This window comes from Polypterus senegalus, chromosome 14, assembly GCF_016835505.1.
Source record: "Polypterus senegalus isolate Bchr_013 chromosome 14, ASM1683550v1, whole genome shotgun sequence".
Classification (NCBI taxonomy): Eukaryota; Metazoa; Chordata; class Cladistia; order Polypteriformes; family Polypteridae; genus Polypterus; species Polypterus senegalus.
Genome location: NC_053167.1, coordinates 145,582,718 through 145,653,351, shown reverse-complemented (window position 1 = coordinate 145,653,351; position 70,634 = coordinate 145,582,718). Strand labels below are relative to the sequence as shown.

Genomic DNA, 70,634 nt, shown 5'->3' with positions numbered 1-70,634 from the left:
GGAACACAAAAGCGAACACCGACAGCGCTTGAGCGCCCATGTCGCTCGCCAGCCAGCCAGAGCAGGCGGGAGGAAGCGCGTGTGTCGGCTGCTGCAGAGCAACCAATAGGAAGGCAGGCGGGTCGCTCTGGAGTTACCCGCGCAGCTGTCTGTCCGCAAGTGCGAGGAGGAGGAGGCTCCGCTGGGCGTGTCACGTGGAGCGGGCGACGGCGCTCGTGGTCTCCAATCGTGAAAGCGTCAGGTCAGCTTTTAAAGGGACACGAACGGCAGACGTCTGTGTTCACGTTAGCGGACCTGCGCGATCTGCACCTCTGCGTTTTCCGTTTTCTAACGGGCTCGTTTGATCCCACATATGCCACCAGTCTCCGCGGCTCCGTTCTGATTTGACTCCTGGATTTCCGTTATAAGCGGCGGCGGCCAGGCCAGAAGTGGCCAGTTTGGGGCTTTGGGTAGCAACCAGGCTTACGAACAGAAATTCTGAAATCAGGAAAGTCAATCGCCCGTTTTAGGAGTTTCGTCAAAGTCTATGAATGAAATGCACCAAAAGTTGTCGTTTTAAAGAATAAAATCCAACTGCTGAGTGCAGCGTGAACCTAACCAAAGAAAACTGGATTGTCATGTCCTCAATGAACTGTGCGTGCACATGCGCTCTGGTAACCCGGTTTTTCACAGAAACACCCGTTTTTTGAAATGTCATGTAAACCTGCACACTGGTTAGAGTAGGTGGGTTAACAGAGGAAGATTTCTCCACAATTAACCCAATTATGTGGCCATGTAAACCCTTAACCAGGTTAAGGCCAAGGAGTTCGTGGTCAGCACATGTCCGTCACGCTCTGTTCACCTCCACGTGTGTTAACGTCACACAAGCTTCCAGTAGCAACAGTCAGAAAATAGTGGAGGCATCCACAAGGTACGTGTCATGAAGAAGATGCTGTGGGCATCTGACTCTTCACAGGCCTGCTGCCGGAACGAACAACAACGACCTTACCTCCTCCTCGTCACGCTCTGATAAAGAAGGTTATTATTTACAGCAGATTGGTGTCCCTGTGGCATGAGATGCTCAGTGCGTTGGCCATTAACCAGAACAACTGCATTGTTGGTAAACTTTAAGGAATCATCATTCCATTGTTCCCATTTAAAGGGGGCCAGAGTTTACCTAAACTGAAAATGTAAGAGAGAAAGGGGGTCTGGACCGACCCCACAGTGGTGCATCGTCATGAGACGTCACTTTTAGCTTCACCCTGATGGGATCGACTGCGTCACACTGAACAGCCACGTGACTCCTTGAAGCCGGCTGTAAACACAGTGTGGAAGCTGATTGGGACGGTTCTTCTCCATCTGCTACCAAACCTTAAGGCTTCTCTGGAGTGGCGAGCGTCGCAGCGCTTTTGCTTTCAGACGAGTCTCGCCAAGCAGGGAGGATTACAGAGAACCACTACAGTTAGGGTTCTTATAGTGTCCTCATAAGTGATAAGACAAGAGTCGCACCCATACCATCGAGTTTCAGGTCAGACTCGTCTTTACTTTCAGCCACTGTCACTCTAACACAAACCGGTCACAATCAGTTAAAGCGGTCACCTTATCTCCAATCACTAACGTCACTCCTCTACAGGGCTTAGCGACAGTGACAGTTCAGTGCCTTCCTCCTTTTACCCAACTGCAGTCCATGGGCTGAATGAGCAGAGGGCAGGTGGAGATGGTGTGCCCTTCATGGAGAGTCTCTTCTTCTTAGACTTCGTCACGAGATCCGTGTTGTGGCAGGAGGGCTCCTGGTGTGTGACACGTCTAGTCAGGTTGGACCGTTCTGATCTCTCAGCCCGAGATGTGGCTCTGTGCCTCTCGATGGTGTCGATCAAGGCTTCCGTGTGTCTATATGGCTGTCTCCAGCAAAGGAATAAATCGAGTGTGACGGCATTTCTGTCAGCAGATGCTCATGTGAAGTTTCACCACAAATATTTGGGTTGCGTTTTAGTTTTCACGCTTCTGTCTTTTGATCTCACTTTTGGTTTTTTGGTTTTTTTTTTTACTTTTGCCTGCAGTTATGGAAGTCAAGTTCTGCCAAAGAAGGAAATAAAAAATTACATTTTGTCTATTTTCTGATCTTGTACACTGTCTTAGCAGTCTGTTCAATGTATAAATCAAAATGATTACCTGGATGGGAAAAAATGGAAAAGGTTAAATAAAAAAAGGAAAAATGGATTAAAGATTAGCAACACATAACAATCAGGGACCTCCAAATACCCGGAGAGCAATGGCAGTGGGCCTGACGGTGACTGGGAGTACCGAGTCAGAGTTTCTATCTTTCATATCCATCCATCTATCATTATATAGCACCTTTCACATCCATCCATCTATCTATCCATCTATCTCTCTATTATATAGTGCCTTTCTATCTATCTATCTATCTATCTATCTATCTATCTATCTATCTATCTATCTATCTATCTATCTATCTATTATATAGTGCCTTTCATATCTATCTATCTATCTATCTATCTATCTATCTATCTATCTATCTATCCATCTATCTATTATATAGTGCCTTTCACTCTATCTATCTATCTATCTATCTATCTATTATATAGTGCCTTTCATATCTATCTATCTATCTATCTATCTATCTATCTATCTATCTATCTATCTATCTATCTATTATATAGTGCCTTTCACTCTATCTATCTATCTATCTATCTATTATATAGTGCCTTTTACTCTATCTATCTATCTATCTATCTATCTATTATATAGTGCCTTTCACATCTGTCTGTCTATGAAGGTGAACACAATGGCCTCCTTGCCATTGCAGGACATGCCCTTTGACCTCAGTGATGCTCCTCCTCCCTCTACTCTCCACTCCAGCGCTGGTGTCTGTGGTGTGGTGACTCCTGTTGCTGCTGCTGGTCACCTGAGTGCCATGCCCTGCTCTACAATGACTAAGATTACGTTAGACTTTTTGAAGCACCCACTCCAGGCGGACCTGTGGACCCTTCCTTTCCAGGACGTTCTTCTTGGACCTCAGCCCATTGCTTCTCCCCCTGGTCATTTGCGTGGCCTCATTTGTCTTCAGCGTATTCTGTCAGTTTTTGATGTGTGGAGGTTGTAAGGACAATGTGCTCCAGTGCTGAAGGAGGAGACAATGGAAGTGCAGAGAAAAAGGCAAATAAACAGCAGGACCGAAGCCAGGCAGCTGAAATAGCCAGGGAAGCAAAAGAGAACATGATGATCAGAGCTCAATACAAATTCCAAAAGTCAAACGTGAAATGTCTCAACTCCCCGAACGGATTCTACAGTCGCTAACACGCGAGGGCTTTGAGAAAATATCCAGGCCTTTGGACTCTGCTGTTGCTGTGCCACCATCTTAAATAGTGATGGCGCGATGGCATCACTGCTGTCTATCTAAACCTTGTAGAGGAATAAGCAGGTCACAGCAAACAACAAAGGGCGGGGGTGCCACCCAGCAGCTCCATTTAATGCGATGGATAAATAAAGAGAAAACCAAAAAGCGCAGACGGGGTGAAACATGGCGTGCTGCTGTTTTAGACCAGAGATGCTCCTGTAGGAAAGCCCATTGTCTTCCGCTCCAGAGACTTGCGGTGGTCCCCAGATCTTTATAGTGCTGCACCAGAAGGAGCTTCAGGTGGATGTGGACACCAAGTTACTTGTCCTCTGGTGGGTGAAAACGGAGATAACGTTGAAGACTGCGCCTCCTGTCTGCTGCAGGTGGCATTGCCAGCCGTTTCAGAGCCTTAAGGGCGTCTCCTAAGCGCTTGTGCGTGACCACCTATAAGCCTACTGTATCGTGTCATGTGACCAGCAACAGGGCGAGCGACCATAAGCGACATGGAGGCAGCCATGCGAGGGCACATCTAAAATGGAGCGGAGCACAAAAGAAGCCAAATCGTTCTGGGGTTTATATTTTAATATCTTTATTCTGGCAAGAATTAGAATGTCAGAAATATCAGCAGAGCCATGCAATTCTGAAAACCTGCGACCGACTCCAAATGGCACCTCTCAGCGTGGCGCGGCTCAGCTAGCGTTTTTAGCCGCCAGCCTGCCCGACTGGCACTGGACCAACAGAAACAGAAAGGCTTTGGCTTTGCCTCTCCTACTCACACGGCGTCCCCTCGGCTGGTGTGCTGTCCCTTGTTGGAGTCTCTGCCATGACGGTGACAACAAATGGAGAGCCACAGAAGTCACGGGTCAGGCCGACCATGTCGAAGCACAATTGTGAACTTAGAGACCCCGGTGCCCTGCACCCCCAGGACCCAGCGCCATGTGCTTTGACTTGGTGGGACTGAAGCCTACGAGAACACCTGCCAGCGCCCCCCAGTGGAGAGATGGTGAAACACACACAGTGCAGTCGAGTCCCGTCCTTACTTTAGTATTTGTATCAAGACCACCGTCTCTGACACGCTCTTTGGGTCTCTCTTTGTGACGGTCCTGCGGCTCATTCATGTTAGTCGTCCTCGGTGAGGCGTGTTCATTACGGACAGCAGACCTCTGCACTTTCACAAAGCCCTCCATCACGCGGGGCCTGCACTGCATTGTTTTTACGCATCCGCCATTTTGTTCATATTTACACAAGAGTTCTGCTCTGTTTATTTAGTTGGCACTCGATTGTTTCAGGGTGGCTGATTTGTGTCCGCATTTCCACAGACAGAGCCCTGGCATGTGAAGCAATTCGGGATGGTCCAGCTTCCAAACTGAACCCCCCCAACAGGGACTCCACATGCAAAGGTCAAAGACCCCCATAGCTTCACGCCGGGGTCACAAGGTTCATGTCGTTGCCCACTAGGGGGTACACAATGCGACCTCAAAAGGCCCTCGGTACACCCAGACGCTCACTAATGCAAACAATAAGAAGAATTTCTGTCCTGGGCAGCCACTTCAGCCACCACTACTGTGCAGCATCCACCTGATGATGTGACGGCAGCCATTGTTGTGCCAGCCCTCTCACCACACATGAGCTGTTAGGTGGTGACAAAGGCAGCCATTTAGAGACAGGGGGGTGATTAGGGGGCGAGAGTGACCAGGGCGTGGTGGGCAATTTGGTACGAAAGCAGAGAGAGTCAGGACCTCAGTTTTACGTCTCATCTGAAGGACGTCACCATTTTTACAGCACGGTGTCCCCGTCACCGCATTGGGCCATAGGGATCCACGCACAGAGCACAGGGTAAGTGCCCCCTTCCAGCAGCGACCCCAGCCTTTCCTAGGTGGTCTCCCATCCAAGTGCTGAGCTTCAGAGCACGATGGCCGAGGACTGTCCTCTCATGGCTTGATTTGATTGGTCAACGTGCCCCGGGAGCCGTCATTTGTCTGGACTGTCAACTAAAGTGCTTTCAAAATGGCGACCAGCAGACAGTCAGGCGCTTTTCGGTGTTTGAGATGTCTGTCTGCAGCCGGGCCGGGTGAGGCCATTGGACTTGTTAATCAGATCAGCAGGTGAACGTCACCCTGGAGCCTCTCTAGGGGACAGTAATGACCCTAAAAAATATATAGAGCACCTTTCACATGCGCATCTTACCAGTCATGGTGCCATGATAGAGAGTGGTGGCACAGAGTCAGAACTGCACTGGACGGCGTGCCCAGGGAGATTATATAGCGCCTTTCGCATCTGTCACTGGAGAGGGCGACGTGTTGAATGTTGGTTGGCACATGCAAGTAAGAGTTTCATTATATTCTGGGCATCTGCCATATAGTGCCTTTCACATCTGGTGTAAAATGAACAGATAAGTTTGTGGGCAGCCCCCCATATCACATCCCTGGCTTTTGAAAGGTAAAGAGATATTCACAAGACCGAGTCCGAAACAGAACTGAAGTTGAGATGCCAAGATGGCGGTTTAAATAGTCAGACCGGAAGTGACCGTCTTCTGACATCAATCGAGGCGCCGGAACTGGAAGTGACGTCTTCAAGGTCGAGTCACACAGGCGGCTGGTCTGTGGAGATGACAGGAGAAGATTTAGTGCACACCGCCACCCCCTGGCCTGGCGTGGCATTACCTTCACTTGGTCCATACAACGTCCTCCTCCTGGCACGTGTGTGACACTGGCTATCAATCTATTGTTATGCACATGCGCGTAGGGACACTTACTAATGAAACGAAATGAAATCAAATGTCACTTACAGTACAATATGTAGTGAAAGGCTTAGTCGCTGAACTCCAAGAAGAAAAGAAAAAGGCAACAAATAACAATAAAGATAATAATAATAATAATAATAACAACAGACTACATTTTAAAAATAATAATGTTAAATGTCAGCAATGCTATCCATTATATTAGAATAATAAATTAATCATCGACCACAGGATAACACGGTAAGCTCTGAAGATGTGCGTCCGGTCCTTTAGAGCAATCTGATTGGTCCGTCTGGCTTTGGTGACGCGACTGAAAGAGGCACACGAGGAGGAGGCACGCGGAGAGTCGTCTTTAAAGGCACGAGGAGTACAAGCCGTGAAGGAGGTGAGCGGCGGTCTCTACGGGGGGCTCGATGGCTAAGAGATTTTAAATGTCTTCTTTTATTTCTTCTGTTAACTCTCTGTGACAGGTGACGGGGTTAATTGGTAATTCGACTTAATCTTTACGTCTAAGACGGTTTGCACCCCTGGCCTCTGAAGCTGTAGAGAAGTCCATTCTTAGAGTTCAGAGAGTTAGGATAGCAAGGGTTAAATCACAAAGAGGCCTGCGCGCGTTTCGCTTTTTAAGGTCAGGTATGTGAGAGCCCCCCTCGTCTCCAGGTGGCGCTCGTGAGCTGAGCACCAGAGATAAGGGGACGGGTTCAAGGAGGGGCCACGATGGAGAAGACGAGTGGGCGGAGCTAATTAGAGTCAGGACCAGGACAACAGGAAGCTGGGAGTCAGAGAGGTGTGAACTCTAAATAACAGTAAGATGGCGCCATCGCTGGGCGCTCGCTGCATTTGAATTGTACGCCACGCCGTGACGCTTCATTCTGCCCGCACACCCTGAGGTCTCCGAGTGCCTTCAAAGCCTGATCTTGGTGCCAGTCGACACAACCCATGAACTGGGCAGTCAGGGCACAGCGGAACAGAAATTCAGCCTCACCTTCCCCTAACGCCTGGCACAAATGTGGCAGTGAACCTGACCTGACAGGCTATGTACGGCCGCACACCCAGCTGACATGAGCTAAATACAACGAGGGCGTCACCACAACGTATGTGCGCACGCCCACCGGGAGCCACGGGCCATGATGCCTACACACACAACAACGGTCCCACGCCCACCGTGCGCCTTACCACATAGCTCATGTGACAAGTACAGCCGACTGGTCAAACCGCTGGGCTGGCACCAACGTGAGCCACGACCTCAGTGGCCGCAAGTGAAGGCTTTGACACGACAGGCACGTCCACAATGGCCCGACGATCACGGCTGGCACTACAACAGCCTCGGCAGAGTGACCGGGTGTGCTGTGTGCCATGAGAGGTGCCAGTCCCCCGGCGCACATTCGCACCACAGACAGACTGCGATGGGCAGTGGTGGTGACTTGTGTGGCACTGACGGGCCGCTCCTCTTCATCATTCACGAGACTCTGACATTTCTACACCCTGACCGAGTCCTTATCGCCATTCGGCTCACGGGCAGGGTGACGGCGGCCCGGGCTCCCCCTGAAACGCACTGCACAGGTTCACCGTCTTGTGCCATGGTGGGCTCAGGTCAGCCATATTGACTTACAGAAGACACTTCTCTCCTTTTCTTTTCATTTGTCTGCACCAACTGTGGCTCAGGCGGTGGTGGCAGTCAGTGACGTTACATCGGACTCCATCTACGCAGTGACATTCGGCCCCCCGTCACACACTCGCCACAGCGTGTACTGTGCACACCACACGTGGCGGTGACACAAGTGACAGTACAGGACAGCGATGTCCACCTGCATTCACTTCCCAATACGAATCGACAAGCAGCGTCAATGAAAATGCAGACGATGAAAAAAGCGATGGCGACTAAACCAAGATGGGGGGGACGGAGATGTCATTGTGCAGATTCAGAATGTGACAGAAGGACGCCAGCAGAGGACGGTGTGGTCGACAATCCTTCAGGCCCCCTGTATGATAGGACAGCACTCACTTTAGGCTTTGGGTGAATCAGCCTTGCGTGGTCTTTATAGCAGAAGAGGGTGGCACCGTTGGTGACCTCGGGTACTATGGAGCTGTGCAGCAGACTCCCCCAGGACCCCCACTGTAGGCGCAAACTCCAAACGCTGGCAGACGCCATGCGGCTTCCTCACCTCCGCTACACGGGACCAGCGGCGCGCGCTCTGACATTCCGTCACACTCTTCCTCCTGGCGACCTGACAAAGACACGCGTACGGTCAGCAGCTCCTGGTCTTTGGGCTCCATTGGGCTCCATTGGGCTCCATTGGGCTCCATTGGAGCTTCTCTGCTCGCCATTCGTATTCTCATCACGTCGGTGAACCTCAAATGGGCCGGAGGTCTGTGTGTGTACCTCGAAACTTAAACGACTACAGTATAAAAGAATTAACACCGCGGCCTCATGTCCTGCTCGGGACCCTGCCCTCAATTACGATAAAACCCACCGCTGTATAGCGTCTTCATGGCCTGCGGGCGTAAGTGAGGACTTTCTTTAAATGACTACAGTGGTGTGTGCAGGACAATGGCGGCTTTGCCAATCGAGTACTAAGTTTGCTACGTGTGTGGACCACCGGGCGTGTACAGCCACCCTAACCCAACACAGACAGGCAGACCCAAGTGCCAGCCCAGCACACGTGTTTTATTTAAAGCTGGGGTGCGCTTTTGTCTGCTGCCCACAACGCAGTCCTTCTGCCTCCACTCCACTCCACTCCACCCTCGCAAGCTTCGTCTTTCCTCCACCCGACACTGGCACCCCGAATGGAGTGTCCCAGGTGGCTCCATCATCGGACCTGGCATCACTCCCCGGTGGAGTGAGAGCTCAATGAAGGGCTCTGCAGCTCCCACTGGCGGCCCCCATGGAACCCAACAGGGCTGTGCCAAACTCCAACTCCCAGCATACCCTGCAGGAATCCGTGGTGCCACAGCTGTCCAGAGAGCTGCCCTTTAGCGTCCTGGGGCAGATGCTCTCTCCCCTGGTCCTTCCATACAGTTGGCATCATCGGGTATTGGCCGTGGCTGCCCGTCACACGTGTAACGATGAAATCAGGGGTCTTCTTCTGTCAGTTTTCTCATTATAGAAGTTCCTAACAACTTATAGGATGCAGATGGACTGTGGACAGAAGCTCCTTCTCAGTCTCCCCGGTCATCAGGCCATGCTGCCGTTTCCCTTGCTGAGGCCACTTTTGGGATGGCCGGTAGCTTGGCTCATCTTCTGTGCCCTGGTCTGAGAGGGCACATCCTGTAAAGTGTTCAGTTCTCTTCCACAGCAAGCGGGAGGTGACACCACTGCTAACTAACTCTCCCTTTCTGCGTGTAGTTCTGCGGGGCAAGTCCTGACCTGACTAGAAGTGGTCATTCATTTTGGAGAGACAGATGGAGCTCCTGCCCACCATCACTCCACAAAGCCATCTGAATCACGGCTGAGGCCGTTATCTTTTGTGGTTGACCTGGGGGCCACCCCAACTCTCTCAGGTGGCTCTTTATCTATTATATAGTGCCTTTCATGCTGGACAGCAGCAGTGTGGTGTGCATGCTGATTAGTACATCAGAGTAAGAATGTCACTGCAGTCTGCACGAGTGACAGTAATGACCCATAAACTTGTTATGTTGCGCCTTGCAAATCCCCCTTCTTACACGGGTCGATAGGCACGATGCTTGCTGGGTTTGGCTCCAGCTTCCTCGCAACTCTGTTGGGGATAAGCAGGCCTGAAAATGGACGGATGGATGGATTCTCTTTGTCACATGTATAAAGTTGAGGCAAATTCTCACTTGCACGTGCCAATCAACATGACGTCAGTCTCCATTGCAGTGATTAGTGGGTGATAGACAGACATGAAAGGCACTATATAACACAGAGGCAGACAGATGTGAAGGGTGCTGTCTAACAGATATGATGTGTTTGTCACACCAAACCTTTTCATATTGATTAACTGATCTTACGTTTTAAAACAGATGACATTTAGGCCGTCAACAAAGTGCTCGAAATGCGGAGTAAAGTCCACTGAAGAATACAGTGGGTCAAAACTGACCTGAAGGACATGGCCATGTCTGAAGTTAAATGCGACGCTGGGAAACTTTGTTTTGCTTTTTGCGAAGTTAAGGCTGCAGTTTACTAAAAGCTTTCATAATTCGGAGCTGAAAGATGACATTTGGGATTTTTTTATTACGGGTTGTGAGCAAATTCCCCTAATGCAGTGGAAAATCCAGTAAAGTTATTGGTGTGCCAAAACTGACCAGAAGGACGTGGCGACGTATTTTTTAAGAAGATTATGGGATTTTTTAACTGTTCGTTAATTGGAAGCGATGTGGGAAAATCATGAAGTTTCATCCTAAACTGATTAAACTTATGGGGCTTTTTAGTGATTTCTAACCCGTGACGTTGTACGAGTTAAAGCAAAAAGACACAACACTGCCTGTTAAACGCCTCGTTTGAATCCACCGTGAACTTTATGCCAATCGGCCCGTTCCACTTGACACTGCCCTTCTCCTGCGGTCTTCGGCGATGCCAACGAGTTGATGCCTCCGAGAACTTAAAGAACATTTTTCGCAGCTGTTCGCTAAACTAAGGCATCCTTGTAAAAAGAAACTTTTAAATCCTGTCACAATATTTGAATATTCACGGTGGACAAAAACTGACGCGCACCTCCAGCAGGAGCCGTGAAGTTGGCAAAACAACCTTCGAGTACCGGCATGCAGTGCGTGGTAGGGGCGGAGTCATTTGGCCTCGATTTGTGATTGGAGGAACAAAGCCAAAGGGGCGGGACGTCGAACGTCAGAAGTTCCAACTCAGCGCGAGAGTGTGGTGTTGTGACGTCACCCGTTGCGTCAGGATGTCGAGCTGGGCAGCAGCAGCAGGCGCTCCATAGATCAGTGGCACCCCGCGGAGAAGAACCGAACCCGGAGGAGAAGACAGGAGGCGGTGCAGTGCAACGCAACACGATAAGTTGAGCTTGGGACCTGAAGCCACTCGTTCGATAAGTGGTTCAAGAGGAGTGCAGCTCATAGCCCGCGAGGATGTTGACTTCCGTGAAGAGATGATGAAGGAGCAGCGCCTTCTCCTGCTCTCCCTCGTTCTCGTCGCCTTGTGCTGGTGAGAACTGGCGCCCGCGCCCCCCAGGGAGGGAGTGCTAGGCAGAGGGGCATAGACCGAGCGAGTGTGCTTTACGGGCTACCCGGAGTCCTTCTGACACAAGCGAGTCGACAGGCCCGAGTGAGTGTGGCCGCCGTGTCGACGGCGGGCTGAACCGCCACATGTGCTGCCGAGATGCGGGGCGCTTGTGCGCACTACTTGGCCGCGCTTACCTGCTTATCTGTCGTGCGTCATCCCCTCAGCCCAGCTATTGCTAGGTGAGTCTGTGAGGGGTAGCCTGGTGTCGGGTCCCCCTTCCACGGAGCTGTCACGTAGCGCCCAGGGCGGACTTCTCTTCGGCCGAAGGCCGGTCCATTCGCCGCCGGAGGAACCGGACTGCCTGCCGCCTGTTTGGATGCGCCAGTGAGAGGCCAGTAAGAGGATGATAAGCACACTTGGATGAGCTGGGAGGGTGGCAGAGTACTAGCAATCGCCTAATGGTGGTCGACCCTGAGCATATGGCTCCCTCGATAGCCTCTTGTCTGTTTCCATAGAGCAGAAATGCTTTCTGGAGCTGATTAGATCGATAAATGGAGATCTCAGTTAGGAAATGCACTACTGTACTCTCACTTGTTTTGTGTGTTTGCGTCGGTGTATAATGTGTGTCGTGCTAAAGTGCTATAGTTAGGGTTAGGGTTCCTCCCTCAAAGCATGTACTGTTTTAAAGTCACGGTTCGCATCATCGCACTCCCATTAACTATTATAATGATGGCTTTTTAAGGGTATGACAACCATTTTCTAAAGCTGCTTTATTCTGAGCAGGGTTGTAGGGAAGCTGGAGCCTATCCCAGCAAGCATAGAGCACAAGGCAGGGGCGATCCCTGGACAGGACACGTTCACACACAGGTGTGCACACCCTCGATGTTATTTAAATGTCACAGGTGTGTCATTAGTTCTTAGACTAACACAGATGGCACTGGCTCAAACATGGCAGTGGGACGAGTACTTGTGTTGGGGTTAGGGTTAGTGCACCTGGCCTGGCTGTTGTGGGGGTGTCTGTGTGCACGGCTTCTGTTTGACTCGGGCGGCATATTGTACGGTGAGAAAGTGCGGCGCGGCGCTCTGCCTTACGTGCTTGATGGCCTTCTCTACTCCGATTCCCATATAAATGTTGCTACAGATGTCATCCTGAAATAAAGCTAAAAAAAGGGTGTCCTTCATTTTTAGAGAAGTGCTGCTGAGAATTCCAAGTGCGATCTCCAGGTTTTCACTTAGGCTTTCACTGCTTCCTGTCACTCCGCTTGGTTTTTGGGATGTTTGAACTGGAGAAATTCTTTTCCTATTTCTTGTGGAAGGTTGTTGATGTAGACACCTGTCTGGTTCCACACGCGTTGTGTTTTAATAAATGTAACTCCTTCAAACAGGGTGAAGCTGTCTGGGTCTGCTGGTGTCTTATTAAATTAGAAAAGTAATATTTTTGACCTTCCTGTTCAGTTATTGCTAAGTTTCCTTCCCCTTTTTCTTATATGAGTTTTTTTTTGTATTAAGGATTCACACAAGAATGTGGGCCGACGTGCCCCGAGCACCAATAATGCCGCCTAAGGAGAGGTGGGGCCAAGTGCGGATAGGTGAGCTTCACGTAGCGGGCACTGGACGCTCTGAATAGGTGGCATGAGCCATCGTATGGGCATTGTTAGATTGGACGAGTTCTGTTGATTGGTTTGAAGAAGCGTTGAGCTTTAATATCCAACAATCTACTGAGGCTGCTGAATGAGCTTGGAGAGTCGGAGTGCAGTTTCTCTTTATGGTGGGTTTCTAATTCTCAGTTACATATTTTTGTAAAGAGACGTACTTTGTTTGAGATTAATTTGGCATTGTGGGCACATATTGGCAGACCTGGAGCCCTGAACCAACAAGAGCACCCTCGGCTGTTTTAGGAGGCTACTTTTTACTATTTGGGCCTGATTGAGTTTTCATCAGATGACCGCTGACTTTAGGCTGCACACTGGTGACTTTTACACACAACAGCGATTGGAAAATTCTTCAAATGGTTGTCAGTTTTTATTGTCATTTCTTTTTTAAAGGAAAACATTTATTTCTGTCGCACGTTTTCCTACAAATGATGAGCTGAAAGTGCTTTTACATGATGAAGAAAGAGAAATAAAGATGCAATAAATAAGAAAACAGAACTAGGGGACACTAATTAACTGAGTAAAAGTAACATCTGATGGCCTGGGAGGACAGAAAAAACTCCAGATGGCTGGAGAAAAAAAAAATATACAACCTTCAGGGGGTCCGAGACCACCCGGCCAGCCCCCGTAGGCATTCTACCTCCCGTCGGTGACCTCAATCAGTCCTCACGGTATTCTGGGTTCAGATGGAAGAACTTGATGATGACGCTCATGTGGACGTCTGACCTTTGGCCCGTCAATGGAGGGGCACTGAGCTGGCAGCAGCCTGTGATTATCCTGATCAATAATTCAAGTCCAAATCGTAACCCTGCAAGAATTCCAACCATCCACACGTTTTACATGCCGTAGCAGTTTGTACGACAAAACCGTTTATCTGGATGTGCCACGTGATAAAGTGCCACCCCATCTGTATTATAAGAACACGTGCGTCCGCAGCCGGAGTGACACTCGGAGGTGACGTGCAGAGCGAGTACATTCTGACTGTGTCCCCGAGATGGAATGGGACACATTTTGAGGTTTGTAGGACAGCTGAGTGACGACGCCTGCTGATTCCTTGAGGACATCACTCTAGGATTTGCGGCAGGTGATTTCCACTCACGGCTTTTCATTACAATTCCAGGTCTGAAGTTAGACTGCGAAGGTGTTGTCGGCTTTTTAATGTGAACTTGTGTGGGGCGACTGAACGTTCAGGGCTGCAATTGCATGAAAGGACATCTTAATTTGTCTAAACCCTGATCGTAACTGCACATCTTTAACTGTCAGGCTGCTTGTTTAAACCGAGGAAAACAGTTGGCGTAGTGTTGGTTGTCTGCTTGACTTACAAGTTCAACTTTTTAAAATGGTATTTTTTATGAAAGTGAACCAGCTGCTGTTTTTTGACACGTTGGTCTGCATGTATCCCCTGCAGTAGTTCACTCTCATGTTATCTTTGGGTCAAATTAGCAGCCCCCTTAATGATGTCCTCTCAGGATGAAACTTCATGACGTTTTCTACACAAACCCAATTAACAAAGAGTTAAAAAAGGGGAGAACGATCAGCACGCGCCCCAGTATTTGCTTATCTTCTTAAAACGTTGGGCCTCGCCACGTCTTCTGGGTCAGTTTTGAGCCCCCATTTGGTCTTCCCCTGCATTGTCGTCTTTTCAGCCCGTCAGTATGAAGGAGCGAAGGCCTTTATTAAAGGGTAACCCCAAGTTCTGAAGGCGTTTGGACGTCACCTGCCACACATTTTGATCGCCGCCGTGTCCTTCAGGTCACTTTTGACCCCCCCTTGTAGTTGAGTGGCTGTTGCCTTCCATTTCAGGTGCTTTTTTATTTTTATAACACATCCAGACAGACAGACAGGTACATACTTTACAAATGTGATCTCCTAAAACCTCGGCTCATCGGCACCACAGCTTAGGTTTAGGGTGACAGATCTGACGTCCAGGGCACATAAAGGAGGTCTTCACACTTGAGGGTCTTTCTGAGCAGTTCTAAGGGCTGAAGTGCTTTGTCACAAAGTCCTCTTTCTGTGTATTTCTAGGCTCGTTATTGTCACCTGAGCAGACCCCCCTGGGATTTTTTACAAAGACCCCTAAGTTGTTGCTCCTCTCTCCATTCTCAGTTTCGTCAGACTGGTTTCAGTTGTTTCTGTGCAGGTGGCACGTCCCTCTGGCAGCTGTCTTTGCCCCCGTGCACTGTGCAGGGCACTATAAAGTCGCGATGTAGTGTGCCAAGCGCACGGCTGAGTGACGGCAGTGTCCGTTTTCAGTACGTGGTGTTTTTTTTTTGGCGATGTGGCCATGTGCTCTTTGTCCCGCTAACGGGCATCTTATTTTTAGCGCCTGTAGATTGTTTACTCGTGGGCAGGTCGACTTGTGATGCCAAGGACACATTCTGTCGGACTAATTGTGAGCTCTGACTTTCCATTCTGTGTCCCTTTGCCTTCCCTCCTGTTTGTTCCGATGTCAGGATGAAGCACATGAACTCCCAGGCTGACATTGTCATTGAGGCTCTCTACCCAGCCTGCTGCCACCATTATGCCTTGCCTGCCAGTCAGTGTGCTTCAGCACTGTGCCCCCTGTTTCTTACCTAGTCTTTCAAGGAGTGGGAGTGCGTGCTCCAGTGAAATCCCCCTCGGCGCTCTTATTTGTCAAACCTGTTTTGCACCCTGCGTGTTGTGCGCTGCCCGGGCAGATGTGCACCTGGCGTGACGTGTTCGCTGCCTTTGGACAGGCTGTGAGATCAGAGCGCTCGCTAGCATGAGTCACCAGTGCCGCTGCCTGGCTGATGCTGTGTTGGGGGTCAAAAGTCAACTCCAAGTGTAAACGCATTGGTAAGTGGCGTCAGCCGCCCGGTGTGCTGCCAGATAGCAGACTGGCAGCGGGGCTTTCTAGGACCAGCTGATGGGTGCTGATTGGGAATTGAAGAATTCCAGATGACTTTGGTGTGTGCAGGGAAGTGGCAGTTCTGGGGTCACCGCAGCAGTAGAGTGTCACAACCCTGTGCCTGGCAGATGGACTTGCTAACTACACGGGGTCCCTCACAGCGGGGGGCTTTCTTACACTAGATGGGATGCGCCCTCAGCTTCTTTGGCTTAACGGTGCCCATTCCTTAGAGGACATGCTGCTTCATCTAATGCCAGTGTGGTGCGCTCTCTTGGCCGTACGCTCAATTCGTGTCTCTCTCAAGTCGACTCTTTCAGTTGACCCTCTCCACAGGTAGCCATTTTCTTGTCCCTACTGAATATCTGTGAGCAGGGGGCCGAGTGTGGAGGCTCCCATTTGGTTGAAGGGGTCACCTCAGAAGCTCCCCCAGATTCTTCTTGGGCCATGAAAGGTTTCCATCGTGTATGGGCAGATTGTTATGAAACAGAAGGGCACGTGATGGCAAAGCCACCTCCGCTACTGGAAGCAGTGGCCATAGAATGGGCAGGGGCGAAAGTGTGCTCAACAGCTGTACAAGTTCCACTGGCGACACTCCGGGGTACTGGTGAGTGGAAGGAAGACCAGTTTAGAAACTGGCACTGCCCATCCGGAGCCTATGCCAGTGGTTTGATGGCGCCTTCTTTTCTCAGGTATCCCTATCCACATGTGTTCTGTACAGAGGATGGCACCACGGCTTCCGTGCATTTCACAAACGAGGCGGGTCCCCAGGCAAGGAAGGAGGACAAGAAGAAGGTCAAGTACTGTCTTGGAGGGCAGAGTTGGGGGTCTGTACAGTTGAGTCCTTCACTTTGGCTCATGTTTCAGTTTTATTGTCTGCTTTGCCAGGAGGAAGAAGACCTGCATTCGTCATATGCCGTTGGCCTGAAGACTGAGCGATCCCGTCAGGAGGAGAGCCTGCAGGACAAGGAACACCAACAGGTACGTCGTGTGGCCCTGGTCCGTATGTGCCCTTGGAATTTGGCTAATTCTGCATTTCTGTCTGTCCATCCTGCAGCTCCACAGCAAGGAACCGCCTGCAGCCAAAGAGGACAACGTGAGTCCAAGATACGGACCTGAGCCGGAGACCGCCGAAGGCCCAGAGCCCGATCCCGATCCTGCTGATCCTGCTGCTGCTGCTCCTGCCGTTGAAAACTCCTCCAGTGTGTCTCCATTCACTGCTAGGTGAGCATGAGGGGCATTGCATGCCCTCCACAATGTCTGGGACAAGGACACCGTTACCTCTTTGCTCCACAGTTTCAAATTCCAAATCCGACACATAACAGATTTTCATTTAATGGGGTTTGCCTGCATTGTGGTCACTTCGTGTAAAAATGACAACAGTCGTTCTAAACGAGAGGGGGGCACAGCAGTGGCAGGTCTGTTAAAGCTGCTGTCACATTTAGGACTTTGCAAACCTCAAGCAGTCACTGCATGTGACAGTTTGCAGACATTCTTCTCTGGTGATGCTCTGTCAAGCCCCTAATGTAGCCATCTTCAACTCCTGCATATTTCGGGGGGCTTGTCCCCTTCAGTTTTCTCTTCAGCACATGGAGGGCCTGCTCCATTGGGTGTTAATCGGGTCTGACTGGCTTTGCATTTTGATAAACTGGGTGGTCTCGGCAGTCTGTGTTGTCTTGTTGTGAGTTGAACTCGAGCAGATCAGATGTTTCTACACACCTCACAATTCATTGTGTCCCTGCCATCGACAGTGAAGAGAAGTGTGCCAGGACCCGTGGCAGCAAGACATGCCCAAGCCATAACACCCAGCAGCAAGTTTAACAGATGAGGTGGTCTGCTTCGTCTCCACGCTGTGCTCTTGCCATCACTCTGATCAGGTTCATCTTTGCCTCACCTGTCCTCGAGACCTTTTCCCAGAATTCTTCAGGCTCTTCGAAATCCTTTTTGGCAAGCTGTGATCTGCCCAACCTGTTTTTGTGGTTTGCATTGTGCAGTGTGCCCTCCTCTGTATTTCTGTTCATCAAGTCTGACACACACGCACACACATCTGCCCCCCAAAAACTCTTTTGGTCTGTCGGACGGGCGTTTGGGTCTTTGTCTTTACCATGGCGAGGATTCTTCTGTCATCAGCAGTATACAATACAATACAGTTTATTTTTGTATAGCCCAAAATCACACAGGAAGTGCCGCAATGGGCTTTAACAGGCCCTGCCTTTTGACAGCCCCCCAGCCTTGACTCTCTGAGAAGACAAGGAAAAACTCCCAATAAAAACCTTGTAGGGAAAAATGGAAGAAACCTCGGGAAAGGCAGTTCAAAGAGAGACCCCTTTCCAGGTAGGTTGGGCGTGCAGTAGGTGTCAAAAGTAGGGGGTCAATACAATACAATATACACAACAGAACAATTCCTTAAGACAGCATAATAAAAATTTTAGAATTACGGTTTAACAGTAGATGATATGACATAATTAGGTTTCGATATTTTTAGAGTCCTGGAGACCTCATCCATCTAGCTGCATCTCCATTTGGCCATGCCACGGCTGAAACATTGCTCCGATGAAAGGACCTCTCTTTCCCATGATTCCTGTGATCCTCCATCAGGGATGACTTTACCATAGGCAGGCAAACAACTTGGCAGGTGGGCCGTGGCACCAATGGCCACATTGCAGGTCATCCTTGGCCTGCCAGTCTCTTTGGAACTGCTGAGCTCACCAGTGTGGTGTTTCTTCTTCTTGATATTTCAGACAGCCGAGTTCAGTCACCCCGAGGCTTCACCGATGTCTGATATTTTTATTCTTGTCTTTTAGCCTCATAATGGCTCCTTTGACTTTCATGGCCGCAGCTCATGTTCACATGTTAAAAGATGTTCTCCAGAATCCAGACGCAGAATTGCTTCTGTGACCCCAGTGTTAAAAAAAAATATATATATATATATATAAAAAGGTAGTCTGGCCTTGATGCTGGCAGTCTTGATGATTTTCATCTTATTTCTCACCTGTCTTTTCTGTCAAAAGTTCTTGAGCGTCTTGTAGCCTCCCAGCTCACCGACTACAGTGGCGCCTCGGTGTGCGTCCTTAATCCGCTCCTGATCCTTTGACCAAACAGGACGCATACCAAACAAATTTATCCCACAAGAAATAAAGGGAAAATGATTAATCTGTTGGCATGAAAGAAAATCCTATTGTTATTGGCATATTATACATTGATGGGGTTGTATAAAATAATTGAAACACTGCTTAATACTAAAATACATAAATACAAAAGCAATTGGGTGAAATAAATGACAATGTAACCACACTTTAATTTTTAATAACGTCTTTGTTTTTCACAATCGCAGATACCGTCGTTCTCGGCATACGGTATGCAGCAGCCAAGTCCCAGATACGCATGCCACCTTCATACTTTTTAATTCAATCAATTCAAGCAGCTGTGAACTGCTCTGCTACGGGTAACCAGTGATTTACTTATGGCAGCAGACTCTGGACAGACTTAGACGTCAGTGCGGCATTTGACACTCGGGTCAGAAATGACATTCGACTGTCCAGAATGATGGAGAACATGCCACTGGGTATCTCTGGCACTGCCCTCCACTGGTTCAAGTCCTATCTGACTGATAGGCACGAGTTTGTTAGTCTTGGCAACAGCAGCTCAGCGCCAGTCACTCAAGGAGCTCCTCAGGGCTCTGTCCTCGGCCCTCTTCTCTTCTGTATTTCTATTCTTCCCCTTGGCCATATTATTCGTAGCTATGGACTGGGCTATCATTTTTATGCAGACGACACTCAACTCTACTTCAATGTTAAAAGTGGAACTTCATCAGAGCTTTCTCAGCTCACAACCTCCTCAGTGAAATTAAAACCTGGATGGAGCAGAACTCTTTAAAATTAAACTGCAACAAAACTGAACTCCTGCAAATTGGGACTAAAGCACAACTTAATGAAATGAGCTCCTTCTCAGTCCATCTTGGCGGTGATCTCATCAGACCTGCCTCTACTGCAAAGAACCTCGGTGCCATTTTTGATTTCTCCCTCTCTTATTCCTCCCACATAAATCACATTAAGAGACTTTCTTACTTTCACCTCCGTCACGTATCCCGTGTTCGCTCTTTCCTCTCCTTCTCTAATGCTGAGAAACTTGTCCTGCTTTTATCACATTGATTATTGTAACTCGCTGCTGGCAGGTGGCCCTTCTAATCTTATATCTCAGCTCCAGCTTATTCAAAACTCAGCTGTAAGAGTCCTGACTCAAACCAGCAGCAGTGAGCACATCACACCATCCTGCTCCATCTTCACTGACTCCCTGTGTCTTACAGAATCAAATATAAAATCCTGCTAATAAACTACAAAGCCTTAAACTACCTCAGTGACCTTCTCCATCACCATGTGCCTGTCTGCCCACTAAGGTCCTCTGATTCTGTGCCCCCTACTAATCTACACTCCATGGGTGACAGCAGGGCCTTCAGCTGTATGGCGAGTGCCAGACTCTGGAATGACATCCCAAAATAATCAGGTCAGCTGACTCCATGAATTCTTTTAAAACTCATCTGTTCAGGGAGGCTGTCAGCTCAACTTGACTTTATTACCTTCTGTCAGTTTACCTCCATGTCAAGATGTTCATGTCACCTGTGTGTGTGTGTGTTGGACCATCAATGATGTTGTCTGTTAGACTTTCTCTGAATTTACTGTCTTAATCTTCTTTATTTATTTATATGGTTTAGTACAATGAGTTACCCTGCCGTTCTTCTTAAACTCTGTGAAGTGCCTTGAGAATGGGAAAGGCGCTGTATAAATCAAATGTATTATTAAAGGTTGAAGCAAGCCGCAGCATCTTATGAAGCCATGAAACACACCTGAGGACACCAGTTGTCCCACACATCGGGGTGCTGTGAAATGGCGGACCATGTAAAGTGCCGTCGTTTGTATGTGGTGTGACCACGATGCATTCAAACCCCCTTAAATGAAAGTCTGCTATGTGCACTTTAATCACTTTGGAATTGTGGGATTTGGGGGAATCAAGGAAATAATGTCTGTCCCAGACTTTCTGGCGGGCCCTGTAGGTATTGTGGCTAGTAAAGTGGATGGGTACTGATATGACCGCGCGTGTCGTCTTCAGCCCTACTACTGCTGCACCTCCTGAGCAACCTACAGCAGACTGCGAGACTGGCAGAACCCTTGCCCAGAGTGAGCCTCCCGCCTTCGGCACCCCATTGGACAGGTGAGTTGAGACATCCGCAGGTGACATCTCCGTCTCTGCCACCCCATGGCACTCTAGTCACTCTCCGCTTTGTTCCCACAGCTTTTCAGGAGATCTCGTCGAAAACGCCTCAAGTAGCCAAGGACTGGAGCCACAGCCTCCTCTCGAAGCTGATGACAAAGATCCTGGGGTCAACATCACCGATCGGGTAATTGACAGTTTGATGTCGGCTTATCTTACTGTTTCTACATTCGGCAGAGCATTCAGTGGAAGGGGCTGTGTGAGGGTTAATTGCTGTGCAGCCGGTTGGCCAGGGCACTGCCACACTGCTGTCTGGGTCAGAGGGCTGGTTTCACCTTGTGTCATTGTGACCTTTGATTTGGCCTGATGAGCAGGAGGTATGCAGGTCGCTGTGACCTCATGATTGGTGGCCAGATAAGGGAGCCGAGTGCTCCCTGGCCAGAGGGGCTTTTGTGAAATCGGTGAAGGCTGGTGCTGCAGGCCTGACGTAGAGCTGGCAGTTTACTGTGAAGTCGGATGTTCAGGCCGCTGTATGTAATGTGGTGAGAAGGTCTGCTTCCAAGGTGTTCATTCAGCCTGTGCTCTCTTAGTTGAGGAGTGTTTGCCACCATCAGCCAGCCAGGCAGGTCAGGTGCTTCCTAAATCCGCCTCACCGTTGTCGTCGTCATCTTCTCCTCCCATAGCACTCTTCATGGAGAGCATTCTCAGAGCACTCACAAGGGTCGGTTAGCAGCAGTGAGGTGGACAACTTGGGGACATTTACAGGACACCTAAATATTTCAAAGTTGTTTCTTTCTATACATTGCAATAAACCAACAATTCGGTCAAAATCTTTTTTTTTTTTTTTAATTACACAATTTTATTCGACTCAGGGGTGTGGAAATCAAATTTGTTTCTAACTTAGAAAATCCACTTGTCCGCCAGTTAAATTCATTAGCCTGTAAACAAATAACAAAAGTGAAAAATAGTTTCTTTTTTCTGATCTCTTTTATTGATACCAAAACTGCCTTCCATTTTAAAACTGAAAAAAGTTCTTTCAGGGAGTAGTATTTTGCCACCTTGCTCTAGAACGTTATATAAAAGATTCCCTTATTTTAACTGGCTAATAAACAATGCCTTCATTATAGCTACACTAGTTCTTTTTGCATAGATTACAGTTACAGAACAGAACATGTCCTGATTCATCTTCTCCCCCAAGAACCTTTACCATCTCACACAGCATGGGCTGAATGCGGTTCATTTCTGCTTGAGCTGAACTGCATGGTTTCTGGACTGATGGCCCTGCAGAAGTGGATGCCGATGACTTTTCAGGTTTTTTATGAGTGATGTGCCTGTTGCCAGGTGACCGCCAGAATTCCACAGCTGGTCGTGGGTCAAACTCTTCTAAAGAAGCAGCATTGAACAGCCTGGCATAACACTCAACCTCCGAGCATTCAGCTTTAGAAAACGCTTTTTCAATTGAACCAACTTTTTTCTTACTTTTAGACTCGTGTCTCTATCCGACGTACTAAACCCCCAGTTCCTAGCCTTTGTCTTTCTGCACATAACCAATCACCACACGATAAACGTATTTGTGAAATTAAAACTAGTTATAAGCTTAGACCTCTGAATGGATGGCATAATTAAACATGTATAACGAAATTGTTTTTAAAGTTGTGAAAATTCTGAGGTCTAGGTTTATAACTAGTTTTAATTTCACAAAGACGTTTATCGTGTGGTGATTGTTATATGGAGAAAGACAAAGGCTAGGAAATTGGTGTTTAGTACATACGGTAGACACAGCAAACATGCAATAAAGAAAGCCTGCTGAGAAAAACCTCCATTGAATTCTTCGTTCGTATCTCCGACCTCCAGATCCCAAACCCAACATTTACACGATATTTCAGTTAAACCTGTGCGATACCCATTCAAATACAGTATCCAGTTTTTTGGAGCCTCGTCACACCTGCCATAAACTTCTCTACACTGAACGGAGACCTGAGGACCCCTTAATGCAAGGGGGCAGCACTACAGCCACGCCACCCTTGTCTAATACCTGCTTTAATGCATTTCATCGTGAAAAAGATATCAAGTATTTATCTTAGTATTCTGAATGTTCATTGAGCAGGAATATCATGAAGTCAATGTGCGGCGATTACTGCAAGAGAAGGTCAGTTTAAGAAGCGCGCAGAGATTAACAACTGGGTCGGGGAACACTGAATATAAAGCATTTAATGTGCTACATTAATTTATGACGGGGTTTGAGAAAGTCTAGTAAATGAAACATTCATTTTAAGATGAAATTTAGTTTGCGACATTCAACTGACAAAATAAACTACGAGAATAAAGTCAACATTTCGACTTTAATCTCGACATTTACATTTTTTTGTCTTCACAGTGGCCTTACTACGCTTCTTAGGGTTTTCAAGGCCTGTTCTGCCAGTTTTAATCAAGAAATGATCCATTTCTCATCCGTGATGCTACTTACTTCAAATTCAACAACACGCATATAGCGAGAACAACGTGCTTACCGCAGTGCATTATGGGTCACACAGGTAATTCCTAATGACGTATTCGAAATTCAGCAAGAGGTTACATTTCCAAAGAATATTACCGATGTTGTCGGGGGGAAAAAAAATAATCGCGTCCAAGTGAAGATTTTTATTGATATTTCATAACATTTGGAAACTGTCAGAATGTTTTCTTTATTTTTAAAAAACTGACAGCGCGAAACCAACTTGTTTTATATGAAAAATTCTCTAATCAAAAACGACCTATAGACAGCTCATCAAAATTGATGTCACGCAATAAATTTCTTAACTCCTCAATATATCACAAACTACGCGAAATCGCAAATTTCATAAAGGATCAAATGCCTAACAAGCTTTATGTGACGAAAACAATTGAATTGTAGGTGAAATGACCGCATTTTTATGTAGAAAAAATTAATTTTTAATATATAAAAGTGATCGATTATAATGAAAAATCATCAAATGACATCGTAATGTCGGCATAAGAAAATGACCGCATCTCCAGGCGTGTAAATAGTAGGGTCAAATACTTATGTAAGACCACACGAGTGCTTCCCCTTTGAAAACTCAGCCGTCATTTTGTTAACAATATTGAATACCAATTTGAGACTTGAAGAACATGCCTAAGTAGACTGTTTCCGCACGAAGTACGTACCCAAATGTTTAAAATTTGAAAGTAGTGGTAAAAATGTGCCCTGCACTGCACATTTAGTTCTTTTTTTCCTCCAGAAAAATTGCACTTGTCCGCGAACAAGTGAAACCAGAAAACACGCTTGTCCGACGGTCAATTTACCCGTGTCGGACAAGTCGGCTGTTGGATTTCCGCACCCCTGCAACTTGCCCTCTCTCTTTGTCTGGTTCACATTTTGCAATCATTTTTTGAACCACTTTTACCGAGCCGATTTCCTCCAAACTTTGTGTGCGTGCTGATCTACGGTGACAACGAAATGTTTTATCAGTTTTGACCCGGGATCCAAATTAGAAACAAAATCTGCCCAATTCCTCCTCACCTCCCACTTACCTCTGTTCTGGAAGAAATGTGGATCAGCCTGGGGGTATCGACAGCATTTCTATAATATTTAAAACCATTTTACTGTCTCTCCCTTCCTTTCAAAGAGCACAGTTGGAAAAGGATCAACGTCTCCGAAAAGGAGTGGAAGGCAGCAAGCAATGCACACAATTCACTCCAGCGCCATATGTGCAAAGCATACGATTATTCACCTGCTGTCTCGTTTAACATCGTCTAGAGCAGGCCTGGCGGGCCGCAGTGGCTGCCGGTTTTCATTCCCACCCTAACCCTAATCAGTTTTCACTGCTAATGAACTCCTTTTCCCTTCATTTTTATAGCCGTGTTTTTAGGGATTCAGTCCTCTGAATTGATTTGTTTCTTCATTAAATGGCAGCCAAACAGAAATGAGATGTGAAAGGAGCCAACAGATGACCCGCTAAACTGGCATTTCAAACTCCGACCAATCTCTTAATGAGAAGCCGATTCTTGCTGTTAATTAAACCCGTTCTTTAACTCCAAGGCTTGTTGCTGCCATCATTCTGTTACAGCAGACATTTCCAAAACTGTTGCTTTTTCTGTTTTTTCTAAGAACGCCGTCAAGATGTTTGGGTGACCTAAGAGATCAGCCTTCCCGAGACCTTCACCTTCCTTTATTTTCAGATATTATGTGATGGGCACAGGTGAGCTGGTCATGTGGCGGTTCGGTTTGCGCCTTATTATTGTTTGCCTGGTAGGAAAATAAAGCCAACTGGGAGGCGGAGTCAAGTTAATTAAAATGAAGGCAAAAGAAGTTCATTAGCAACAAAAACTTGTCACTGATGAAGAAGATGGTTAGAATGAAAACCTGCAGGACTGCAGTTCGACACCCGTGGTCTAGAAAGTTCCAGGACAAGATCCAACCTGCGAACGCTGCAGTCGAGCTCCAGCCTCACTGGGCCACATGTTTTGGGCAGTGGGCACCAAATGAACAGCAATCTGGACCCGAATCTTTAATTGCCAATCAGACAGCCTTGGTGTCCCAGTCACCTCTAATCCACTAACAGTTGTGTGCTTAGGGGGCTCACAGAGGGGCTTCAAGTGGAGAAGGACAAACAAACTGGAATGGCCTTTACTTCACTATTGGCACTCGGACTTTTCTCGCTGAACTGGAAGAATCCTAACTCGCCTCTCTAAAGTCCGTGGGTAACTGATGATGTTCTATACGATTTGAAATTGGAAAAAATGAAATTCTCACGTAGAGGGTCTGTGCAGAGCTTTATAAAACTTGGCAGGGTCTCATCAATAACATTTCAGAATAAACATTTAAGTTGAGGAAAAGGATTTTCTCTCCCTTTTTCGGGTCTACTTGTAAAGTTGGCCCAGCTCTCTTCTTCATGGATGTGAACTTAGTTTTGTCAAGTTGGAGTCGCTTGTATGGAATGTTCAATAAAATATTAAACACAACAAAACAAAGTTTTGTTATGTCGGGCGTTACATTTCTTGATATTGTACTTTTTAACGATTACACACGCCGTGTTTTTAGCCAACACACATATGTATTAAAAGGTAGCGGTGCTGGTCAGGTAGTTAGTGTTTTGGACTTTGGATCAAATGCTCAAAGGTTCAAGACCAAGGTAGACAAATGAATTTAAAAAATCCTTTTGACAAATTGATACTGACGTTTTGTCAAATTACTTCAATATAACAATTAAGCAGCTTTGGTCAAGTGGTTAGCGTGTTGGACGTTCATTCAAACGGCCGAAGGATCGAGAACCGTGTTTTTAATTTCACCAGTTGCACATCATTTAAATATCTTCTTCTTCCTAGCGTTTATTCGCACACAATTGCAGGGTCCGTTTGTCTGCAACATCTCCAGGGCGTCCTCCGGGGCAACACCAGCGATTTTCATGTCCTCCTTGATCCGGTCCATCTAACGTTGTTTTGGTCGCCTCGCGGGCGTCTGCCTTGGGGGCATTTCTACAGTATGTTCATTTGGCGAAATACTCTTTCCAGTGAGTTGGTGATATTGGCTCACTGGATGAAGGGTCGGGCTTTTCTAAGAAAGGCTGGAGGTTCGATCCTCCGACAGTACTTGACACGTGTGAGGTTTCGCCGTGGTAGGACTTTCTGAAATGGCAGAGAATGAATGTTACGTTTCACTTTAAGATCGTTGGTTCGATTCCACTCTGTCACTAATGTCATTTCTGTCTAATCAACTTCCCACCAAAGCCAATGTTTTTGTAAAGTGCCAAGGACTCTGTGGCATTGGGGTGACTAAAAACATTTAAAAGAAAAGATTAAGTGACACAATTTCATTTAAAAAATGCACTCAAAAGTAAAAAAAAAAAAAAAATTTTGTTGCTCGTTATGTGGCTAAAAACAAAATCATGGGGTGCCCATAAAAGAATTAATTTAAGTAAAAGTGCATGGATTCCTTAAATGATTTCCAAAAAAAGTAACGGTTAGAATTTCAAAATTCCTCCAATTATAAGCATTACCCTTCCATTATTTCATCAGGTTTTACTTGAGGTGTCATTTTCTTTCCATAGTTAAGCTGGTTAACGAATCTGCCGAATATGGCAGTTGTGTGGCACCAGGAGAGTCGGCGAGCGCTGCTGTTGACCACCAGACTCGTGTTTTTATTTAAATGAGCAGCATTTTGATGGTGTAGGCTGCTGGCCAACTGACAGAGCACTAAACTTGAGAGTCTTCACCCTGAAACCCGTTTACAGTAGAAGCCGGGACATCCCACAGTTTGGGGACCCTGGTGCTAAAGACCTGACCACCGGCGCCTTGGAAGTTTTAGCAGACCACCATCATTCTATTGTCACTTAGGCTCTGGTGGGTACACATTAGTTACACAATGCAAAGCTCAATTCATGCTTCATAGATTTTGGGTGAAGGCCCAGTGGTCCGTGCTGCTCCTGATGTGTCAGTCTCACATTCTCCTAATGTCTGCTCGGGGGTCTGTCTGTCCCTTGGTTCATCTCTTCGATGCGTGTAGAGTTAATTGATGACCCTCATGGACCTGTATGAGTGCATAAGCACGTGGCATTGAAGTTAGAGAATGTAACTGAAACTCCCAGCCTAGTCCTGGTCTTCACCACCACGTTATTCTGCCTTCACTTCTGCTTTTGCAGGACGGATACCCTGGGAACAGGAAGGACATCAGTCCCACCCCACCAGGAGACATTCCTACCTTTGACGAATGGAAAAAGCAGGTCATGGAAGATGAGAAGGAGAAAAGTAAGAAATGTGTATGTGGGTGAGGAGGGCCGTCTTCAAAATGAAATCATTGGGTACTTAGGGTTGCACCTCTCATCTTCTAGGCCAGTCCTTGCACCCCTCTTCTAACGGAGGGACCCACCCTGTCAAGAAGGTCCAGAAAAACTTTAGTAACTATGCCTCTGTGGAGTGTGGAGCCAAAATCTTAGCAGCCAACATAGAGGCCAAGGTAAGGGGCATAACCCTTGTATGCACCCCTGCTTCTTCACCTGGAACGGGGCCCCTCATTGTCCCTCTCTTTGTTCTGCCAGAGCACTTCTGCCATCCTCATGGAAAACATGGACCTGTACATGCTGAACCCCTGCAGCGCTAAGATCTGGTGAGCATCATTAACCCTGTCAAGGCGTTGTGCCACTCATGTGGGTTTCTTTAAGGTGGCATTGAAGGGTTTTGGGAGTGCCCACTCTAACTGTGCTGTCTGCTCTTCCCACAGGTTTGTCATTGAGTTGTGTGAGCCCATTCAGGTGAAGCAACTTGATGTTGCTAACTTTGAGCTTTTCTCTTCCACTCCAAAGGACTTTGTGGTTGCCATCAGTGACAGGTTAGCCTAGTAATGTGTGCCTCCTCGTTGAGTAATTTCTTGCTTTTCTCTGATTGGACGATTAGCATTTGTATGCTTTTTCATATTTCCTATGATGGCCAGTGAGCTCCAGACTAGGTAAACCTGTTTTTCGTCATTTCCAAATAAACGGCAAGGAGAATGTGACAGGTTATCGCCGGCGACTAGAGCTCTCACTCCCATGTTTGCTGCCGCTTATTCTTGGCACAGGTAGTGCTGGCTAGCTGGTGTTTATAGTGGCCGTGTGCCAACATGAAGTGGGATGGTTGACAGCTCGAGTATTAGTTGACTCCTGTTGCTCTCACTCCAGATGATACTGCGTTGTCCATAATGTGGCCTCGTTTGCCAACTAGTAGACCACTGCGTCTTTCTGTTTGCATTGTACGACCTGACCACCTTTCTTCTTTCTCTGTGGGCAGATACCCTACAAGCAAGTGGATTAAACTGGGAACTTTCCATGCCCGTGAGGAGAGGACAGTGCAGAGCTTTCCCCTGGACGAGCAGCTCTATGCCAAATACGTCAAAGTAATGACTGCGCCTTCTGCTCCTCCACCTCCTTTTGTTTGAGTCTGCCCCTCTAACAGTTGCTTGTAGAAGTAGCCCTAGCTTGGCATGGAGCTGCCCTTTACTCACTTTCTCTTGTTTTTTCTCTCCTCTCCTGCCTAACGTCAGATGTTCATCAAGTACATAAAGGTCAGCACTGTCTCGGTCTCTCTCTGTCCCCTCTGTTTCTGTCGTGGGTGTTTGTCTCTTTTGAGTGACTGCCATTGTGACTGGCTGTCTGGCCTGTGGCTCTCCACTTGGCTGCAGCGTTTCTCCTTGTAGGTAATGCTCTTCTCTTCTGCAGGTAGAGCTGGTCTCCCATTTTGGATCTGAGCACTTCTGCCCTCTGAGTCTCATCAGGTGAGTGGGGACTCGTTCATATGTGCTGCCCTTGGGATCCAGTGGGCACAGTATTACTTAGGATATCCTCCATTCTAAAATGCTAAACAGAAGACCTGCAGTGGGATTTCTAAGTCTTTTATGAACTGTGGCGGGGAAGAATGCCCAAGATGGGCACTAGCAGAGGTATTTGCTGTAGTGTCGTGGTAAATTATTCAGATGTAGCTGCCATTGGCCTGTGCTGGTGGCCCAGATGTTTTCTACCGAAATGTCCACACGTGAAAGTGGCTAGATACGCGTGGTTGGAGGTGAAACACAAAAAGGTGTAAGTGGCATTTGTATGTTGACATGTCATCATAAAGATGGGAGCAGAGTAAATGAGCCGTCGTATTGGCAGGGAAATGTAACAAAACCAGCAGCACCACTGGCGGGCGGCTCCTCTTGCCTAGCTTTGAGATTTGAGGTCAAGTGATTACCATTTGTCATCTCTTACCTCCTAATGCTGTGCGATGATGCCCACGTTTTAAAAATACCCCATTTACGGTGAACTGTCGACACTTTTCTACACTTTTGAAGTCCACTCAAGGTCTCCTTACTCTCTGTGGTGACCCTCGGAGTGAATTGTGAATTTCCCCTTGGGATTAATAAGGTTATCTGTCTATCTCACTCACTCACTCACTCACTCACTCACTCACTCACTGTAGGGTGCTGATCAGAAGACTGGGGGCTGACAAACACTCGCTTTTTGTAGGGTGCCTGTGTAAAGATCAAGCGCGTACGCTCAGAACATTATTGTGAGCCAACTCTTATACGACAGCCTGAATTTATAAAACATGAACTTGGAAACTTGGCTTAACGTTACTGCAACTTTCAACCATTCGCAAGTCCCAGACACACTGTTTTGGTGTTGGCATTTTACCAACTGCAGGTGCCAGGTTGATGAAGTGAACTGAGATTTGTTGTTTCATTGAGGATTTCAGCGGCGTGTCGGTCACCATCCCATATTCTGAAATAGCTGACATGTTCTCTCGGTGCAGCTCTCGTCAATGTTGAATGCGTACTCCTAACGTTTCTTGCTTTTAGTGTCGAAGCCCTTTCTGTTTTGTAAATAAAACGGGTTTGCCGTGTGTTGTACGACATAATAGGCAATGGCAGCGCTTGCTGTTTTGGTGAATATCGTCAATGGCAGGTTACGCAAGGAGGGACGTTTCAGGGCTCGTGATGATGATGACTGGCTGTCAGACTAATTTAAACGTCCCTGGCGCTGTCCTCTTGGAGTTGTGCGCTGAATTGGAGGCCTGCATTGCGGAGCCCATCACGCAGAAATCTTGTGATCCCTGTCCCGTTAAGACTTCTGTTAACAATGATGGGATATTTCAGTGTGAAGTTGCAGACTGGTCAGGAATCTCAAAATCACCCTGAGCCACGCCATGCCACGCCATGCCATATGTATTGGATGGTATAATTAAGTTGATACCCTGATACCTCCAGTTTCCTTATAGTCAGGGTGAGCAAGCCAAGACAAAAAGGCGATTGGCTGCCATTGCTGATTTTCTTAATGTAATGTGATGTTGTGCTAAATGCACCATTGCAAAATAAATTGGCGTTTGTAAACAGAAGGCACTTTTATTTGGTGAATGTACAATTAAGATGTGCCTGGCTAATGTTGTGAGGTGGCTGGCCCAGCCCAACCCGCGATTGCTTTATTATATCAAGTAGTAGCCTGGGCAGCAAGGTTAGAGTTTGGCATTTAGGCTGGGGGGGCAGACAAACAAACCATAAATAATAATTACATATTTTAGAGTCTCAAATGTACTTCTACGTATTTACATCACACCCCTGTGTCAAACATGGTACATATTTAATGCTGTAAAATTAGAACATGATGGAAGTCTCCTTTACATTACCGCATTTAAAAATTTGAAATTACATGAAAGTACACAAATAGCATCAGGAAAGTTTTTCAACATATTTTAATTGTGGTAACATAAGCACATTCTTGTTTTAGAAAATGTCGGCATAGCGTAACATTTCAGTGGACCTTTTTAAAATTTGTCTTGTTTTCCGATGGGGATTTGTTTAGACTGCCACAGAGTGGTTTGGACAGGCTGGCATTTGTCACTCGAGATTAGTGCTGCCGATCTGTTTGCTGTCGGAAATGGCTCTCATTGGGGAATACTGAAAATAGATTACGTCAACTTGTACATTTTTTATCAGTCTAAATCTGAAACGATACTCTGATCTGTGATTGAAGTCGTAGAGTGTCCATCGGTCTTGAGGATAGGCAACATGTGCGAGAGAGTGGCTCTGCGTAATATGGATTGCAGTATTTGTTCATCTATCCGTCTTGTAAACCCAACTATCCAAGGCAGGGGGCTACTGAAGTCAACAGGCACATGTTGGAACAGCCCCTGAACACACACACACACATAGGGAGGGTTACCATCACCCAAATCGCCTAACCTCTTTGAACTGTAGGAGGAAACAGGTGTGCGCACCCACACAGACCCACATGCAAACTCTGTGCAGGGCAAGCCCCCTGGACCAACGCTGCCACTACGTCAACATGCGCCTTGGGGATTTTTAACATATTTACATTGACTGTGCTTTTAAAAAGTATTGAGGAAAAAAATACCCTTTATGTGCGATTTATTTTAGGAACATCATGCAGCTGTTGAGGGTGCCAGGCCCCTTGCCCACCTCTCTCTGCTTATGTCGGGAATACCTCAAGGTCACATTCGCTCGCTAAGATTTTGTTTTCTGTGGTTTGCAGTAAAGACGTCCTTCAGGAATATGGCCATATTTACCGTATATGGTGATTGGATCATGAATATTCAAAACGGGCATTTTTGTTTAGTCATACATGGTTACTGGCAAGAATTGTTGGGGACTGGCTAAAAGTGTACACAATATGCGTAGTTTTAGGTTGATCTGAGATTCTTAAAAGGAGCCGACAATGTCCTGCATTACACAGATTGGCTCTCCACTCACATGAGTCTAACATTTCTAAATTCAAAGTCCTTACCGCCTTCCACTCACTTACAAACAAGATGGCGCCCTGCACAGTGTCACCTGGGTTCCTGTGATCTCCTGACAGCCACATTCACAAGTGTCAAATGCCACGGACAGGTACGTCTTTTTGTAGCCATACTGCTCTTGACTCTTCGTCTTCATGTGCACCATTTTTTCAGAAGTAGCTTAGGCGGTGTTGACAGTCGGTGTATAGCAGGAGATTCCACATCAGCTAAGCAATGACAGTCGGCCCACCGTCATGCACTCGTTCAAAGGTACACTTTGCTTTACCGTTTCCACTACATGTGACAATAAATTTGCATCTCAAAGCCTTCTGTTTTTGAAAGTGCACAGGCCATTGCCCACCTCCATGCCAGCATTAACTTGGCGATACAAATCAATTAGGGCAGATGTACTGTTTAACAAGTCGGCGCTTTGAATGAAGTAACTTTAAATCCCTTTTTGTATGTTACCGAATACCACCATTAGTGATGTTCTGGACTGTGGAGTTACGTGGCAATCTCTTCCACACCGGAGATGACTTTGACTTCCAGGCTTGGACAGATGAAACGTAATGCATGCTCTCCAGGGGCCTCATGTACAAACAGTGTGTACGCCATTTCCATGCTCACATCACGGTGTGTAAAAACTAAACTGAGCGTAATCCACACACATTCTTACGGCAACACCCCCCCATTGAGTAGGCCAGATTTCGGCTCGGTTTTGCAAACTAGCGGCACCCAGCCTCAAAGCAGTGCTGCTGTTCCTGTGTGATTTTTATTTTATTTTTTTAGATTCACATTCATACACTGAAATTAACCGCATATCGATTATTAGTGTAAGGCATCTGATTGTAGTCAACCTGTAACAACAAAAAGGACACCGGATTGGGCAAATACCATAGCTGCTTTAGCATTGTTACTCTCACTGCACCACTCGGAGTATTTTATCCCACTGTATCTGAGTGTGGAATTCTAGCTCTACAGCAGCTGATCACAAAGAGAATTACCAGGATACAGCATCAAGCGCACGCTGCCTCAGCCACACACACAGTCTATTTGAACTGCTCTCATACGACAAACACTTCAGAGCCTTTCCTGTCCGGACCCCGCGGCTCACAAACCGTTTCATCCCAAGAACTCTAAATGCACTCAGTCAGTCCATCAAGTGCTCCTTGTAGAACTTACAAGGGGGGACCCAAAAATAACCGGAGATATTTTTAAAAGGTGTTTAATTTTCTGTACAAACTACAATTAGTCTCCTTCAAAGTACTCTCCATTGGCGGAAATGCACTTATCTAACTGTTTGTTCCATTGTTCAAAACATTTTTTAAATTCGTCTGAAGTAATGCCCATGAATGCTCTGGTCGTTTCTTGTTTTACCTCTTCGACGTCCGCAAAATGCCTTCCTTTCAAGTCTTTTTTCATCCGAGGGAACAAAAAGAAATCACACGGAGCTGAATCCGGTGAGAAGGGTGGGTGGTTCAGGGTTGTCATACCGTTTCAATAGCAATAGTTTCTGCAACACTTTTTTCAAGAAAAAAACTAAATTTCACTGCTAGACGGATGGCACTTGGCAGACTGACTTGTGAGGAGTGTAACTAGATCGCCCTAGCGGCCCAACCACGTACTACAAGTACCAACCTAAAAACAACAAAATTCCGGTTATTTTTGGGTCCCCCTCGTATAAGTCCAATCACCTCGCTGGAAACTGGTGATACAGTTATAATATTACACGACCTGAGCCACTTCATGAACACTTTCACGATCTGCACTATATGTACGTGTTTATTGGCCTTCTGCTTTCATATTGTATATTGTTCATTGTTTTTTATCATATTATTAATACTTTTATCATTTTATAGGAAAACAAGTTTATGGAGGATTTTCATATTGAATCTCATTGTACCATACAATAACAAATAAAGGAATTCAGTTCAGTAGAAGAGAGCGCCTCGTATTTACAGAGTCTTAAGTCGATTTAAATTTCCAGGCGTTATCTTCTTGGAGCTCTTGATACCATTTTTAAGATGACAGGCAGTAAAGTATATATATTACATTATACAGATACATCTTTAAGTTCATTTAAACTAGGGGGCTTCGCTCGCCAACCCCTGTGTTTGGTTAATCGGATATACAATTTTAATTTTTTGTTTTCTTTGGAATTGTTTCAATTTCATTATTTGCACTTTTACTTAAATTAAAAACAATATTTTTTGGAGACACATTGTGACAACACAACATATAACTGCCCATCAGTGAATATTGTTTCTGTTTCTCTAATAAATAATCCTAATTTCTAATTCTAATGTTTGTCCCTGTGATTTATTGATTGTCATAGCAACAGCTCTTCTCACGGTAAACTGTAAACCGTTTATTACGGATGGCGTATCACGATCTCCTTTGGTGTGTAATGTTGTTCTCGGGATATATACATTACCTTTCTTTTTGCCTGTTAAAATTGACATCGCTTCTCTGTGATCATCAATATACACCTGACTGAATTGTGTATTCGTTGAAATTCAACTTGTCGTTGCTTTGACTGTTGCGGGACCACAGATTCTCATAGCGTATGGTCCATTATTGTGTAAATCCACGTTTTGTGCATAAGAATGATGCGACTGCGAAAAGACTTTGTTGTCTACCCTTTGCCTTTTATTTCTGACCTCGCTTTGTCCTGCTCCTTTTTCAGTCACACCTGGTCCTGATGATGAATCACCTTTCGTTTTGCGCTATTGCGATCTGTGCTATCTTTTCTTTGATGCTGTAGCGACTGACATAATAAAGTGTCACAAAAGTTTTACTTGAACAATAGCTGACTTTGAAACCCCAAACACAACCTTCTAGTACCCTCGCCCCCCCTTACCACATCAATCAATACCCCGCTGTCAGTCCTCCTGCTGTACTCCGCCTTCCCTCGATCGGACCGAACAGTCACTTAAAACCAAAAAGGCCACAGCCTGGCTGGGACGCTGCAATACTTTTCAATTGTACTGTTTTCATAATCTCTTATCTGCCTTTTTCTCTCCAGCGCCTTTGGGTGTCTGTTCTCTGTATTCTCCTGATTCGCTTTATATGTGTTGAGAGCACAGGATGTGTGTGCACTACGTGCTTTTACACAACTGACTGTTTTTTGATGGATGTGCTCTTCTATGATATCTGCTGTAAGTAGGGTGTGTCTTGCAAGAATCTCATGTTCCACGTCCCCTCGAGACGGCCCTGGGACAGTCTCTTGGCACCAAGTCTCATGTTTACGGTCCCCGCGAGACGCTCCATGGCAAGTCTCTTTTGTCTCGCAGGTCTTTTAAATATCTTTTGAGAACTTCTGAGAAGATCACGTATCATCGCCTTGTTTTTGCTTTCCAGGATTTCTTTTTATAATAGAGAGCTAATGCATACTGTTAATAATTAATTGTCTGGACACAATTGGCACAGTGGTAGCGAGGAGCTGGTGCCCCGTTCACGGATTGTTCCTGCCTCGCGCTGTATGCTTGCTGGGACTGGCGCGACCCTGGATGGTACAATAAAATATGTGCTATGAAGATATTTCAATGTTCCTTAAACGTTTTGAAGAATTGAAGCTTACAGATTCTGGCTTAACGTCTGTTACTGAGCTGATTGTGTGGCGATTTGGTGACTTGTTGAAAGAAAAATAAGGACAGGAATTGGGAGTTAGTACGTTTGAGAGAGACAGCACTGCTGCAGTAAATTATTTTATAGAGTGTCGCACACGGAACAGCTCGTCGCTACCACTGTGGCCCCACATTTCATACATGCTTTAATTGATATATGAATACTGAAGTGATATCAAGTCTACATCTCACTATTTAAATTATTCAGAGAGCTGTAACGGATTCTGTGTCCTGTTGGCATTAAAGGAAAGCCCGTTTAAGAAGCACGTAGTGATTGACACACACAGAGCACATAGAAGAACACACAGAATACTAAGCATTGAATGTGCTACTTTAGTTACGATGGGATTTGAGAAACTGGTGCATTAAACAATTTTAAGATGAACTTTATGATGTTCGACTTTAATGACTAAGTAAACTACGTGATTAAAGTTGACATTTCGAGCTCTTTTTCCCACTGTGTGCCTATTTTTTTTGTCTTTTCTCTGTACCTTAATACTCTTCCATATGACACGACCCGACTTTGATATCTGACCACTTGTGTTTATTTCGGGCACTGTGCGACTTTCTCACCTTGAACTTTCGACTTTCTCCACCCGTCTGTCTCTTTTGATCAACTTCCTTTATTCCACTCCGTTTTTTCACATCTCCACTTGGTATTCACTGAAGTTCTTCTATTTTCCCCGTGCATTTGCCATTGTCTTTTCACAGAACGCTGAACTCAATTGGCTATTTATATTAATTTGCATATTGTGGGAGGAGTCAGGGTGGGGTGGCAGGCGCATGCACGTGCGTTTCTTTTCACGCTGACAGGGATTTGTGGCGGCAACACTTTTAACATCTGGATTGTGTTTCCTCAGTAACTGACTCCATTGTTTTTCCCATCATGCCTGTTAAGCTTACTGGACTATGTAGTGGTGAGTTTAAGAAGGACCGGTCTGAAGTCGGGGGCATTTTGCATGTGTAGGAGTGATTTGCAGTGGTCATGTGACACAGGCTGACGTAATAAGCATGATGGTGGGCGTGTCTGAGATTGTCCGTTGTGTGGCTAAGTGGTAGTGTGCCCACTTGTGTATAGGCAGAGGGCCGGATTCTTTCGAGTTTCCAATAACTGACAGTAGGGTGACATGTGGTGTGGCCGCTGGCATTGGGTGAGTGGTTTAAACACAAGATGAGGATAAGCGAAGGTCTTGTATGTGACGTAATTGGCTTGGAGGCTGCGGCACGGTGGATGAGACAGAGCAGACTCGCCACTTGTAGTGTCGCTAGGCCCTCGCCTTCTTTCTGGTCCGGCTGTAGTAATGGAAGTCGCTCTGTCCCTCCTTGTCCCCCCTAGGGTGTTCGGCACAAGTATGGTAGAAGAATATGAAGAGTCTCAGTACTCGCTGGAGCGTCCGGAATATCTGGATGAGGATTATGGTAGGTTGGCCTCAGGAAGGCACAGGCCCAGCTAATGCACAGCACACGACTTGTTCTCACGCCTGTTCTTTCTTTTTTTGGTAGACTTCCCCCCAGGATATGTGCCCCAAGAAGATAAGGACTCCAAGAATCTCCTGGGCTCTGCCACAAGTAAGTGAGGGGCTGGCTGTGGGCAGAGCTCAGGTACACAGGGCTCTCTTGTAGGCACACACAGATGGCTCTTTGTTGCCATCTCCCTGGAGACCCCGTTTAGCGGGTTGTATGAAGGCTGCCATTCATCTGACTGTGTTGGTCTTGCAGATGCCATCATGAACATGATGAACATAGCAGTAAAAATGCTGGGGGCGAAGTCGGAGCTGGAAGAGGTCAACCAGACAGAAGGTAGCATTTGCTGCATATGGGCTGTTAAGCGCTAAAACACTACCCGTTTCACCTCACTGTATTCCATTTGCTTCGTTTTAGCTAACCTGTCCAGTCGAGTTGCAGAGGTGGTGGTGGAACCAGAGATGACCACACCGCCTGTGTCTCTGTCAACCTTATGGTTAGTGGCGTGTCTGAAGCCATGGCGTTGAGGCTGGCACCACTTGTCCTGCATTTATTTACTCGGCCACTTTTGTCTTTCTCCCGCTAGGCCTGATTTGCCCGAATCCTCTGTGCCGATTATTCCTGAAGAAGTGGTGGTGCCTACCCAGGAGACTCCAGCACCCATTGTTCAGCTGATTGAAGGTGACGACGAGGAGCCCAGTGAGTCCACGGTCACTCTAGTGAATGAAGGAGACGAGGAAGAGGAGATACAAGACTGGCACACTCTGGAGAGCAAAACTTACTGCAGTGGAGCAGCTGCCATCTCTTGTGTGGCTAGTTTTCCCGAGTTTGTGCAGAGCCAATGCTCCATCTCCAGAGCCATCAAGAGCATAGAGCAGCCGCTCCTGAGCAAGATGCCTGTCAGCCTCAGTGTGGCCGAGACTGTGGAGCAGGCCAGCAGCCAGTTCAGCCCAGAGGCCACCAGTGAGTGGAGACCAGCCACGCCGAGCATGGAGCTGCTGCAGCCCCTTGAGTTGGGAAATCCAGAGGTGTCACTTGGGATGGTGGCTTGGCCCCCAGAGCTGGAGCCTAGCCAGTCTCCGTTGCCGCACACCAGCACCATGTCCTCCGTCGCCTCTGCACAGGTGACTCCTTTGGACAAAATTCCTGATTTGTCTGTGGGTGAAGAGCGTGACTTGGGCACAAGTCCTGCCCCACCCACAGTAGAGGACCAGAGTACCGTGGCTGTGAGCAGCCCTGAGGACAGTCCCAAGGAGATCTTAGAAAATCTGCCCAGTGAGGAGGAGAAGCAACCCAGTGCCAGCATCGCTGAGCCTGCTTCTTCTGCAGGACAGGTATCTGAGATGTCTGTGGAAGTCGCGGTGGAGGTAGAGGATGCCGATGACTATATTCTCTCTGGGTCCTCCAGCAATGGCCTGCTGCACAGAACTGCCACCGACTTCTATGCGGAGTTGCAGAACTCCACTGACCCGAGTGGCGCCAATGGGAATCAGATGCACGGCTCCAACCAGAAGGAGTCGGTCTTCATGAGGCTCAACAACCGCATCAAGGCCCTCGAGATGAACATGTCACTGAGCAGCCGCTACCTGGAGGAGCTTAGCCAGAGGTTTGATGGGGGGGAGCTGAAAACGCGTATGGGGGGGTGGTGGCCGAGTCTGCGTGTGTCTGCAAGGCCTCACTTCTGCTTTCGTATCCCAGGTATCGCAAGCAAATGGAGGAAATGCAGAGAGCCTTCAATAAGACCATCATCAAGCTCCAGAACACGTCCATGCTCGCCGAGGAGCAGGTCAGTTGGCGTGCCAGCTTCTGCGGTCTTGATTTATAACGGGCTGGGCCTAACTTGTCCGTCTGTCTGTCTTGTCAGGACCAGCGACAGACTGAATCCATTCAGACACTCCAGAGCCAGCTGCACAACCTGACCAACCTGATGCTCAACTTGTCTGCCACTGTGGCCCAGCTGCAGGGAGAGGTAGGTCCAGCTGTCCGTGATGAGGGTCAGGCTTCATCAATGAAGGTAAACTGAGTCGCTCGCGCTCCCCGGTGCGGTAGTTTGATGCTGGAGGACAGCGGCCACTGGCGACACACATGTTCTGTAGCTCTATAGGGCGCCTTTCTACATGGCACCAAGTTCAGCGCCTGAGGTTAGTGATCGGCCAGCCCTCCATCCTGTTTGTTCACTTCAGGACTTCTCAGATTGCACATTTGGCAGGCATGTACTGTTTTAAACGTCTTTTAAAAGTGCAGTTCAGGGTCATAGGAGTCCTGTGGCCATCCCAGCAGTGTTGAGGTACAAGGCCGAGGCGTCTCTTACACACACACACACACACACACACACACACACACTGACAGGGAGCCATTATGGAATTGCTGAGTGGTTAGCGCTATGACCTCATAGGTCCAGAGTCCTGGTCTCAAATGCTGCTGCACCCAGTTGTGAGGGTGGTGGCTTACCCCTCTGCATGTCAGTGCCGTTAACGGATTTGTGTTTGAGACGCATGTCAAGATGTTTTTGTCCAAAATGACGTTCATTTCGTCCTTTCCCAGAACATGTGGCCTTGTGACGCAGCGCTCGCGGCTTGGCTCTTGCCCATACCGTGTACGCTTTAAATGAGATAAATGTGATTGATGAAGGACCTTTCCTTGAATTGTACAATGCTTGGCACATGCAGAGCTGAAGTGTGTCCAATGTATGGCCGAGTCGCACTCCTTTTCTGAGATGCCGATCCGAAGGTCTTTGTCCCCCCATTTCCTAGAGTCTTCATCAAGGCTAACCAGGAGATGCAGATGTGGAAAGCTGGGTAGGTTTCTTTTAGCAGCACTTTGTGTTAATCTTGAAGGATACACTCGAAGTGGTAAGTACTGTTCATAAGGTGCCAGTGCATCGTCTGTATAAAGATGTTGATCCTTAGTGTTGTCGAGAAGTTAATCTCAAAAGTCCAGCACGTCTGACAAGTTTGAAACGCGTGATTTTATGTATAGGAGCAGCAGACGAGAGCTCCTCTATCTTGGCGTCTCCTGCGTTGGCTTCATATTTTGAGCAGGTGGTTTGATGAGAGCACAAAGCAGGGCATCCACTGAAGATTTAGAACTGGCTTACCACTCCATTGCAGGCCAGGCTGCTGTGAATTTGTGACTTTCTGCTGATTTCTAACATTTTATCGTGCGTGTATTTGATGCATACGAGGTGTGGCAGAAAAGTAATGAGACTGATTTTTTATTTAGCTTTAGTTTTTCTTTTTTTCAAACATCAATGTTATCCCCTTCAAAGTAGTTCCCTTGGGCAGCTACACACCGATGGAGACGTTGTTCCCACTGTTGGTAGCAGCGCTGGAAGTCTTCAACCGGTATGGTCTTCAGCATGTCCGTTACACTCTTCTGGATGTTTTCTAAAGTCCCGAAATGATGTCCTTTGAGGACATTTTTCAGTCACGCGGACTGAGGTCAGGTGAATAAGGGGGCTGGGGAGCCACAGGAATGCCTTTTTTCGATTGTCCTTCTGCTCAATTGTGAGGTTTTTCGGCACCATTTTGGCACAGACCTTTCACATGTGCAAATGTTCAGTCAAAATTTGATGAACGGTAAATCTGTTCAAATTTAATTGTTCACTCAACATTCTTAATGTTAGACGACGGTCTGATCTCACAAGAGTGTTCACACGTCCGATGTTTTCATTGGTTTTCGAAGTTGAAGGCTTCCCTGAAAAACTTGAGCTCGGGATAAAGAATGTTCCCCATAAGCCTGTTTTAACTTTTCAAACGTCACACTTGCTGTTTAATGGCACAGCGTTGCTCCAAATTCCGCTGTTCCATTTTGCGTGACGCACAACCAAAAACACAACATCGCTAACAGCAGTCACAAAAATCACGTAGTTAACGGAAGGAGTTGAAACTCGCACTGAGCTATGGGAGGGTACTGATACACGGGCTCTATCAAGGACAACAGCGCAGCGTTGCCAGATCGCTTGCAGTGTTGCCAGTCTCGTTACTTTTCTGCCACACCTCGTATTAGTCCAAGTGGAAGTTGGGCAGTGCCATGCCCCCTTATGCTTTCCATTTTTGTGGAGTTACAGTTGGTACGAATTACAGGCAAATGTAATTGAGTCCAATTTCTTAACAGAATGATCTGTTGATGCTTATCGGGATCCCCTGGGATAAAAAGCGCAGCTTAGGGAGGGATGCGGATTTTGACAGGGTCTGTTCTAAATGCCACATTGAGCTGAAGGGTGGACTGTTGGTGAACATCTTGTCTTGATTTAATACGACGTACTTCTAAAATGTTATTGAAATAATAATAGTTCATTACGTTTACTGTATGTAGAGCTTTAAGGCACAGTGAGTGAGGAGCCACTTCAGCCACCAGTGATGTGCAGCAGCCGCCATCTTGTGGCAGGACATTTCACCACATGTTAGCTGTTTGGTGCTGAAGGGGTGAGAGAGAGTTAGCCAGTCGGAGACAGGGGGTGGATTAGGGGGCCAGAGTGACCAGGCCGTGGTGGACAATTTAGCCAGGACATCAAGATGCATTCTACTCTTTATGATGGATCTTTAATGACCACAGAGAGTGAGGACCTAAGGACGAGGCTGGAGCAATGGGTTCCACATTCAGACCACAGGGTAGGCCTCACCAGCAGAAACCCAAGCTTCTCCTGGTTGTTCTCCCATCAGAGTACCGGCCGGGCCTGAACAGGCTTAGCTTCAGGTGGACGACCTGCTCTCGTGCATGTGGTGCGGCTGCATTGGGCGAGATCTTTAGATTTATGTGTGATGCTTGTTTATCCTCAAATATTTAAACTGTTTTGAGATTGAGAACAAGCAGCTAACTCCCCGCATACGATGTGCCAGAGAGTTCACTGGGAAGTTTTTTCCTTTTTAATTCAGATTCATTTTGAAACTCGATCTTACACGTCTACATCTGATGATAGAGGTGATTGTGTGTCTGATATGCAGAGCATCGTGTCGTCTGGATGTGCTGACATTTTCTATGATCGTCCCCTTTGTCTGTGGTTTCTTCCGGTGGTGAATGACCAGTGGTTCAGCGGCTAACACAAAAAGCATTGGCGATAGTGGGCACCCTAGTCGAGTATCTCGTTCTCATCTGAAGTGTTCGTGTGGACTGAGGCTTCTCGACTGTGTGAAGTAGTTAACTCCACAAATCCAGCTTTCGATGTGCATAAATCCTGGGGGTATTCCAAGAAGAATGAATATTCCCTAAAAAAGGAAACCTTGAAACCACTTCCAGGTAACCGAGCAGGTGTGTCCTTTATCATGTCTTTCCAAACCTCCACCCTGTGGCACATCAAACCTCGGATACCTCACTTAAAATTGATTCTAATTGATGTTGTAGCCTGGGATTTTTATTTTTTATTTTTTTTTTTTTGGCCACCCCGTTGTCTATGACGAGTCTGCTGGGTAACGGTTTGCTCTCCACGCCCAGAGGCTCATCCAGCACATGGCCTTCTCATTCACAGTCTTGCTTTCATGCCCGCTGCCCATGTGGTCTTGATCTTGGTGACCGATGGCCCTTCAGTTCACTCTGCTGGTCCACTCTGGAGTCCCCTTGTTGTGTCGTAACAGACTGGTGCCCCTTCCTGGGCAGGACACTTGATTGGGTGATTTGTAAGCCAGCAGTCCTGTAAAGGGTATCCCTTATTTATTTATTTATTTTGAACCCTTTTCTCCTAATCCGTGCTTTGTTATCACTTTACCGGTGTCATCCTTTAAAGGTTGTTTAGTCACATTTGCCGTGTGACCCAGTTTTGCCCAGATGCGTCTTTTGTGGTTGTGGCTGCACACACTTCAGTTTTTGTTTCTCTGACTGCGTGATTTTTTTTTTTCTTTCTTATTTCATTTCTGAGATCTCAGTCAGCAGATCTGATCTGAGGAGCCTTGCAAGTAAGAATTTCCTTCTGCCACGGCAGTCAAATTGTGACGAGAGCAGGCCAGTCAGCCCTGTACACCTCATTTCCCTGAAATGACATCCCGTCAAGTCCGAGGGTCCCTGAAGTCCCCCTTTCCACCACACTGCTTGCTCTCTGTGGTTCTCTTTGTGCGCAGATTGAAACGAACTTTAAAATATTTCGTTTCCAGCTGTGTGCCCCGTGTCCTTGACGAACTCTTTCTCATTTTAAAGTCACCTTCTTGAACCACAGGGCTGATTCATTCCCTTCATCATTTAACCTCCTTAGCTTTGCAATTTATTCCAAAAAGACACATCAAAGCATTGCATTTTTTTAGTTGAAAAAATGACATTTTTATTAAATCTGAAAAGTATAATAAAGATACAAATAATAAAATGAAATGACACAACCATGATAGCTGTAGCTGCTGGTGAGTCAGGCAGACGTGTGCCATAAGAAGCCTCTCAGACCAGAAAGGTTTGTCTTAAAAGATTTATTGAGAATTCAAGCCAACAGTCCACTCAAGAATAGAGGAAAGTTCAAACACGCGTAGAATGAAAGGCAACAAAGAGAGGAGAAATGTTTCTATACTTGACTGGGCTTGTGAACGTCTGGCTGGGCACGTTAGGGCCTTACTGACGGAGCCTGATCTGTAATCGGAGGGACACGACGTAGTTAGAATGTTGTGGGGTCTGTGCCCTCGTGAACCTGCGGTCAACGGCTCTCACAGTAACCGATGTAATGATGCGAGTTGTTCTTCTTTGGGCTGCTCCCGTTAGCGGTTGCCACTGCAGATCATCTTTTTCCGTGTCTCCCTGTCCTCTGCATCTTGACGCCCAAACAATATGAAATCTCAAACGAGCCCTTTGTGTGGCGAGTCTTCAAGTACGGTGAAAGACGCAGTCCAGCGTCACAGTTGGCACAATAACTGCCGGTTTCTTTTCAGATTTTCTTTCCAGAGTTGCCAGTTTTTGAACGGCCCACTGCACAGGTACCACTTGCATTTATAATCAGTAAGATGTCTACCAATAGGACGCCCTGGATTGGTCTGCGATGTGCTGGGTCGACCGGCTCTCTTTAGCGGTGGGTGTGTGGCAGTGATTTGTTCTACAAGCTGGCATGAGATTCGGCTTTGTTTGTATAAGACGGATGTATTCCAAGTGCACTGTTGTTCCGTCTTTTTGTAGTTTCTTTTGGTGCCTCAGCATAACGGGATGGAAAGTCCATTCTTGATCCACTGGGTCTCCGTCACCCACGGCCCAGGGCTTTGTAACCGTCCAGTGACTGAAGCTGCCATTATAAATTTCTTTTTAAATTAAATTCTTTGCATTTCTATAGCACTCTTCTCACTACTCCAAGCGCTCAGCAATTGCAGGTCAAGAGCCTAGCAGAGCCGAGTCCCTTTTGGCATTTATGGGATTCGAAGGGCAGATCCTTAGCCTCAGAGCCACCACTCCGCCTATGTGCCATGCTAAGAAGACAAACCTCTTTCTTGTCCTTCCATTACAGCGCCAGTTGCCAAGCTACTTGCTGTAATTTGGCTCTGCCAACGTCTTCAGACGTGCCTTGACGGTTGAGACTGACTGCTCCATACGCGTCACTCGTTATTTGCAGTTTGATGTCAAGTAGCTCTGGCCAAGTATAAAAATCGTCCTTAGTTGCACCGTAACCTCGATGCAGCAGCACATCCGTCAAAGTCCACGCCATGCCGATCGTATTTCTGATCAAACGTTGTCCCTCTCGCTGTGTTCACAACTGAATTCCAAGTGGATTCACAAAGCTCGTAAAGCCTGAAGCCAAAGTTTGCTCTTTTTGACGCGATGTGCTGCATCCATGACAGTCTGCCCTTCTAAGCCGTGAGACTTTCATCGATGCGGACATCGCGGCCCGGAGTGTTAAACGCTCCTTACAGCTGACCGCACTCGCCTGGTATGTTTCACGGGTTGTCTTGAGTATTCCCATCAAAGTCTTCAGATATTCCACGACTGGTGAACACCTGCACTCGGACAGCGTTTCTCCAAAGAGCGGTGCCACTGACGGCGCTTAACACAAGACGCCTCTGTACGGTGGTCCGAGTGGCACGCGGGACTAACACTCTGAGGACGAGCCCGAGTGACACTTCACTCCGGCCACCTGCTTAAGCGGAGAAGGTTCATCTCTATGGAGTGCAGTTGCACACTCGGACGTACCGCGATATTTATAAGCGAGTCAGTAAGCTGCGTAAGCGGCACACATTTAAAGAAACGTCAACGGATTATTACGGCACTCGGTGTCATCGTTTTCTTTCATTTTAGATGACGATGTGACTTTTCTGAGGTGCTCTTTTAATGCCAGCGCTGTTTATTTCCAGATGCCTCTTTGACTGACTGACTGACTGGTGACAAACCCATCCTGCAGTCAGGCAAAGACCGTCTGCATTTGCATTTATTTTGTCCAAAGCGACTTACAAATGAGGTAAACACGATTGAGTAACGTGAGGTGAGGCCTGTTTGTATAGCAGGACAGGTAGCACAAGTCGAGTGCCGCAAGCGAAACGAGGGTCTGACTAATAGATTACAATCGATTAAACAATTCAACTTGACAAATTATAAAACATCAAGGTGGCACAGTGGGCACCACTGCTGCCTCGCAGTTAGGAGACCCATCTGGGTTCGCTTCCCTGGTCCTCCCTGCGTGGGTTTCTTCCCACAGACCAAAGACATGCTGGTTAGGTGCATTGGTGCTCCTAAATTGTCCCTAGTGTGTGTGTGTGTGTGTGTGTGTGTGTGTGTGCCCTGCGGTGGGCTGGCGCCCCACCAGGGTTTGTTTCCTGCCTTGTGCCCTGCGTTGGCTGGGATTGGCTCCAGCAGACCCCCATGACCCTGTAGTTAGGACAGAGCGGGTTGGATAATGGACTGATGGATAAAGCCTCACAGAGCAAGTTGGGTTTGCTTTCTTCAGTTTGACCTCCCGGCCGAAGCTCTTCCTGTTAGTTAACCCTTTGAAGGCCCTTGGCGCTGCTTTACTTGCCTCTCAGCTGGTGAGCATGCAGTGGCGCTTAACATTGGGACGTTTAGTCTGGCTGGGAATCGCAGGATGCTACTTTGAGATGAGCTGACCATGTGCTGGAGACACACAAACGCTCTTAAATGTCGAGAAGGAAGTCGTTAGTAGTTTGACTGGCCGAGCAGCGAGTCCACACAGAAAATGGCTTTTAGGAGGCACACGTTAAAGCAGAATGCCCGAGGCTGGCCGGGAATTCCAGGTGGCCTTTTGTGTGGACGTGGCGTTTGATGAGCACCCCTCTCAGGCCACCAGTCTGCTATTCGGGCCTAAATGCTTAAGTGACAGAAAGTGACCCGTTAGAGGGGGACAAGGAGGAGCATTCAAGGCAACAGATGGGACGAGTAAACAGTAGGGGGACGTTCAGGCAGAATCGGGGGGGGAGTGACGGTGTGAAGGGACCACAGACACGGCGGCCGTTTAAGGTGGGGGACAGTGTGACGCTGGCAGTGGCATCTCCTGACCATTATAGCAGTGCAAAAAAAATCAAATCTCAGGCTGCGCTCACTGCTTTGGCGTTTTTGGAGGGGCTTTCATCATTTCTTGTGAGTTGGAATTCGGTGATTCTAAAGATCGACAACAAATGATTAAGAAATAGAAAGAAGATCAGCCGTCGAGAGAAGAGGCCGCCTTGTGACGTGAAGAGCCGCCCGGCTGTCCCCTTGTCAAGTCTGAGCCAAAACCAAACGATGACGACGTCATTCGGAGTATTTGGGTGACTTTTGTTTTTATTCCCCTCACAATTGGACTCCTTTTTTGTGTATTGTGTCCGGCTCTTTTAATCTTGTCCTGCTTGTCGGGGGTCCGCAGTCAGTGCAGTTGCTCTTCTCTGGACTCTCTCTGGTGTTTTGTCGTCTTTTTCTGTATTGATTCCCGTTTTAAAGTGGGGGCGCGGTTTTTTTTGTTTTTTTTTTTGGACTACCCTCTTCCATCAGACACTTTGGTGTGACAATGACTATGCGCAGTACTCCAGGGGAGGCCCACCCGTGACTTCCTACCTTCAGACCCCTCATTTCGGTCACCTCTTGATCTCTGATCACCTAATGGTTTGACTCCTTCAGCTCGGACCCCTCACTCGTTCGATGGCTCATTGAAAAGCCCCCTCATGTCCTCGAGTTCACTGCACACACCCAGCTGTGGATCGCTCTTAAGACCCCGTCATATCACAACAGTGTGGACGAGATCAGGTCGTTCAGCCCACCAAAGCCCGCCAGTCCTGTCCATTTGACTCCTCCAGAATGACATTGTTGAGTTCTGAAAGTCCCTGAAGTCCCTCTTGGTCACTTATTCTACGTCTCTGTGTTTCTGTGACTCGCCCATTCCGGAGATTTCCAGGCATAACTGCATTTCATAATCTTAGTAGTCGGTGGCACCGACTGGTGACCTCCAGCTGTGAAACGACGGAGGGGTGTCCGTCTGTCTGTCTGTCTGTCTGTCTGTCTGTGTGAGCCGACAACCAATGAGCATTCAGTTGTGATTGGCTATCGGATAAAGGGGCTTCCTCACAACACTCTGGACATGTGAAGCTGCTGGAAGGCTGTCCTTGTCACCCCCTGTGACAGAGTCGTGTAATCTGGTGACGAGCTCAGCAAGTCCAGCTGTCACGTTTGACGTCCCCTCACACTAGAAGTCGTGAGATGTGCTGCTGTTGGCTTTTGTCAAATACTCCACTCCACGTGCCATTAAACTGATGTGCTGCGTTTAGGGACATTCGCAGTTTAGGAAAAGAAGGCTTTGGCTCCAGTCTGGTCTGACCAGATAAGATGGCCAACTGGGGGTCTGTGGATGTGATTGGTTTGTCTTCGCTGGCCGAGTTTATCCAGTGTGGCTGTCGGAGGCGAGGTGGGAGTAGTTCTCCTTCACCCTGATTGGCTGCCTCCATTTGTAGTTGTCTGCATTGTCTGTCGGTCTGTCTGTCTGTTCTAGAATGTTCTCTGTTCCCGATTCTGCTTTATCCGCTGTCTTTGTCGCTGCCATTCCCTCTCTTGAGCTCCCTCCTTGTATGCCGGTGGGCCGAGGGGCGGGCTGAGCATCCACACACACACACACACACACACACACACACTAACATTTACTGTATTTATGTAACACATTTTCATACAAAAAAATATAGCTCAAAGTGCTTTACATAATGAAGAATAGTCAACATTAATTAACATGGAATAAGAGTAAGGTGGTCCGATGGCCAGGGGGTACAGAAAAAACAAAAAAGACTCCAGACGACTGGAGAAAAAAATAAAAGCTGCAGGGGGTCTGAGGTCATGAGACCACCCAGTCCCCTCTGGACATTCTACCTCAGATAAGTGAAACAGTCCTCTTTGGATTTAGGGTTATTTTGGAAGGACTTGGTGATGGTGGTCACGTAGACTTCTGGCTTTTAATCCAACAATGTAGGACATCTTGAAGCTTTGAGTAGGTGGTGATGGTGCAGACCGCAGGAAAAAGAAACAGAAGAGAGAGTTGGGGTCAGTACGGATTATAGAGCCACCATGAACAGTTATTGTGAAGAATTGAACATACAGAGTATCAGAATTAGATGAAGGTGAAGTTATGAGAAGGCCATGTTAAAGTAATGTGTGGTCAGCAGTGTTTTAAAGTGCTCTACTGTATCAGCCTGGCGAATTCCTACTGGCAGGCTATTCCAGATTTGAGGTGCATAACAGCAGAAGGCCGCCTGCCCGCCTCACCACTTCATTTAGGTTTAGCTCTTGGAATTCTAAGGAGGCACTCATTTGAGGATCTAAGGTTACGATTTGAAATATAACGTGTCAGACATTCCGATATATAAGATGGAGCAGATTATTTAAGGCTTTATAAACCATAAGCAGAATTTTAAAGTCAATTCTGAATGACACAGGTGACCAGTGTAGTGACATTAAAACTGGAGAAATGTGTTCGGATTTTCTTTTCCTAGTTAGTATTCTAGCAGCTCCATTCTGCACTCGTTGTCACTGATTTATGTCTTTTTTGGGTAGTCCTGAGAGGAGTGCGTTACAGTAATCTAGTCGACTGAAAACAAACGCGTGAACTAATTTCTCAGCATCTTTCAGTGATATAAGAGGTCTAACTTTACTTATGTTTCTTAAGTGAAAAAATGCTGTCCTAATGATCTGATTAATATGTGATTTAAAATTCAGATTACAGTCAACAGTCACCCCTAAGCTTTTTACCTCCGTCTTGACTTTTAATCCTAATGTATCCAGTTTATTTCTGATAACCTCATTGTATCCATTATTGCTGATCACTAAGATTTCAGTTTTCTCTTTATTTAACTTGAGAAAGTTACTATTCATCCATTCAGAAATACCAGTCAGACATTGTGTTAGTGAATCAAGTGAATCGGGGTCATCAGGTGCTACTGATAAGTACAGCTGTGTGTCATCAGCATAGCTGTGGTAGCTCACGTTGTAACCTGAGATAATCTGACCTAACAGAGGCATGTAAATCGAAAAGAGCAGCGGACCAGGATAGAGCCTTGTGGACCACCATATCGGATATCAGGGGTCTTTGAAGTATGATTACCACAATTCACAATGTTCTCCCTGCCAGGTAGGATTCAAACCAATTTAAGACCCTGCCAGAGAGGCCCACCCATTGACTAAGGCGATTTCTAAGAATGTTGTGATCAATGGTGTCAAATGCAGCACTCAGATCTAAGGAGGATGAGAACAGATAAATGGCCTCTGTCTGCATTCACCCGCAAGTCATTTACTACTTTAACGAGTGCAGTTTCTGTGCTGTGATTTGTTCTAAAACCCGACTGAAATTTATCAAGAATAGCAGGTTTATTGAGGTGGTCATTTAACTGCATAATGACGGCCTTCTCCATAATTTTAATTAAGAAAGGCAGGTTAGAAACGGAGGTAAAATTATCAAGAGCCGAGGGGTCGAGATTAGGGGTTTAACTACAGCAGTCTTAAGACAGTCTGGGAAGACCCCCGTATCTAATGACGAGTTTACAATGTCAAGAATATTATCAATTAGCACGCCTGATACTTCTTTGTAAAGACCTGTTGGTTTTGGGTCAAGGACGCAGGTGGAGGGTCTCCGTTGAGAAATTATTTTTTGTAAATCTATCCTAGTGAAAGAGTTGAATTTGTTTATAACAGAGTACTGGGGTTTAGGAGGGTCCGCAGTGTTGTGAGATGTATTATGTTATTTCTAATATCATTAATTGTTTGATTGAAGAATACAGCGATAGCCTCACAGGTCTTACTGGATGTACTTTGGAGGCTTTAGTTTGAGTTACCTGGTTTAGCAGACGATCACTCGTAGAGAATCAGACTCTGGGATTCCTAGCATTGTTATTTATAATCTGAGAGAAATTACACACACACATGTGATTGGCTGCTGGGACACTGAAGTGAAGGCCATTGCTTGGCCCACTCCTCCCTCTACTTGGGGTTTGGGGGTCATCATGGCCGAGGGGCTAAAAATGAACACGAGGTTTGTGAATGTCCGTTCAGAGGGCGACTCGCCGGCCACACAAAGTAATCAGAACAGCAGGAAGCTCATCCCCTCAGAGCGGCTTCTTTATATAGCGCCTTCAGCGTCGGGCACTGTGCCACAGCCCCCTTGTCAGCCCCTGTTTTTGTCCCCTCACAGGTGTCGGACACCCGCGGCTACCTGGTGGCCACCCTGCTGCTCGCTCTGTGCCTCGGTCTGCTGCTTTGCCTCCAGTGCTGCCGGAATTGTCCCGCGGGTCACGAGAAGTCTGGGTCCATCATCCCCAAGAGTAATCACTACCCAAGCCCCAAGAGGTAGGTGGCAGTGCCAGCGGTCCTGGACCCCGTAAAGTGCTGTGGCGTGCCGTTTTGACCCGCTTGTGCCCTCTCTGCAGGTGTTTCTCTTCTTACGATGACATGAGCCTCCGGCGCAGGACATCCTACCCCCTGGTCAAATCGAGAAGTGTAGAAATGGCGAGTGAAGGTAGTGTGTGGTGTGCCAGGGTGCCCCCCGCAGGCCGCTCGCTCTCGTGCACCCCTTGTAACACGTCCTCCCTCTCTGTCTCCCTCTAGTGGGTCCTGACGACCTCTTCATCGTGGAGCCCTTGAGGTTTTCTCCAGAAACCAAGAAGGTATGGTGGTGTCCAGCAGGTGGCAGCAGCGCTCCTCTGCGCGCTCGTGTCGTCCTCTCACGTCGTTTTCTTTCTTTCTTTCTTTCTCTTCTTAGAAGAAGCGTTGCAAAGGCAAAGGGGACAAAGTGGAGACGCTCAAGCCATGCATTCCGGCCCTGCCAGCTGCCAACGGAGGGCACAAGTGCAACGGCCTGCTTGCCCACTCGCAGACGACGTTCTTGCCCTCGGGAGAGATGTGCACCTCCTCTTACAAGGGACCCCCGTCGGAGGGCAGCTCGGAGGGCTCCTCTCATTCGGATGAGTCCTACTTCTGTGGCATTGCCACTTGCACGCGCCTCTGCAACGGACAGCTGCCCGCTCGGGCCAAAGTGGACAAAAGGACCTCCTTCAAAGCGCGGCGCTCCAAAGCCCCCAGCCAGGGCAAGTACATTGGTGACCTGGTGCAGGCCAAAGGAGAGTCCATCGTCAGCCTGCAGGAGATTGGCGTGGGCACGTTTGGCGTCACGGCACTTTCTGGGCACGTCTGAGTATTGGGGACCATGTGGTGACTTGTCTGAAGGAAGCCACGCCGGCGGCGGGCACTTTTTTTTTGTTCTTTTATGTCCTCATTGGGTTCAAGGACCAAGTGGGGGTATCACCGGGCCGAGGAGGTAACCCCCCAACCCCCCCACGATAGCAGGCTTGTCGGCTGGGTGTAATTTATCTTGGGTATCTGTGTGTGTGTGTGTGTGTGCGCGCGTGTGTGCGCGTGCGGTGTGTGTGTGTGCGCGCGTGCGCGTGCTTGTGACTCGAGTGAGACGTTAGCGTTCAGGTGTGTAGCGCCGTTAGAAACTGTGAATTTCTCAATAAAACACTACGGGATTTGCCGGGCGGCCTCCTCGCCTCTCGTCTGTGTCCTCGATGTCGCGGACCCCTGCGACAGCAGCGCTGCGGTTTGCTCATCTCTGCTGCCAGCTGCCAGCTTCACATGAGGGTGACGAGCCGCCACAGCGTGTGATGTGGGCCCGGCAGAGTGACGAGGAAGGAGCGGTGAGACCTCAGGCGAGCAGCCGGAAGCCGGTGGGCGGTGGGCTCCCTGCACAAGTTTCCAGCTGAGCCTCGCACACGTGTGACTCATCAGCCCGCTCGGCAGGCACTTTGTTTTTCCAGCTAAGCACCCAAAGCACCCTGGTAGCGTTCCTCGATACCCGCCGACCGCGGGCGGAAAAGCTGAGCACGAGAGAGAGAGAGAGCGAGCGCTCCGCGCGGCCTTCCAGGATTTGACGGGTGGAGCGCCGGGCGACGTGCTGGTGGAAGGCAGGTGGGCATACCTTGGCACCGCTGCTGGCTTCAAGTCTGGTCGTAGTTGTGGTACCAGTCCCCAGCGGGCATCTCTTTAGGAGTCGTGTCCACACACCCGCGTTGTCTGCAACCGAAGCTGGCATCTTTGGGGGCAGCTCATGCTGACTGGCACAACTGGGGCTCGTGACCTGTCCAGTCGAATGATCCTGCAAGATCTGGGGTTGAAATGCTGCACTGGTTGTGGCACAGACTGAACCTTTCAAGTGTTCTTTCTCCCAGAAGGGTGCTATATGCCATGCCAGGCCCTGCTGTTGACTGGCTACGCAGGACTTGTTTGAACACTGTGCCATCCTTCCCTCCTGTTCTACCAAGTAGCTGCTGCTGTCTGGTCACTTGGGTCTGCTGTGAGTGTCAACACTTCTACCCGAAGGTGCCCGTCCTCTGTTCTTGCGTGGCAAAGGACGTTGGTCCTTAAGTGGGGGGGGGCACCTCTTCAGGATTTCTCACACCAGGACATCTGCCCACTTTCCTATTGCTGTCCATCATCTGCCTTCTCACAATCTACTCCTGCCCGCTGTTAATGTTTGGTCACTGGGATCTGGTGAGTCACGAGTTGAAGTTGGCACCACAGGGGGTGCCCATTCTGCCATTCCTATTGGTTTGGTCCTTTCTAAACTCAGCCCAGCTGGCAAATCAAGATTTGGCCATTTTCATAAAGTGACCTGTCCACTTGAGTGGTCCTACAGGGTCTTGAGTTCAATGCTGGCCACCCAGTTGATGTGACACAGGAGGTGTCCCTGCCGCCCCTACTATGAGCTTGTGCGAGGAGACTTCTAGAAAGGCACTATATTACAGGGCAGGCTCTGCAGCAGTGCCAGTCTTGGGGCAGAACTCAAATGGCTTTAAGTGCCCAAGTGGGAGCCAACCTCAGAACTCCCTTCCTACTTTTGCCTTGATGCCCCTTAAGCCTCTCATTGCGTTTGTGGTGTTTGTCCCAAATCAGCAGGCCTGCCTGCTGCCCACCAAGAGGGATTCTAACAGGGGGCAGCCAGTACCACCTTCAGCTTAATCCATGTGCCCAGAAGCCTATGTGGTGTGGTCGCCCGCTTTGCTCCTCAGGACTCCACAGAACGAGACAAGTACAGCGCCATTTGTGTGTGTGCGCAGTGGAAAGGGCAGATGGACGAGATAACAGGATGAATCAGAGGTACCACTGCCTGTGCCCATTGTGGGGGAGGGGTGGGCGACTGTGTGATAATGGCACTTTTGACAACGCCAGCACAAGATGGACAAAGAGATAAGGGGGCACTTACCTCTGGGGGGGAAGCAAAGGACACATCAGGCACCTGGCGTTTTAGAAAGTGGCAAGATGGCACCCAAATGTTTAAAGAGAGAAAGGGGCCTGATGGCAGCAAGGGGCATATCGACTCCAAGGGGCTGGCAGGCAGGGCACTCAAATGGCACATCACTCTAGGGGACTGTCTCCTCAGTCATGACAATGGCAGGGATGGAGGGCATTAAACACAAAATGTGGGAGTTACGGGCATGAGAAAAGAGTGCCAAGGGGAAGAGGGGCAAATGGTGATGTGGAGGTCCAAAGGCTGCATGTGGGGTGACATCTAGAAAGTGTCTTTCATAATACTCACCCATGTAGAAGGGCAGCAACAGATGGCATAGCCTTCATTTGCCAGGAGCTCTTCAGCCCCCTTAGGGACCTCCAAATCATTCCACCCCACTTGACTTGTTATCCACACTCAAAGCTGTCATGGTCAGCCCACCGGAGCATGGGGTCAGAAAGCACCAGTTTACCCAGTTAAGCTGACAGTGGGCTTCAGGCTCCTAACTGCCCATGGGACAGTGGCATGTTACCCAGCGGGCACTCACGTTCTGTCTTCAGCCAGACTAAGCTTGGCTCTCCGCGAGTTCACAGCCTGCCTCCCCATGAGAGGATGTGACAGGGACAGTGCCCTGAGAGTTCCTGTTGGGGTCAACTGCAGCAGAGCCCCTCAGAGGGGTCCGCTGCGGCGCTCAGCCTTTCTCTTTACTGCCCTTTCTCTGTTGATTGCATTTTGCCCCGGTGGCACAGCATTTCTGGGACTTGAGTTCACCTCTGGCTCAGCCAGCACCTGCTGTTTGTCACATTCCATAGAAGTGCCCGTTAGCTTAATTGGTGCCACATTTATGCATTACTGTGGTGGCGCAGTAATTAGTGCTGCTGCCATCTGGGGTCACGTTTATCGATGTATTTATCTATTTGGTTGATTTAGTGGCGTGCCACTCATCCTTATTTTACCAGCTGGTACACAGGCAGGTGAAGTAACTCACTCAGGGTCACACACTGCCGTCAGGAATGGGATTTGAAGCCCAAAGCCTTACCAGTGTGCCACACTGCCTACCAAGTTTTTTTACTATTAACAACAGAACCCAAAGAAAGTCATAAGTGACAACCTCCATGTGGCATGTCACATCCTTTTGGTCGTTTCTTCTGGACTCTCCTTAAGTAACTGAGCCTCCTCTTTCTGAGATGCCCTGAAGACCACCCATGATGTGTTCTGCTAAGGTGTCCCCTTCCATTTCGCTGAGTTGCCCTCGGGGTCTTCAGTAGTGACGCTCCCTGACCCCGCGTGGCTCCCTAACCGAGGTCATGTGCAGGTCCCCACGGTGCGTCACTTCCCCGACCCCCAGCAGCAGCCCTCTGCCACTTTGGCTTCCCGCGCGCGGCCTGAAACTGCGCGACTCTTTCTTGTAAGCCGCCTGCGATGACGAATTTTGAAGCTTGTCGGTCAGAGGAAATGCTGATGTCGCAGAGCCGCGGTGGCGGGGGTGGTAGGGGGATTGGGTGTGGGTATCGGGGGGGAGGCTATGGTCACCTCCTGAGGCTCAGCGGCTTTTCCCTCCCCGAAAGCGACATTTGCCGTTCAGGTGCTTGTGCTGTTATATAGCGCCTTGTCACAGACTAGCGGGCGGGCGCACAAAGCCGCCTCAGACGGCCTTAATGAAACACACGCCCCTTAAAGGAAAGGACAGAACGGGGGTCGTCTAGTCGTTCCAAAGTGTGCCGCTGCGCGTGACTGTGAGCCCCCTGAGAGCTGCATGGGCCGGTATGTGTGTGGATGCGCAGCGCGTGGATTTGCGCTTGTGTGCGCGCGCCGGACACTGGTGTGTGCCGGACAGCCCGCGGGTCGCCTCTGTGCGCGCACTCCGCTTTGAACCCTCGTGAGCGCGCGCTCTCTTATGGTTTTAACCCGCACTGGTTACAAAGGGTGCCTGAGAAACTGGTTATAGCTGGTAAGGGCGAGCCGTCCAATCAGAAGGTGCGAGGTCAGGTGGGTGGAGCCTGTGACCTGCAAGATCAGCGATGCCTGCCGCGCTCGCAGTCAGTCAGTCACCTGAGGTCGTGAGAGGGGCAGCAACATCACAGAGCAGCAAATGGCAGACCCCCCGAGGAGACCCCCCAGGAGGACACAACCCATTCCAGCTTACGGCTACCCACAGGTGTTCCTTGTGGACCAAGGGCTCCCTGAAGAATCATCGCTGGACCGTGGCCCCATACCCACATGGTCAGTGCTGCCACCCCCTGCGAAGCACCACAAGAGAAGCGGCTGCGCGGGGTGGTGGCCTCTGCTGGCCCTCATCCAGATCGTCACGCTGCTCGCATTGGGCGCCGGTGCCTACTACATCTACTGGCTGCGCCACGAGCTGCTTGAGGTGAGTACCGAGGAGTTGGACCCTGGGGTGGTCATGCGTGCCGTGCCACTGGCGCTGTGATGGCCCTCACCTGTCAGCACAGATGTGGTTTGAGACCATCGGAAACAGGATGTGTGCTCAGAACGCGCCCCTTTGTACTTGCAGATGAGAAGCACCGCCGCTGCCGCCGCCGAGAAGACGCCTGTGCAGTACAAGCACATCGGTGAGTGAGCGTCCCGTTGGTCACCCTGCGCTGGGGGCCATGCATCTGCTGACCCTGGGCCCGGCGGTCTGCTCGCTGACCCTCACCTGGTGCTCTGCTTCTGCCTGCTGGCCCCAAGCTGCGGCTGCCATTCTGCTGTCTCGTCTCCTTAACTCAGAGATGGCGCTTTCTGCCTGCTGACCCCGGGATTGTCCGGTGCTTCCTGTCCTTGTGGACCCCAAGCTTGACCCCTCTGCCTTTACCTTAGTGCTTCCTTTTGACGCGCCTTCAACCTCAGATTTTCTCTCTGGTGCCCTCCTGTCTTGCTGCCCACTGGTGCCCTCCTGCTGCCCACTGGCCCCATGTCTGGCTCTCCTTTTGCTCTGGATTGACTGTCCACTGACCCTCACACCCCAACTTCCTACAGGACTTCCAGAGCCCACCGCAGAGAAAACCGAGAAGAGCAAGACAGCCCATCTGACAGGTGAGTGTGGGTGACCGTGCGGGGTCTCCGGCTGCGGTGGTCATTCCTGGCGCCGAGGTGTGTGACGCGCTCGCTCTCTCTTGCAGTGAAGAACATCACGGTGGGCTCACGAATGCTGGTCTGGGAGAGCGCGGCCCGAGGGGCCTTCACCGAGGGGGTCGAGTACCGGGACCACAGCCTGCTCATCAACGAGACGGCCCACTACTTCGTCTACTCCAGCGTCTTCTTCCGCAGCCAGGGCTGCCCCGGGCCCAAGCCGGTGGAGCACTCGGTTTACCGGAAGACCCTGCGCTCCGTCGAGCCCCGCCTACTCCTGCAGTCCCGCAAGCTGAGCCAGTGCGTCGGGGGCAGCAGGTGGTACAGCAACAGCTACCTGGGGGCCGTCGTCAAGCTGGACCGGATGGACAGGGTCTATGTGCACGTGTCGGACCCCGCACTGGTCAGCCTGGAGCCCGCCACCACCTACTTTGGACTGTACAAGGTGTGAGGCGCCAGTAGGACCGGGTGCAGAAGATGAGGGCTCACTGGCACCGGGTTGGGTGCTGGCACTTTGGGCATCAAGCTGGCTCTTGAGGCCGGGGGTAGGGGTGGGGGGCTGTTAGGAATGACCCCTGCCCCCTCAATATGTGTAGCGGGTTCAAATGTGCAATAAACAAGTGTTATTTATGGAGGTCTATTTAAATAAAGTCCTGCTGGTGATGGCATCGGGGCTCCTGGGCATGTTCTGTGACCGCCGGCGAGTGCACTCCGGTCTCACTCCGCGTGCACGTCTTAGCGTGATGTCCTCACCCCCCCGTTATCTCTCGTTTTTCACACCATGTCATCTCACTCCACTGCGCCATAACCTGATGGCACCCTGCTGCCTCTCTTTGGTGGCACAACATGTCTTCTCCTCCCTCTCTTTACGGTCTTAGACCCTCGCTGGCTCCCATGGGGTCACACTCTGCTGTCGGTGTCACTCCATTTGTGCCACACTTTGAGGCCTCACCATTCTTGCCCTGCTGCCTTTCTTCGGGGTCACATCCCACTCTTAATGACGCCAGACCCTTGCTGCCACCGAGTCACTTTACTGTCACACCCCATTTTGCTGCCTCTCCGTCTCACTTGACAGGTCACTCTGTGTCTTACTTAGGGTCTTCCTCCGCTATCCCCTCACTGTACAAACCCCACCTCACTTTGGGGTCTTAACTCGCAGTGTCCCCCCCTCACTCCACACTCTCACTCTTGTCTTTTTGCCAAGCCCCACTAAATTTTCAAATGGCCACTCAGCCTGTCCTCCTGGAACCCCCTGCAACGACCCTGGCCAGGCTGGCAGTGCCCGTCTTCTCCAGGTAATTGGACAACCTGCCTCGGCACTCTGCTGCTGACCACTCGCATGATAAGACATTAGGCAAAGCATTGGCACCTGAGGGTGGCCATCATGGGGTCTCTGAAATACTTTGATGCGCTGAAAACATCCAGTCAGGGGGGTGTGACCGCAGGTCATCAAATCAAATGACATGTGACACAAACAGACTGCAGAAATCAACTGGGATCTGAAGCCAACGGGGCGGAGTCTGAGATCCAGGTCACGCCCCATAGGCCTGAGGCCTCCCTTCAATGAATTCACATGGCCACACCCCTCAGGACAAGCACTGGCCAGGAGTCCCAAGGGGTGTGTCCCCTTCACAGTAGGCCCGCCCTTTGCTGTGATGAGCCAGCAGCCCCTCCAGTGCAGCTTGATTTGACTCCGCCCCCTAAAGCAGCTCAGAATGAGGCCACACCTCCACCCTCCACCCTCCAAGCTCCACGTTGTGTTGATGCACAGGCTGTGAAAGGCGCTATATAACAGAGAGGCTGAGTGAGTGCTTGTGCTGTGGACTGCGTAGTCTCAGGCCCCCAGGCAGACTGCTCACAGTTTCCGCCACCCCCCATCCCCTCCCCCCCACACACACAGATGTTATGCTGATATCTGCCAGGTGGGGGCGGCTGTGGCTTGGCGCACTCCTACTCTCTGCACAGCTGTGATCAGTGGCGCGGCTGCCCTCTGACCTTTGCTCTTTGTGGTTGGCTGCCTGCGAGGGCAGACATGCTTCAATCTGCACTTTACATGCTCTTATCTTACCCGGCCGGCCATGGTCCCATACAGAGGGGTAAATGTGGCCACCATAGAGTCTGCTCGGACAGAAGGGCAGCAGAGGTGTTCCTGGGCCTGAGAGCCCATAGGGGGCACACAGACTCACATGAAGGCATTGGCCTACACACCTCCACACATTTAGATGTGCCAAGGTGAGCCCACGTACATCTGGCAGTTCACCCTCAGGGGGCACCGCAGTCCTTAGAGGAGCTACAAATGGGGTGAGAGTGCCCCTCACAACTCAATGTCAAAATTAAGATGTGTATGATGGGGGTCTCGGAGTGGTCTTTGTGTGGTTAGCAGGCCCACCTGGCCTCCTTTATCTTATAGAGTGCCTTTACTGCCAATCTGTGCACAATAGAGCACCGGTCATAACTAACTATCTGTGATATAGCGCCTTTCACGTCTTTAACAAGGCGACTTACAACATCCTTTCAGTCCTTTCTGATTTTCTAATTGGTGCTCCGGCAGGTGAAGTGACCTGCTCGGGGTGACAGAGTGGGCTCAGTACTGGGACTTCAACCCACAGCCTCCAGGTCTCAAGTCCAGAGCGTTAAGCACAATGCCACACGGTGTCCCATGTCCCCATGATATAGCGCCTTTCACATCTCTCTCCCTATTGTTCTCTGCATGGGCGGCTCAGGCAGTCCGACTAAAGCGTCGTGCCAGGCTGCCACGTCTAGCTGACTGAGTTACACTGCATGAACCGGGGGCGTGTTATGTCTAGGCCCCGCCTCTGTCAAGGCTGTCAGTCATTGTCAACATGCAGCTTGAGATTTAAGTCCCGCCCCCTTCACCACTTATGTGACGACCCCTGAAGTCCCCATCTTGTGACCGCAACTTATAAATTGTCCGTATGTTGTGTGTCGCGGGACAGGACAGACTCGGGTTCGAGTGCGAACCTTGGCCTCCGAGCTCAGGGAAAGCTAACGGAAGGCGACCTGCTGGCCAGAATCTCCCGGACCTGAGGGGACATTCCAGCGGTCTGGTTTGTCCTGGTGCTCATCCCTTCCTCTGTGACTTTTACTTGACCCCTGATGTGACTCAGGAGGGATGCCCCGGACCCTCAGCACACGGACTCGTGACGGCCATTGTCTGCCATTGTCTTGTTGCCGTGTAACGCTGATGTGCGTCGGTGTCATCGTCGTATTTGTGCAGGCTGAAGAATTTGAATTGTCTCCTGGAGTGAAGATGAAGATGAATTGTGAGACCACCGAGTGGCAGACATCTGGCTGGCATGGAGATAATTTAAAGATAAAATCAGACTGGCCGAAGGAGACCACGGCTCTGTGACGGTGACGTTGTGGTTTTACTATTTAATGTAAGAACTGCAGTGAAGTACAGTAGCCCCCCATCCCATGTCGTCCCCCCATCGGCTTGCCACTTGGCGTCCTGGCAGGAGCCCTCACTGCCACGTTCCTTCCTTCTGGTCCTCCAGGTCACGTTGGCAGCACCCAGTGGCACCCGCTGTGTCCTCAATGAAGACGTCAACCCACCTGCGCATTGGTCACGTCAGAGCACATGAGGACATCGTCCACTGAGTCGGCTCTCCTTCTGACATGCCGGACCCCCACTGGGTGGGTGGGCGCTTTACACCTTCAGGTCTTCCAGTATCTGAGGCGCATGTGCCTTACCATTGAGTGTCAGAAATCAGTTGGCATCTGTAGAGTCACAAATCGAGGACAACGAGATGAGCACCAGGAGTGAAGGTCAGAGTGACAAGAAGAAGAAGATGAAGACGAAGAAGAAGAAGAAGACGGAAGCTCAACCAGCAGGAAGATGCCAGCTGGGCAAAAGAGAGGAGAATCTGGGCATGAAGATCAAGGGTGCCAGGGCTAGGGGGTCAGCTAGAAGCTGGGTGGGTCCAAGAACATGACTGGGAGAAACAAAGGACCACTCCCCAGTTTGACTTTTATTATTGGGTGTCACTGTAAAGTAATGGTGACCATCCGCCATTGAGAGGTGGGAAAGGCGCTATATAATGAGCTACACGATAGACAGACAGACCGACCTTCAGCCCCTCGTGTCCTCTCTTCTGTAAAAAGAGCCCCCTGTGACCACAACGTTCCTTTTCTATTAGTCACTTTGTCCGGTCCAGGTGTCCCTTTATGTGCCCATAGCTATTCCTGTGGACTGTCACTTTCAGGCCCGTGACTGTGTCCACTCTCCCAGCTGTCCCTGCCTCCCCCCTCAAGTCTCAAATGCCCCTGTTGTCACTTTGGTCACTTGTGCTCCACAGCCTCCCTGACCGGTTGGATCTGGTTTTACAGGTTTGGTCACCAACACCTACCAATGTTGGTAGTTCTAGTAGAACTTTAAAGTGATGTCTGGACGGGTGGACACTCCAAACTGTAGGGTGCCATGTCACACAGCATCAGGCCATACCGAGGTGACAGGGGCCCAGAAGCTGTCACTTTTGGTGGCACCTGAGCAGAATGAGTCACCTGAGCATGTGACCTGCCTGGACAGCTTGTGGCTTCATCACCGCCTGATTGCTCCTGATGCCCGCCTATGCCCATCAAAGCTCACAGTTGAGTTCCCTCATGAATTTTGGACTGAGGATTGTGTGCTGCCCTCCCTCGAGGTCCTGACTGATGTCACTTTGTCGTGGACCCTCCTGGCATGTGCATCCAACATGACAGACAGCTCTGCCCTCATCTTCTAACTGTACCCATCAGGCTGCAGATGGTCCTTGCAAATACAAGGCACCGGGGACAACATGGGAACAGGAAGTGACTGGCACAAAAGTGAGCCTTGGGGTCTCACATTTGTCTTCTTTATTCTGTTCCAGAGTGACCCAATATGAGAATGAGTGCCAAGGTGGGCAGGCTCCCCCTAGTGGCACACATGCCCACAGCACACTCCATCCTTTTTCCTCTTTATGGTGTCTGGGGGTCTGGTAATCAGCCCATTGGTGGATGTTTTTTGCTAACCTCCCAGTTCCAGCCTGGCACAAGTGAGCAATGCCAGTGTCACTGGCCTGATGGTGGGTAAAGAGTCCAGCAGTGCCCAAGATGAATAAGTAGGATGAGAAGGCAGTGGGCAGCACAGGGCAGCAACCATCAGCTGGAGGTGCCCAGGTGGTGCTGTGCCCGTTGGGTATCTCTAAGCTGTTGAAACCTGAAGCCACCTCATTGGTCTTTTCTGGCTCCCCAATCACATATCATCTGCACAGTGGGCAGGCAGGGAGGGGCAGGGTTACAGCCTTGGACATGCCCACTATGGGCCACTTACGAAGAGGCGGACCATGCTGAGTTGTCACCCACAGTCGGCTTTTCAAGAATTTCCTGCATGCACTGAAGTCACCAAACACTTGAAGACCACCAACCACACATAGAGAAACACTTCGAGAAGGACACTGTGACCGGCCTTGCTCATTCTAGTGTACCCAGAAGCCACGGCAGGGCATTAACTACAGACACTCTGGGGACCCTCAACAAAGCTGGAGCCCAGAAGGTGATGTGCGTCACCCCTGGCATTGCCCTCAGGAAGTGATGCAATGGGGCGTGAAGATCCAGCAGTGGAAGCACCAACACTGGCACCTGCACCCAGCACGCTTCATGAAGCAGAGCCCATTGTGTAACTCCTGCCTGCCACAGCAAAGGCAACAATGTGTCCTCTGCCACCACTGGCCACACAAGTGTCCCCAAAGCTACACGTCTTAGTTCCAGATGTCCAGCGTAATTTCTGTGCCCATCTTCTGTAAGTATAATCAAACATCACGCCCATGTCTTCAAGTTCCTTGAGTGTGTCTTTGTTACTCTAGTCGATGCCATTTGTCATCTGCACGGCCCCCCCGTCTCATCTCGTGGACACACAAGCAAAGTGGGAAACTAAAGTTCACACCGGACTTCCTGCGCTGTCTCAAATGTCTGCTCCAACCAAAAGTGACATTCAGCCTTGTGCCCAATTTCCGTCTTAGCGATGACACTGACACGTATTTTTTTTAGCCCCCCTTCAGTTCTGCAGCTTCCTGGCATTTAGTGGGCACTCCGCTGCTGAGCTGACTTCTGTTTGTTGTTTCTCAGGTATTTGCTGTCATCAGCGGGCACACACACACACGCAAAGACACACACACACACAGACACACACACAGACACACACACAAACAAACACACAAAGAAACACACACACACAAACAAACACACACACAAAGACACACACACAAACAAACACACACACTCATGCACACACACACAGACACACAAACACACGCACACAAACAAACACACACACAAACACACACTCACAAACAAACACACTCACACACATACACGCAGACACACACACACACTCACGCACACACTCACAAACAAACACACAAACAGACACACACAGAGACACACGCAGACACAGAGACACACACACACAAACAAACACACACACACACAGACACACACACGCGCACAAACACAGACACACACACACACACACAAACGCACACACACAAAGAAACACACACAGACACACACGCGCACAAACAAACACACTCACGCACACACACACACATGCGCGTGCACACACACGTACACTGACGCACGCACATGCAAACACATGCACTAGCAAGGCCACCAGCAGGAACAGTGGGTCTTCATGCCCAAGGCTGCCAGCTCAGCCGACACTATCTATCTATCTATCTATCTATCTATCTATCTATCTATCTATCTATCTATCTATCTATCTATCTATCTATCTATCTATCATATAGTGCCTTTCACCTCAATCTGTCCAGCTAAGGTAGTTCTGCTTACCAGTCATGGTGCCATTTTTTATGACTGTTGGCACCCACCAGTAGGAGCTTCCCTGTCTTCTGTAATGACTGACTAAACGCATTATATAGCTCCTTTGACGTCTTCTTCTGACGTCTGTCTTTCACTAATCCTGGCATCACAGGGTGACAATGTGTTGGTCAGCACATGCCAGTCCCAAATGCCCTGTTCCCTGCCAGCACTCCTCTAAAGGGAGTCATTTGGGAGGCAGTGACGGACCCCCTGTGAGGAGGTGTCTGTCTGTTGGGTCCACTGAGTTTTGCCATCTGCCATCCCTTTCATACCAAATACCATCTCTAAATGGGCACCAATTGAGCAGGAGGATTAAAGAGGAAAATAAAAAGTTGAAGAAGAGAAGGAAGGACATGTTGAGAGGTTTGGGACCCCAGTGGCATATGGCCGGTGCTCCCCTTGCCCGTTTCTGTTTTCTTTTGTTCTTTTTTGTGACTTTTGACTTTTCTTCCTTTCAAGTGCAGAACAATGAAGTGTGGGGAGCAGATGCCCATGAGAGCCTGGCACCTGCAGACAACTGGAGCTCACCATTTGACTGCGATTGCTGCAAAAGGCCATCCTGACGTCCTGTGCCATCCCTCATGTCCAATGCCATTCACCAGCAGCATCCATGAGCATGGCAAGCAGGATGAAAGGAGCACACTAAGCCTGGGCACATCACTTCCTACAGTGCCCGTCCAGTGAGAGCCATCAGCCGGGCATTTTACAAGGACAGCAGACAAAGCAGGGGGTCATTTAAACAGAGGTGCTGTGACCTGGGCAGTGGATGGCGTCTCCACTGGTCTCGTTGTAAGATCAGAGCTCATGGCACAATGGGGTGACAGAGTTGTCATGGCACTCGCATGTCACAGGCCTGGCATTTCTCAAAAGTTAAGAGTGGAATTAAAAGTAGAAGAGACCAGAAACACACTGACCTTGTTTCTGTACATGCCTGTATGACTGGCACATGCCACCCAAGTCCAGTCCTACTTGTTGAGCCCCCCCAACCTGAATGCTATCTGTCGGTGGTCTTTAGGGTGCCCTTGTCTGGACATTGTGGTTATTCCGTTCCTGACGTGATTTGAGCTGCAATTTACAAATGATGTATGCCAAGAAAGACAGAAGTGGGCCACCTGAATGGTAACATGCCAGTGGCCCTCACTCCAGTGGCGATGAGGTGCTTTGGCAGACTGCTGCTGGCATATTAGACAGAATAGTCTGTACCACCTCCAGTTGGCACACCATCACACCAGAGGATAACACATGCCTTGAGCTTCATACCATCCTGGCACAACGAGATCATAAAATCTGCTCTGCCAACCCTGTTTATGGCACACAGCTCAGTGCTGGATGTGCTGCACCACCAAATCTGCATGACAGCAGCAGCAGTGAGGTATGACTGGACCAGGAGGTGCCACCCTAACCCACGTGGTGTCTGATAATTATTTGCATTTCTATGGCGCTTGTCTCACTACTCAAAGCGCTCAGCAATGGCAGGTTAAGGGTCTCGCTCAAGGGCCCAACAGAGCAGAGTCCCTGTGGGCATTGACGGGATTCAAACTGGCACCCATCAGAGTGCCAGTGCAGATCCTGAGCCTCAGAGTGTGATGAGGGTCCTGTGACCGAAGAGGGCACAGACTTGGCGGAGTGTGTGTTGTGTTGTGTTTTGTGCGTCTCCTTCCTTTGCTGTGAGGGGCCATATGACGGCCCAAAGATGCCACGCTGCCTAAGAATGCGGGGGTCTGGCTTCAGTTTGATGCAAGCCCCTCTGCTGATGTCAGTCCAGCGTTCTTTTTAAAAGTGGGTCGCAGTTTCATCTACCCGCCCATTTTGTTAACCTGACCCCCCCAGGCCACCTCCTGGGCCTCTCGATGTCCCATTAGTGACGAAGGAAGGGGTAGCCACCTGGTGAGGCCTCAGCTAAAGGACTGATGACAGATTTACTGAACTGGGGGCTCACAAGGAAGACAGGCGGCCATCAAATGTTGTACTTCAGTCACCAACACAGCTGCAATCCCAAAGGGAGTCAGAGTGCCCTGCAGGGGGCATTACCACTGCCAGTCAGCTGTATTAGTGTGCCTGGCCCTAAAGCCCCACATTCAAAGTACAGGAAGGAGAATGTGAAATGGTGCCACCAGAACAGATGGCACTGAGGATGAGCACACTCTATGACAACGGCCCATTTCAGGGAGACCTCGGGAGAACAGGAAGCTTGGCGGCCCACCATGTGGATGGAATGTGGAACTGCGTGACATAATGGACAGGAATGCCAGGCTGTGATGATGTGAGACATGACTGGCAACACTTGAGGGGTCTTCTCCTACATACTAAGAATCAAGAAGTGGGTGACTGTTAGTCCAACTGGGGGGCTCCACCTTGAAAGGTCAGATGTTCCCATGGCGGCAGGTGCCAGGCTCATTCATACTGAAGGCATCATAGTCCTTAGGGCGACCTGCAAACTTAATGACTGGGCATCAACTTAAGTGACCCATAAAGACCAAGGTGGCATCAGAGACCCTCACGGTAATGACAGCTTGTTGGTGCATCACAACTCACGCCTGCCCTGACTCATGAGGTCCATGTCAGTGAAATCTGTGACTTTGGACATCCTGGGCACAACAACACGACACTGAAATGAAGGGCACTGGGCCAGCTGAGCCTGACTTTGGGACTTTGGGCTCGGTGGGCTGCACTGCAGTCCTGTCACTAACAGCCATTAACATCAAGCTGTTGGCCACCTTCCACTAAACGGGGGGTGCCAACGGGACAGCAAGGAGCGAATTGTGTGGAAACGTCAAAGAAGAGGGGACAACTGAGAGGGGCAAAGAAAAGCAGACGCAGAACACGAAGAAGGGACACGGTGGGACAAGCAGAGCAGACTGTGTGACAGCCACGGGACGCAGACCTGGTTTAACGCTGCCACCTGCTGGACAGGCCACTTCAGGACGACTGAAACACAGCAGACGGGCACACCCGGTAAAAGCAAAGCCAGGGTGGCATGACGAAGCTGTTCGAGTCCCGCTTGGTTTTTTTTGGCGTCTTTTTGCTGTTTTTTATTTGAATTTTGCCTTTTTGGATTTTGCTTTGTGGCCTCCAGCTTGCGTATTCAGGAGTTTATTTAACTTAATACACGAAATGAACGGAGTGGCCACGATGTCCCTTTGTCCTTTGGGGCAAATCGAGGACTCCGAGTGCAGGACCCCAGTGGAGTCGGTGAGTGGAGGACCACAGTAGGGGGGACGTCAGTGTGACAATTCAGGGACGAGTGAAAAACGGGACAGAAGTGCAGACAGAAAACCTGCCAAATGCGCCAGTTTGGGTGGAAATGAAAAAAGCAGCAAAAGTACGAAAGTGAAACATTGAGAGAACATCAGAAAATCGAAACTTGAAATGAGAAGAAATACAAAAAAAAACAAAAAAAAGACAAGAAAAAGAAAAGAAAGAAAAAAGACAAAGAAAGGACGTCTGACATATGAGGCCTAAAAAAGAAATCAAAAGTGAAATGAAAAACAAACCAAAATAAAGAAAGATCAAAAAAACCACAAACTTGAAAGAAGGGGAAACACAAAAGGGGAGTCTGAAGAGCAAAGTGACGGCAGCAGGTGACGTCGTCATCGAGAGTGTCACCAGACACCGAAGGGCCACTCGCACCTGTCACTCTGGCTGCTTTGAACACACACACACGTATGTGTGACACACCAAGGGGCACGTCGGTGACAGACGGTGGTCTGACACACAAACGGGACTCGCCAAAGGGGGCACCGAGCAGGGAACCACATGTGGGAACGAAAGAAGAGCAGCAAAGTGTGGCCCAGCGGTCAAGCAGACTGTGGTCAAGTGCGGGATGAAGGCCTCAACCATAAAAACACGGCACTGCTCAGAAAGTGTGACTGGTTCACTGTGCCAACCTGTCAAACATGGCACTGGAGAAGAGACAGCAACCTGGGCGAAAGCAGACCATCCAGACCACCAAAGCTCGCCAGTCCTGTCCATTTAACTCCTCTAAAAACACACCGAGTCAAGTCTGGAAAGACCCTAAAGTCCTCCTGTCCACCACACGACTCGGTCACTTACTCCATGACTCTCTGGGTGAAGAAAACCTTCCTGATGTTTGTGTGACATGACTGTGTCCCTGTGAAGTCATTTTAAAGTCACCATCTAATTCACTGGACTAACTCCTCTTCATCGCTTTAAACACTTCACTCAGGTCTCCTCTTCCTCTCTGTAAAGGCTCAGCTCTTCTGATCTTCATAACTCACCCTCTGTAGCCCCCCATAATCAGCCTGGTCGCTCTTCTCTGGACCTTCTCTTGTGCTGCTCTGTCTTTATGGAGACAAAAAACTTCCCCCCCGTACTCCAGATGAGGCCTCACCAGTGTGTTATAAAGACTGAGCAGACCCTCCTGTGACTTGTACTGCACACATCAAGGCGCTATATAACCTGACATTCTGTTAGCCGTCTTAATGGCTTCTGAACACTATCAATAGCTTAACCCTAAATCCTCCTCATAAGGTGGACTCTCGATGTTCAGACCCCCATTGTGTAGTCAGACCTCACATTTTTACTTCCTAAGTGTAATTCTTTACATTGACTGACATTAAATTTCATCGTCCACAAATCTGCCAAAGCCTGTCTGCTATCCAAGTCTGTGATGATATAACGGATTCCAAATGATCTGCTAATCCACCTATCTTGGTATCATCTGTGGACTTCACCAGCTTGTTACTTATATTCCTGTCTACAGTAGATAGATAGATAGATAGATAGATAGATAGATAGATAGATAGATAGATAGATAGATAGATAGATAGATAGATAGATAGATAGATAGCATAGTTGGCAGGACTAGATAGATTTACCCCAAGGGTGGAATTGAAGAGTCGCATAGTGTGGGGTCTCCTCAGTCTGTCAGTGGAGCAGGACGGTGATAGCAGTCTGTCTGTCGCTGAAGCTGCTCCTCTGTCTGGAGATGATCCTGTTCAGTGGATGCGGTGGATTCTCCATGACTGACAGGAGTCTGCTCAGCGCCCGTCGCTCTGCCACGGATGTAACACTGTCCAGCTCTGTGCCTACAATAGTGCCTGCCTTCCTCACCAGTTTGTCCCTCTTCTTTATGCTGCCTCCCCAGCACACAACGTCTGGTAGAACATCTGCAGCATCTTATTGCAGATGTTGAAGGACGCCAGCCTTCTAATGAAGTATAGTCGGCTCTGTCCTCTCTTGCACAGAGTATCAGTATTGGCCGTCCAGTCCAGTTTGTCATCCAGCTGCACTTCCAGGTATTTATAGGTCTGTACCCTCTGCACAGTCACCTCTGATGATCACAGGGTCCATGAGGGGCCTGGTCCTCCTAAAATCCACCACCAGTTCCTTGGTCTTGCTGGTGTTCAAGTGTAGGTGGTTTGAGTCGCACCATTTGACAAAGTCCTTGATTAGGTTCCTGTACTCCTCCTCCTGCCCACTCCTGATGCAGCCCACCATAACAGTGTCGTCAGTGAACTTTTGCACGTGGCAGGACTCCGAGTTGTATTGGAAGTCTGATGCATGTTGGCTGAACAGAACCGGAGAAAGTCCAGTCCCCTGCGGCGCTCCTGTGCTGCTGACCACAATGTCAGACCTGCAGTTCCTGAGACGCACATATTGAGGTCTGTCTGTAAGATAGTCCACGATCCATGCCACCAGGTGTGAGTCTACCGCCATCTCAGTCAGCTTATCCCTGAGGAGCAGAGGTTGGATGGTGTTGAAGGCGCTTGAGGAGTCCAGAAACATAATTCTTACAGCACCACTGCCTCTGTCCAGGTGGGAGATGAATCGGTGTAGCATGTAGATGATGGCATCCTCCGCTCACACCTTCTCCTGGTATGCGAACTGTAGAGGATCAAGGGCCTGGCGGACCTGTGGCCTCAGGTGGTGATGCAGCAGCCGCTCCATGGTCTTCATCACATGTGACGTCAGAGTGACAGGCCGGAAGTCATTCAGCTCACTAGGACGTGATACCTTTGGGACTGGGGTGATACAAGATGTTTTCCAAAGCCTTGGACTCGCTCCTGTTCCAAGCTCAGGTTGAAGATGCGCTGTTGAGGACTCCCCCGTCCAGCGCACAGACCTTCAGCAGTCGTGGCGATACTCCATCTGGACCTGCTGCTTTGCTGGCACGAAGTCTCCTCAGCTCTCTGCTCACCTGTGCTGCTGTAATTGTGGGTGGGGACATCTCACCTATGCTGGTATCAGCAGAAGGATGGGTGGAGGGTGCAGTACTCCGAGGTGAGAGTGGGTTAGGGTGGTCAAGCCTGTTAAAGAAGTTGTTCATTTGGTTTGCTCTCTCTACATCTCTCTCGATGGTGGCACCCCGCTTTGAGCTGCAGCCAGTGATAATCTTCATCCCATCCCACACTTCCTTCATGCTGTTATTCTGCAACTTCTGCTCCAGCTTTCTCCTGTACTGCTCCTTCGCCGCCCTGAGCTGGACTTGAGTTCCTTCTCCTTGAGCTCATGCTGATCACCGCCTTTAAAAGCCTTTTCTTCTGACTCAAAAGGCCCTTGATGTCACTTCTTGATGTCACTTGTAGTCCATGGCTTGTTGTTAGCATAGAAGTGTGCTCCTCTTACTGGAACTACAATGTCCATACAGAAGTTGATGTAGTCAGTAGTGCAGTCCACAACCTCCTCAATGTTCTCACTATGTGACCCCTGCAATACCCTCACCATTTTAGTGACATTAGAAGAGAAAGCAACGCCACCAACTGCTGCCCATAAGCGATGGCTAGAAGGCCAAATGCTCAAAAGTCCAAAAACTCCTCACAGAATTCAACTGACAG

General features: G+C 48.8%; 3 protein-coding genes across 5 annotated transcripts in view; 2 read left to right on the top strand and 1 right to left on the bottom strand.

Annotated features, from left to right (window-relative positions):
* The window catches only part of tmed5 (transmembrane p24 trafficking protein 5), a 21,609-nt gene extending 21,409 nt beyond the window's left edge, over window positions 1-200 (bottom strand). Inside the window, exon 1 of the mRNA XM_039734723.1 lies at window positions 1-200. This exon is cut by the window's left edge and continues 137 nt beyond it. Coding sequence (XP_039590657.1) covers window positions 1-40 — 40 coding nt within the window. The 5' untranslated portion in view covers window positions 41-200.
* A 10,714-nt stretch (window positions 201-10,914) lies between these two features.
* Window positions 10,915-52,160, top strand: suco (SUN domain containing ossification factor). 3 transcript variants are annotated; one of them, XM_039736001.1, is made up of 24 exons: window positions 10,915-11,196; window positions 16,425-16,527; window positions 16,621-16,713; window positions 16,790-16,956; window positions 20,839-20,940; window positions 21,022-21,127; window positions 27,579-27,684; window positions 27,768-27,892; window positions 27,975-28,042; window positions 28,157-28,264; window positions 28,702-28,807; window positions 28,955-28,975; window positions 29,130-29,185; window positions 37,144-37,226; window positions 37,311-37,376; window positions 37,527-37,607; window positions 37,689-37,767; window positions 37,858-38,877; window positions 38,970-39,057; window positions 39,136-39,240; window positions 50,815-50,969; window positions 51,050-51,138; window positions 51,228-51,286; window positions 51,382-52,160. In XM_039736001.1, exons 1-24 carry the CDS (start codon window positions 11,141-11,143, stop codon window positions 51,811-51,813), a joined length of 3,474 nt encoding a protein of 1,157 aa, XP_039591935.1. In that variant the 5' UTR covers window positions 10,915-11,140; the 3' UTR covers window positions 51,814-52,160. The 3 variants fall into 3 exon arrangements, with proteins under 3 accessions (XP_039591935.1, XP_039591934.1, XP_039591936.1); XM_039736000.1 differs by lacking the exon at window positions 10,915-11,196 and adding an exon at window positions 16,257-16,339; XM_039736002.1 differs by lacking the exons at window positions 10,915-11,196; window positions 28,955-28,975 and adding an exon at window positions 16,257-16,339.
* A 3,278-nt stretch (window positions 52,161-55,438) lies between these two features.
* On the top strand, window positions 55,439-58,204 carry faslg (Fas ligand (TNF superfamily, member 6)). Its single transcript, XM_039734999.1, has 4 exons — window positions 55,439-56,275; window positions 56,420-56,477; window positions 56,884-56,940; window positions 57,027-58,204. Exons 1-4 carry the CDS (start codon window positions 55,997-55,999, stop codon window positions 57,425-57,427), a joined length of 795 nt encoding a protein of 264 aa, XP_039590933.1. The 5' UTR covers window positions 55,439-55,996; the 3' UTR covers window positions 57,428-58,204.
* Window positions 58,205-70,634: the final 12,430 nt, after the last annotated feature.

Bases quoted from the DNA above. Each gene is read 5' to 3' on its own strand.
- suco (XM_039736000.1), top strand. From the start codon at position 16,275: ATGGGCAGGGGCGAAAGTGTGCTCAACAGCTGTACAAGTTCCACTGGC. The intron at 16,714-16,789 runs GTACGTCGTGTG...TCCATCCTGCAG, and splicing joins AGGACAAGGAACACCAACAG to CTCCACAGCAAGGAACCGCC. The intron at 28,043-28,156 runs GTGAGCATCATT...CTCTTCCCACAG, and splicing joins CCCTGCAGCGCTAAGATCTG to GTTTGTCATTGAGTTGTGTG.
- faslg (XM_039734999.1), top strand. From the start codon at position 55,997: ATGGCAGACCCCCCGAGGAGACCCCCCAGGAGGACACAACCCATTCCA. The intron at 56,276-56,419 runs GTGAGTACCGAG...TTGTACTTGCAG, and splicing joins TGCGCCACGAGCTGCTTGAG to ATGAGAAGCACCGCCGCTGC. The intron at 56,941-57,026 runs GTGAGTGTGGGT...TCTCTCTTGCAG, and splicing joins CAAGACAGCCCATCTGACAG to TGAAGAACATCACGGTGGGC.